This window comes from Apteryx rowi, unplaced genomic scaffold (genome assembly GCF_003343035.1).
Source record: "Apteryx rowi isolate R43461 unplaced genomic scaffold, aptRow1 scaffold_969, whole genome shotgun sequence".
NCBI classification, from domain to species: Eukaryota; Metazoa; Chordata; class Aves; order Apterygiformes; family Apterygidae; genus Apteryx; species Apteryx rowi.
Window position 1 is genome coordinate 51,899 of NW_020451281.1, and position 72,089 is coordinate 123,987.

General features: G+C 37.2%; 1 pseudogene; it reads left to right on the forward strand.

The window, feature by feature from the left end:
• Positions 1 to 13,001: 13,001 nt before the first annotated feature.
• LOC112960483 lies at positions 13,002 to 13,362 on the forward strand (annotated as a pseudogene).
• The last annotated feature ends 58,727 nt before the right edge of the window (positions 13,363 to 72,089 follow it).

Below are 72,089 nucleotides of genomic sequence, written 5' to 3' on the forward strand. Positions count from 1 at the left end.
CCTGGTTCTGCACCATGCTATCACATTTCAACAAAGCAGCTAGCAATAATGTCTTTAGTAAAATTCATTAGGACAGTGCATATTTCCTGGTGATAAAAAAAATTTTCACTGGAATCATAAGGATGTACAGCAAATGTGAAAGTGAAGGAAATGCTTTAAACAGTCAAAAGAAGGTTAACATATGTTTCTACTGGCAGTTGAATTGTCAGAAACCTCTTAACAAGCAAAGATTTGTAATAGGCTTTCTAGGCAGATAATGTGTTTGTAAATCCAAGGCCTGAAACAGTATCTCTAAACATTGATCAATAATAGTTATGTTGAGAGACAATGATGAAGTTGGTGCAAAAGTGAGTGGCCCAGGGCAAGGTTCTTTGGAAAAAATCTAGAGACCCAAACAATTTGACTCCTCAAGGCCCTCATTGCAAGGCCAGAGAACAACTCTAAAGCACGCAAGAGCAGTATCAAAGATAAAAATAGAATGTATTCAAGTAACAATATTTTAAAGCAGGAACTATTCCTCAGGTTTATTAATAGTTATAAAAATAATGATTTAGGCAAGATTTTAGCTCTATATTTCACCCTTATTACAATTTCCCCTATTTGCCTAGCTATCACATGCACAGTATGATAAACACAGCCCAGACAGCTGAGCCTTGACCACATGCCCTCAAATAGTTCTGTCTTCTTGTGGCTCCAACTAGCCAGAAGTTATTTTCAGCAAAGGTCAAATTCTGGAGTCCATTAGAAAGCAAGAAAGAAAAAAAAACCCCTGTACTTGTGACTGTCAGTTTTATATCCACTGAAACATTCAAGGGACAATTATTCTAAAAACATATGTGATGAGCAGCTTGAAGTGTCAAGATAAGCACATCCTTACAGAGGAATAAATTTGCTTTTAGCTCATTGTTCTTCTCTTCCCCTCCAGTCACATCCATGTCCAAACCTAGGCCCTAATTCAGAAATCAGATTATTCTCATGCAGATCCTTAAGGTCACAGACCTATTTACAAAGATTCAAAGACACCTGGGCTCAAAAGGCATATTTACATTGCAGATTTTGAGGTATGAGAAATCAGCTTAATTCTCTATGCCCTGACTTAATTTGCACTTCTGTCAGTTATGTGCAAATCCAGCGTGAAGCTTGACTCAATCACGATTACTCCACTCTGCCTTGTAAACAAGGACTTGGATTTTTAAGTTTAATTAAGCCTCAAACATTGCCTAGAAACAAAGTGCTGTATTTACTCCACATAACATGTTCAGAATGATAGTCAACAAACATCCCAGCTTCACTTGACAAACATACCTTGGGTTCAGCTGCAGTGACTTTGAGAAATACAGTAGTTGCAATTCCTTGCTTAATCCAGACACAAAAGAGGCCATGGCTAGACTGAAATACCAGCAGTCATCTGTGGAGATACTGCTTTGCCAGTGCAGAAGTGCCCATGTCAAATGGGCTAAAGCCCTTAACTGACTTTGTTTAGCCCGCCAACTGTTAACACTACCATAACAATTTGTGACCATTTACTTGCCTGGGTTAGACTGAAACTAGAAACCTAGCATTGTCTATGCCATTATCTATTTCTTTGCCCAATTGCTTCCCCACACACTACAGTTTACAGTCAAAACATTTAACTAAGACACTGCAATCTATGGTTAGCAATTCCCTTAGTCTCTGGATCAAAGTAAATGTTTTTGTCATTCCTCACTTCCACATGGAATAAAAGAATTCTACTGTAAATAAGCTACACAAACAGCACCCATGTGAAAGGCAATAGCACCTAGCAAGTAATAGCAATTGAATGAAAGATGATGTGAGAACTGATTAAAAATGAAGAGTTTTGGCATACCCRTATATGAATAGCCAAGCCAGCTACCACAGTCTAAGTTAACACAGCCTTACATATGGTTTTGTAAATATTGGAGATGTTTTTCTTGCACAGGATTTGAACTTTTCTTGATTTGTCCACTTGCCCAAAGCAGGACACTGATTTACATGGTTATGCTAGAAATCTTTGTATTGATTATTAGCACAAGTAGTTCTCACTGCCAGCTATCATCACAGCTTCATTATGCTCAGTATTGTCCAGACAAGTACATACCGATTTTCCTTATTAATCACTTCTACAGAAGTGGCAGAAAGGATAGGCATTTCGTTAATTGCATATTACTATAAATTTCCAAGAATAATTTATATCATCTGAATTGTTCTACCAGAATCAATGCATTTCCAATGACTTGGAAGCACATCTAGGATATATAAACATCACTGCTCATTACATGATTTAATGAAATGTTAATTCATGCAATCTTTTTTTTTTCACTTAAGACAGTAATTGCTGTGAGTTTTCAGGCAGGAACTTACAAGTGTTAAGTGTTACAGTGCATGCACTTCACACATTGGAACATGAAAGTTATTCACACCCGTTGTGAAATTATACAGCGATAGCATCAGAGGAATAGCTATACATAAAACAGATGTTTAAGCTACTCTAGTTACAAAAGAAAAAGGGAAGGTTGCACATACAAAGGTTATTGTCAGAAAATCAATGAATAAATGAAGTGCCTACACTTCATGCAGGATGTTGCATTCTAATACTGCTGAGATCTTTTCTATTCACCATTGAACTCAATTCATTACTAATAAGCATGATTACTTTCTTGAAAGTAACAATGTAATTTGAATAGATCCATAACAGCACCAAGTGTGAAACTGAAAGGGGAGGAAATTAAAAATTAAGTACAAAACCTTCATCAGTGCAAGAATGCAATATCATTCAGTGCCCACTGTGCCAGAATCAGAAGTATTATTTACAGAGCATTCAGGTTTTAAAATTTAGTAAGTGGGTTCATTCCAAATTAACTATGGTCATATGAACACATAGGAAAGACKCTCTTTTGCAAAGAGAAATATTCATTTTAAAAGCTGCCTTATTTCTATTTGTGCAGAACATATGATCAAGTGCATTTTTGACTGTAAACAAAAACCCACCACACACCAGAAACCCTAAGAGAAACAAATTGAGCATTTTCCAACCAGTCTAGTAAACTCCTTTCAATTAAGATATGGCAATTTATGCAAAAGCCTAAAGCTAGTATTTCAGTTCATACAAGAAAAGGGAGTAACATTTAGAAAATACTTACATCACCTATCACCTAGTGTAAATCTCTTCCGACAAGCATTGACAAGCATTTTGTCCATGCTGCACATGCYATTGATTTCTTGGCCTATTCATCTTGAAAGATCAGACTAATCATTGGGTTACGTAATTTGTGACCAGACAGGTAGACGAAGTTTGCAACACTGCAAACTCATGAGTGTTCTGCAAAATAACATTATAAAATACATATACTATATAAACATTTTGTAACAAGCAGTTCAACCAGCTGATTCAAACTTTTTCAAACTTGCATGATTGTGTTTGCTGGCTTAGAAAGGACTTATTCAAAGGATCCCAGATTTCCACTGGAAACAGTTGTCCAACTCTTATAAACATTTTGGTCAAGCATATACTAAGTCTACTCCATTAAGTGTGAAAAGACTTCAAAAACTGGAGTTGCACTCAGCTCTATTGCTTCCTGTTCTATCTTGATCCAAGGAGTATAAAGATCCAAAAAATTAATGAAAAGCATGTCCCTTGCCAATCTTCACATAATTGCTGTATTTCAGAATGAAAAAGTGTTGTCAGCTTTTGTTCAAGTTCCAATCAGAAGTCAGCTCTTGGCTCATTTCAGGTGTTCTACCCATTCCTTACTACTACTATGAGTAATTTAATACATACCTACAGAGACAAATAAATGTTCCTCGACTTCCCAAACATTTGGTTTTACAAACAAATGTTTGGCATATCTCACTATAAAGACATAGGCATTTTAAGTCACTTGGATGAGACTTCCAAGATCACAGGAAGACAGATCAACACCATGCTGACCAGCCGCCTGTCACTTAACCATTTTGCTAAGAAACCACCATGCAAGTCAGCTGCTACAAAGTGATAAACCACCCAGCTACCTCCAAATAAGTGGATTCATGTTTATCCTATTTACACAAAGGAGAGAAATCCATGTGGGGGGTCAGAATGTAGAAAGCTCTGCCACTAGCACATACATACTTCACAGGGCATATTTGTAGCACATCTGTACGCTCCAGGAATTCAGACAAGTTTATCTAGTTACATTTTTAAGCTTTTAAACTCAAAGTTTATTTTATTTTTTTAAATAGGCAGCTTCTGCTGGCACTTTTAAAAATCATCCATGACACGACAAAATCAGGAATTTCAGTTCAAACAGTGGATTAAACTGCACACTTGCTCAATTTTAGCAGAGCATCTTTTACCTCATGCAAAGCCATTACTGTAAAATGCTCTGTATGTAATACTATTACCTACTCCAAGAGACAGCAACAGGAAGCAGTGATTTTGCTTTAGCATTCAGTTTTTACAGTGCAAGTAGGCTTCTGRGAGTCTGCCCATAGATACAGTTGGGACATTTTGTGATGGATCTTCCAAAAGCACTCAAAAGCTTGATTCTGCTCCCAGAAATAAAAGTTAATTTCACCACTGATTCTGACAGACAGAAGAATAGAGTGCTCAAGTACATCAGAAAATCCCCAGCCTTTAAACATCTTTTAGCTTTTTTAATTCTTGTTTTTACAGCTGTGGCCAACATAACAGCTCTACACTCCAGTACTCATCCATTAGCCTCCCTCTTCAATTCCAGAGAGCTTTTTTCCATGCATGACCTGGAAGGGTAGTAGAAACAAGGTGACTTTACACCATTTGGAGATTCAAAGCACTTCTCAGCAAGTCCAACCTGCCAGCACTCAGCTAAAAATCACTGTGGAAAGAGCAACTAGCTAATTGTACATATTGAAGGCTACAGAAACTATTAAACAACTCCTTCCACTCAGAGGAACCCAACTTCACTGTGCCAAAATACTAAGCATTATTAAAACAGAGGTGCACCTCACCTTCCAGTTCACTCAGGTCTATCAAGAACAATCACCCAAGTGAAGGAATCCTACACAGGGGCCTCCGGGAGCACTTTCAAAGCAGAGGCTTCTTCCACACAGTAACTTGTGGATCATCCTTCTAGCTTCAAAAGGATGGAGCTGCCATTACATTTGTCATGTTTTACACAAATAGGGAAGATATGCATGTAAAGAGTCTTCTTTATACCTGGTTGGCGTTTTAAGCATTTATATTAAGTATTTTTTAATAGCGAAGAAAAAATCTGACAGTGGAAGTAGTGATTAGCAATCTTAAGTGTTGAAGCAGTCTAAGTGCTCAAGCTGTCTCCAGTAATAAAGACAACACAGCCTTCTAAATAGCATTAAATATTTAGGGACTTAAGCCAGTAGTGAAACATTAATTCTTAAGCCATTAATATACGAGACAAATGCAGTCTTGCATGTGAACATAAGCATGTAATACCTTATGTAAGCCATCTTGAAAATAGATTAAAGTGTACTAAGATGCATGGTTAAGTGCTTATTTAGGAAGAGACAGTGTATGAGTGCACTTTCTTTGAACTACTAATGCACAGGTAGCTAAACAAAATTCTCTGTATCTACTGATCATGCAACTTCACTGTTATCCAACCAGTTTTGTTTTTTTTAAACTTGAAAACAAGTCAGAGTCGACACTGAAAACTCAAGACAGCTTGATGAAAATTAAACTACTGTGTAGGTCATATGCAGGAAGTATCTGTTTTCCACTGCCAACTTTTTTTTTTTTTTTTAGAAAAATAAACTTTTGAGTTTGCAGAACCTGAAAAACATTCATCTCAAAAGAAACTCTTAGCAAGTCATACCATCTAAAAACCTGGACATTATAACTAAAACTTGCAACTCTCACAAAGATGCTCATTGCTATACTAGAGTATTAATGAGTAATTTTATCATCCCCCCCAAACGGTAGGAGATTAACAATGAACCACTGTAGGAATATGAGAATCGTACCAGTTCCTAGTTCACTTACATTTATCAAAAGATCAGAGTATAGTCTAAACCAAGGAGACAATTGTCACCTTCTGTTACTGCAGTATGGGGAGATAACCAATGGGCTAAGATGCAATAGAAGTTGTATTCTTCTAAAGCAGCTATGTCAGATACAGAATCACATCACAAACTTGTCCCAGAGCTTTCTATTGCCACCTCAGACTGTACAAGGACAGGTAAGTCCAAGGTAAAACAACTCAAGGGTCTCACATATGCATGCACATGCTCTCAGCAGCTCCAATTTAGTATACCCCCATCTAAGGCTAATGCAAGGAAGATACACCTGCACGATTGCCCTTTCACTCCAATTAATTTCCTCCATCACCATATCTTGCTCACCAGTTTTTAAAACATTGCTCTAACATAGAGAAATGTAGTTTGAACTTCTTACTCTGATCTGCTGGTATAACCATATCACTTAGGAATTCTGCTCATGGACTGGAATCCCACAGAGAACAGGTACCATAACACCCTGCCATTCACAACAGCAGGGAACTTAGACCACTCAGTGGAAGCACTGTGACTAAACAGTATATTAAAGGTCTTTGTCAGCATTAAGTTCTTAATTGACAAGAAATCCAAACTATCAAGATCCATTGTTTCTCAAAGCAACAGCTCAGTATATCACACACACTGTTTGGAAAGCATTTACACAGGCAAGAAGGAAACTTCATTTTCTGAAGCACTTTTTGACCAAATGTATTAAGCCATAAAAAGTTTACAGATACACTTGCCTCCCACCTCTCTTATTAAGCTTATAAAGGCAACAAGGAGGGAGCACATTTACATGATCTGCACTACTCTGAGTGAGCCTTTATTCTTCAGACACAAAGAAATACAAGCAACAGTGCTAGGCCATTCCACACTTAGAGGGTTTCCTAGGAGCATATTAAGTAAAGCAAAAAATGCAAAATAAAGTTTATTTTTTTCAATGGTGTATTTGACACCACCTTTGGGAAGTGAACAGAGACACACTGTCAAAGGCAGGAACCTGCACAAAATGTTACTGTTTGTTCCCCATGAAGGCAGAGGTATACTTAAGCAAATAAAGAAATTCCATTGCTCTCCTGAGATTTCCTCCCTTTAGCTGAATTAGTGCCAAGTTCACACAGCTCAAGTTTGGGTTGTGTCAGCATGCCAGATACAAGTTCCTGTAAGTAAGGTTGGTTACTCAGTCAAAAATTAAATGCTGAACAAAAACTTGGTCTTACCACAATTATTTTGAAAATTACATGAATTAAATGATCATTGATAAACCATCCTTGGCCCTTAGTTCACACAATTCAAAGCACTACTTTTGCTGAAAATATTTGGTAAATATTTTGTCTATTATGCAGACTAATTTCTTTAATTTTTTCCTTCAGTTATGTCTTTTGGAATAATTAGAGGATCTCAAATTTCTACGTTGCTCCCCTCAAACATATCACTTGCTTCAGAACCCATACTGTAGTTTCCAACATTGTCTTAAATTCTTTTGGAGGCTTCAATTCCTCTGAAGTCTCAGGTGACAAGTCATTCTTTCTACATGAAAACTATCAATTTAAGACAAACATTCACTAGAGTGTGGTGAAAGGAACTGTGCAAATACAAAGACAGGGTGATTGAGCTACAGTACTGAGGAAGGGGCTTTAGGTGCGAGAGCAAGAATAGAAGAGACCTTAATCCAAAAGGGATATGGGTTAATTAAAAGTGAGAGGGAAAAGGAGACAAACTGTCTCATTTGAAGCAGAAAGTATGAAAGTTTGCCAGGCACTGGAAGTTGCATAGTTTTGAGGTGGATACCTACATTTCACTATTAATACCTCATACTGTGTGGAAGAGCAAGCAGAATCAGATCCATGATTTGCATATACCAATATACCACATTGCTGCAAGGCACTGAACCAGATTTGCTTTTACTATTTCTGAAAAACTCTGTCAAAGAAATTTGCCTGGGTTTTATACGAAGTTCTTCTTTGTGTGTGGGTTTTTTTTTTCCAGATATACTAATGAAATTATATATAGACTTCAAGAATTCCTGTGAAATATCTTTTTACACACACAAAAAAAGCTGGAAAGCCTCCTAGTAAAACTTAAATGAATTGGAAAGCTCCCAAAATAACTTTTATGTAGAAGCACTGATCTAGTTTTTTTTCCTATGAAAATATAATGCAGAACTATTACTTTACATTTAAATGAAGAAGTACTTTTAAAAAAAATCAGACTTTCAACTTATTTTTGAAGTAAAGTTTAAGACTATGGCAAAGCCTGGGAAAAACTATGCCGAACCAAGGCACACAATACATACACAATAATTGTGGTAAGCCAAAGGACCGTAGTGTATGTGATCTGGTGAACTAGGTATCTATAGGCTGTCATTTAATGCTAGCTGACTATTTAGAAAAGTCACAGCATTGAGGAAAAAGCTGGTCATTGGAAAGCCTAGAAAATATTCATAAAGGTTTTAATCTCTTGCTTTTCAGAGATTATTTTAATCACAATAAAGAATAACAATAGAAGGCAGAGGACAAAACCTCAACTTTTGTTTAGGTTGTATTCAGTTAACACTCTAAGAAGAGAGAAAGGTTTGTTTGAAGTAGAATGATCAAAAACTGAAAATAACAAAACACACCCAACACCCTTAACAGGAGAAAACTTGCAACTATCATATTACCAAATGAAAGACAACTGCTGAGGAGCATGCTTAGTCCTAATAGGTGCATATTACCAAGAAAAATCAAGCTGAAATACTGCTGCATCAATAACAAGCTTATTTTACCTGCACAAAATGAAACAAGCAATGAACTAAGAATGAATTGGTGGAAAAGTCTATTTTTAAGCTCTTGGATTTAACACAATGTACTTCATAATACAAATGCTTAAGTTAATTCACTAAATTCAGAACCTCTGAACATGTAAACAATTTTAAGACAAAGCAATCTTCAGTTTTGCTTTAAAGCATTTAATAATTTCATTGTAGGAAACTGAGAACAAACACTAGATAAACAATTTAAATGCAAAGGCATTACTGTGCTTTTGAAACTCTTCAAAATAGGCCTTTTTTTGCATAAGACTTTAAGTGATTTAAGTTCTCATATTTTTATACAGATAGCATACAGAAGTGGGGTTTATCTGAACACTACTAATGAGAAACTCAAGTGTCAGTCATAAGGGCAGGAAGACAAATCCTTAAGAAAAATAGGACTTACCAGATGGACAAGTTTTGCGGTGCCTCAAGTGCAGAGGAAGTAAGAACCTTCAGTATACGTATATCTTGTTTATTTAGCCCTTGATGAAGGTTTGTCTCCTAATAAGTTTAACTCACATATAAGAGTCTGCAAGAGAGAGAAAGAATCTCAGCTGCTGGCTGTTACTGTTCTAAGCAAATTTGAGCTATTTTCAGCAGCAATGGGCTTGCCTACAATCAAAATGAAAACGCAATACTGAAGAACCAGCCTCTCAACCCAAACTAAAAAAAGCACCAGGAAATCCAAAGCAGAGAATTTGTTCATTGTCCAAATTCTTATTTAAAGAAAGAGTACAGAACAAGTACCATGGATGAAGGAAAATTTGTTAAAAGCAGGTCTGGGGACTTGAAGACTGCATTATCTGTAGCTCAGGAAAAGAATCACCATGCATATTTACTTGGAAAATTCACTTTGAGTTCAGTCTTCTCTGAAGATGCTTTGCCTTCTTCACACAAAGAAAGCTTCTGAGTTGGAAGTACTTCTATCTGCATTTAAGTGCATCCTGTCCGTGCTGCATGGACATCTGAGGACAAACCAGTTGACTAAGCCTGAAGCCAGATGTTTGTTTCCAGCTTGCATCTAAGTTTCCAGTTTCAGCATCAGTGCTATTTTGAAAGGTTAGTGACCTGAAGCTGCTGGCACTGTTGTTCCCCCACCAGGGGCTATTCAGTGACATGATCTCCCTGCTTTCTCTGCCACATCCCCAAACAGCCTACCCTCCCATAATGTAAAAAAAACAAAACAAACAACAAAAACACCACCACACCCTGGGAAATGTGAAGCATCAACACAAATTAATGATCATAGGAAAAGACCCAACAGTTTTTTGCTTGGTACATAAAAGCTAATTACTTGAAATTTTTTTCTCTTTTTAAAGAACACCATCTGTCTTTAGATATACAGTCTTGAAAATTATGTCTGTTCCCTCCATAATGATTATAATAAAATATTGCCTGTCAATTGAGAAGTTATGCAAGACTGAAAACCCTAGATTTTTGTGAAAGAGGTTTTGTGAATGAGCAATTTCACTATCACATTAAGCTGAGTTTGCTATATACCTTAAAAATTGCTTTTCAGGAATCTTAATAGATATTTCTAAGTTTTACAGAAGTTATAAAATGTTACCTGCTGTATTGATGGCTGGACATTTCTGAAGAYGTAAAAGGCTCTGACAGAGTCAGAATCTAAATTTGTGAAGTTCTTTAAGGTTGAGATCTAATACACTATGAACAAAGAAAAACACCCCTAAGATGCTTATCAGGATGGAATATCTTTCTGGCCAATAAGTGTTTTCTAAATAGAAGCTAGAAAAGGGAGTAGTGTCAGTTTTTTTGCTAGTCACCTTCAAGAAAATTTAATTCACTTATGCTGTGTATTTAGTTTTGATGTCTACGGACTCGAGAACAACAATGCTTTGTTAGTCATTGAAGTGTCTATTAATGATTTAGAATATGTTCAGCATAGTTTATGGCTTAAAGTTATAATTTTTAGYGTATTCTGTATTATATAATACTAAGTAGCAAATAAGTATATTAAAACATCAGGAATCTCTGAAGTGAAATCATACACACTTCAAAAGAGTGAAAGTATTATCTAGAGGTTTACATCACATCTTGATCATCTGTTGTAATCTACTTCCAACACTTGTGCCAATTTCATTTAACTGACAGCAAGCCACATAGCTGCAATGACCATGGCTTTTTTCACTGTATTAGAGCAGAAATCACTGTTAAACCAGGCCAACAAAATGATATGCCTACTAAGAGCATTATTTTGCTAGTAAAACTACACCTTGCTCTGTTCCGAGAGTAAACAGTTAAAAGTATATGGGGAAATAAATATGAAAGGCCTTTTTTAGGAAATAGAAAACAGGCAGCTATTGTTTGTCTTGCTCTCAATATACACTGCTAGTCTATTGTTTCAAGAAGTTTGTACAAGGTCACTGTTTTTCAGACTCATTTTCTGCTAGAATTGTGCTCAACTATTGTGTGAGGTGGTTTTTTTTGGTTCATTTTTCTTCTTTCAACTACAGCAGATATGAGACCTTAACCTTAGATATGCAAGCAAGGACCACAAACCAAAGTTCATGGTAATTTATGAGCTCAAATGACTAGGTTTGTTGGACTAACTGCTCAAAAGAATTTTTGTGCCCAGATCCAAAGTTACAATCTTTAAAATCTCCATTTAGCTACGTCCAACTTCCAAAGAGCCAATCTTTTAACAATAAAGTTACCAATAACAATAAAGTCTCTAAAATCCTCCTGTGGACCATGCAAGTGGTGTCTCACCTTGATAATGCCACTTTGGTGATAGCTGTCACTTACAAACTTTTTTTTTTAAATCAACCTTAGAAGCACAAGCAGCCATTACACATCACAGTGGAAGATGGTGTTACCCCACTACTCTTTTCACACTGATAATCTTTGAAACATCTGCCACAGGTATTGTTGATCTGGACTGACTTTCCAGAACGATTTACTTGCAGTCACTTCTCACACCTTGCTGAAACAGAGTACTAACCACCAAGCTACAGTCTAGTCATTTGGAAGCACCTCCCATCTTTCATGGAGTAATTACAGATTTCATGTGTCACACAGAGCAAGAGCCAGACCCTCTTTAGCTTAGTACTTAAGAGTACTCACCTGGAAGAAGAGAGCACCTTCCCATCCTTCAGTTACTATGAAATATTAACACTTGATCAACAAGCATTGCCACTCCCAGGCTATAAGACCATGTAGCATGGCTGCTCTAATCCTCAAGCCAGCTGTGCCATGAAAAGCAGAACTGACTCACAAGAAACTCAAGTCCCAGTTCTCTCCTTCCACTTCACAATGCTTTCTATTACATAGCAACACAAGGCCTAATACCATTCTGTTCTTAGTTAAATCACCAGATTACAGACAGTCTTACATCTCCATACACCATACTAAGGAATTTAGGCTTCTCAATTAGCACAGTGGTGTTCAGACAAATTGCTAAGCTGCTGATTTTATACAGACAAAATAAGGGTCCTACATGAAAAATGGTTTGTAATTTTACTAATTGGACAAGTTTAACATTTACTGCTACTCAGAGTATAGATAGAGGATAGGTGATAGCAGACCCACCACAACTGGAGCTTTCAGGCACTGAATCCCAGGGAGAAGGGAATGATACTTGTCAACTCAACTGAGCACAAAAATCTCTCACTAGAAGACAACCAAACAACAGGCAAAAGCAGAGTTAAGAATCATCTATCTTTGACTGCTCCTATAGTCAGTCATATTCATTCCGTTATTATAATCCACTTAACTGAAAGCACAACCTAAAACTACAACTTTGAAAAGTGCAAAGCTTTGAAAACTTCCAGCTGCAAGTAGATAACATTTCAGCCTTTTAGAAGATAAGCTAATACTCAGTTTTATATTTTTCTGATGTCTTTTTTTTTTTTTTTTTTTTTTTTTTTAAGAAAGCTGAGCTCAAAGGCAAAACATGGTTTTCAGCAAGGCACAGCATTTGGACTTCCTATTTTTGATTGAAACACAGGAAACTAAGGTCACAGAAATGACTTAAAGTCAGCCAAGCTCACCGAGACATGCTTGCCTCAGTGACTTAACTCAGGCTGCTGTTCACAGTCTCATAGTCATGACAGTTATCAACCCTTCCGACTGCAAAAAAGGTACTTATTTCAAGAGCTCAGGTATATGCCACTACTGGACTCGTGCCATTTGCAACTACACTGCCTCCACCTTGGCTCACCTTTGGGCTACTTACTGATGAGGAAAAAGTGCTGCCAAAATGCCTGGGCCTGTCAAGTTGGCTCCTGCTCCCAAGAAGGCCTCCAAGAAAGCTGTTACCACAGCCTGAAAGTACAAGAGTAGCAGGAAGGAGAGTCTGAGGCAGGTCCACCCCTGGCATCTTTACCACAGCAACAGGCATCATAAACACCTTTGTCAATGACACCATTGGATGCATCACTGGAAAAGTGTGTCACCTGGCACATCACAAGCAGTGCTCGACCATCACTTCCTGGGATGTGGAGACTGCTGCACACTGGCTGCTGCCCAGGGAGCTGGCCAAGCATGCCATGTCTGAGGACACCCAGGATGTCAACCAAGTACAGCACCTCCAAGACCTAAAGTACTTTTGCCCAAACTGACTATATCCATATCACATTATGGCAGAACTTCAAGTGAACATGAACTCTCCTGCCAGACCACTTTTGTGCCCCAGACTATACAGCTGTATGCCTTGGCATGAGCTGTTTCTACAGATTCTGCAAGGTTTCTTTTAATGGGACAGCAGTAACAGGCTGGTTATTCAGGAAGGGCAGGAAAACAGTCTAGCTACAAAGCAAGCTATGGCATCTGGTGAGAAGTAGCACACCATTCTGACTTTGAGAAATATCAGAAGCAGCAGATCGAATCCCCTATGATCCAGTGTGTCAGCTCATCCATTAGACTCAGGGTGAAAGCTACCACTTAATCACAGGGTTAGGAAGGGATCCCTAGGTCATCTCATCTGCTTGCTGAACAGCAAAGCCAACAGTAAGCATATAATTCCTGACAGATTTTAGGTCAGCCTGTTGCTGAAGGCATTCAGCAGAGATACCGAAGCTTCTTTAGACACTCCAGCACTTAGTTATGCTTAGCACTACAAGTTTTTCTAAGCTCGAACTGAAGTCTCCCTCACTATAATTTAAGCCCAGGAGGTAGCAGTTTGGGTAATTCAGGTGTTCAGAAGCAAGTTAAATTCCCAAACATACACAACACCATGAGATAGAACCAGAGCTGCCCAGTTCTCAGCTTTGAGTTAGGTACATAAGACTCCTCTATATTGCATAGCACAGACTGCACAGCAAGTTAGAGGGCCTGAAGGGTAGCCACAGTTATCACCAAGATTTAACCAATAAAAAACAATAAAGAAAGTGACATGACAAAAGACATAAAATTGGGATTCATTGCCCAAAATCTCTTAAAGAATTGAGCATCTAAATCATCCTATCCAAGAATACAGCTGAATCATTGCTTTCTTGAAAGGTGGTAGAAGAATCCTCCTTTAGGTAGCAGCTCAGGAGCCACTGCACAGGTGCCTCACCTTTGAGCTTTTAATAAGCTCAAACTGGCCTGTCAGCTTGTGGCCTCATGCTATTGGCAGGCACATACTTAATTTATAAAGTTAGGCCTGCACAATAAGAACCAAAGATAATAAATTAGCCACAGCATAAGCTACGATACCTGCAGATAAGTTCAAATGCTTTAAGACTGCAAGACCCTGAATGGAAAGTTAAAGGCATAAGTATGATAGGGTCAATGTACATCTTAGCTAGAAATATCAGGCTTCAAGGCTTTCTGAAAATGAGTATGACCCCCAGAACAGGCTTTAACATGTACCAAATTGGTCTTGATTCCTGGAAAGATGCAGATAGCAATTTCATGTTTTCCTTCCCACCTGCACTTAAGTAGATAAATGTAAGGACTCAACATATAGATTCACCTGTAATTAGTCACAATAGTATGATCACAGGACATACACAGCTTATTGCTATTACATAACAGCATACTTATACCAGCCTCGAAAGGCCAAAGCTGCATTACCTTATTCACTGCATACAYTGGGCTTAAAATTGTACAAGAAAGTATTTCATGTCCCAGAGAATTTTCAACTGATCTTTTGCTTAAGAAAATCTTGACACCCCAATTACAGTACTACTGAGATTATCCGGATTGTCTGGAAAGCAGGAACAGTTGTAACTGAATAGAGAGAAGCTATATAAGTATGTTACAGAAGGGGAATGACACAGCAGGCAGGAAGCTGCTAAATGATGTTTCTTTTTGGTGACAGGTGACCTGGACAAGCTCTTCCTGTAGCATGATTAACAGGAAGGAAAATTCCATACAATTCCCAAAGCAGAAAACTGTTCCTTCCCCGTCCAGTTCTTTTTACTCCTGAAAAGAATAATTTCTGCAGGCAGAGCAAGGACAGTTCCTCAGGCTAGCAGGACCGAGCAAGAGAAAGACTTAGCTTCCAGGAAATACTTGAAATTCTTGAACTTCAGCTTCCAAAGCTGAAGTTTTAGCAAAATGCTAAAAACTGCTAAAACTGCTAAATATGTCCTCCATTGGATACTCCATAACTGAATTAGCCTTAGCCCACTAAGAGAATGAGTTAGGAAGTCAGTGCTGAGCTTTTGTTTATTTTGCTTTCTTGTTACAGAAGCATATTAAATGTAGTCATTTATCATGTATTTCTTCAACTGTTGCTAAGTAAGAATGAGAGATCTTCTATGGGTTTTGTTTGCCATTTGTGTTCCCTACAATAACATTAATTTTAAAACAGACTTTACTCATTTGAAACATTTGTTTAAACTATATTCTTCCTTCCCCTCACTGGGGAGAGATAAGCTGATGTTTCATGTGTATAAGGCAACACAGGAAGTTAAATCTGTATTGCCAGGTAGTTGTTCTACATTGATTTATTTGCAAGCCAGAACTATTTTCAGCTAACAAAGCTGGATCCTTGTTTAAGTGGAAAGTACACTGATAACAGCACAGAAGTCCTTACAGGTAACATTAAAGGATTTTCCACATTAATTTCCTAATTATCATCCGTCACTATAGCTCACTGAGGATCATTGATGGACATCATTAATAAACCAAAATCACAGCCATGTTTTCCACCACTGGTTTTCCCCGTGCATAGATAATCTCTTCCACAAGGAAGATAGTCTACAGATGCAATTTAAAATAACATTTTCTTGATATCTCAATTTCTGGTAAACAGCATCACATATGTTGAAGGGCTATATGCACTTTTCCAAATAACAGCAAACTGACAGCTAGAATGATATGACTATATCTCTTTTGCATATTGGGGAAGGAAAGCAGCAACTCTGTATATACCACAACCCTAAATCCATGGCAGTTGAAGCAATAAGGAAGAAGGACTGAAGAGCAGACATGAAAACACAAGAACCACATTCAGGCAGATCTTAAGATATATTAGAAATGGAAGTCAAAGTGTAATAAGCAGTTATTTCATTTTATATGGCCAAAGTTTTACAGTCTCATCAGATAATTCTCTCTTTGAAAGATAAACATATGGAAAGGTGGATTTCCCTTCCTAGAAAGCTTACTTGCTCAAAACTTGAACATCCTCTGTTTTTCAAAGTCACCCACCTATTAATGATAAAGCCTCAAAAACATTTTTTCCCTCAAGGTTTTTCGATTTTTCATCAGTTTAGACCTGTCCAAAACAGAAATACTCAATTCTCATCCTTAGGCAAAGATCACTACAAGGAACAATGGACTAGTGAAGGCTTGCACTTAAAAACCTAAGGATGACATCAGTGATTTCTGCTGTTCTCCGCTTCTAAAATGTCTCAAAAACTTTACATATGTGGAAACACAGATATTTGAGAAGTTGAAAGGTAAATTCACTAAATTTAAACAGGCTCCTCTTTTCAGATTTCTACTGAAAGAATACAGATAAAGATATTTACAAGGTTGTAGATAAAAACACCAAAAAATGAGGGATGTTGAAATAAGACTAACAATTATTGCAAATGTAGTGCTCAAAATAATGGTTCACATTACCTTCTGTTAAGAACCATCCCCCCAACTTGCAAATTAAGCTAACGCACATATTTGATTCCTATAGCAACTAGACTGAATACATAGAAAATTAGGAAAACCTTTAATGTTAATTTTTAAGCCTTTGCATTCTTCTGATCAGCAGGGTGAAAAGAAATGGCACATACCCAACAGTCAAAGACTCATTTGAAACCAGAGTACAACAGTGAGGGGGAGGGGGACACAATACAATTTTACACAGTATCTGTATAGCTTTAGGTTATTCATAACAAAATCAGCTAGAGAGAATGGTGGAATGAGCCAGAAATACTCAAGTCAGATAAAATCTAAACTCTCATGAAGCTCTGTATTTCAGACCAGGTTTTATAGTAGTTTTGAATAGAAATAGCATTGAAATATAACTAAAACTCTAGGCTAACAATCATCATGTGAGCCATACCTAATGAAGTTAAGTAACACATGAAATTTTTATATTGAAACATTACAGCCTTTAGCCCCTTCACTTTATTTAGACAGTGACATTTCAAGCCTCAATGTATTTCTGATACAGACAGCACAAAGTTAAACATAACACCAAAAATACATTGACCACAATTTTCAAGTCTGGTTAAGCATCTGTCAGCTCCCAGCTTGAAAAAAAAAACAATCTGAAGCTAACTCTGGTGCTCATCAAGTTTTAGGAGGCAGAACTAAATGTGCATCTACCAGGATATCCAAAAAACATGGTAAAATATATGTGCGTGTGCGTGTATATACGCACACACACATAAAGGCATTTCCAGGAACAGACATACTGTAAGGTTAGCAAATCCATTCAGATGGTGTCATCCTTTTCAGCACAGAGAACTTGATGATGGACTTAAATACTTATCTGAATTAAGAAGTATTATTCAATATTTAAGTGACAAAGACTCAAGTACATCACTTCTGTTCACTTTCAAATTCTTTACATTACACTCCAAAAGGCATTTTATTAGGAATTTTGTGCTGCACTTAAAACTAGAAAACTAAAACCCAGATATTAAGCCTTTTTTGGTGTGATTTTAAAAGCATACAAATTTCCTGTAACTATTTTTAATAAATCCAGGAAGGACTACCACTGTCTTCAGAGAGAAAATCACAAGGGCTTCTGAAGATACCATATTCTGTGCTCATTTCACTTGTAAACTTTTTTTTTTTGCTAAACTTATATCTGTCCTCTTCAAACAGATGTTTAAGCTTTAAAGTCCTTATTTAGAAAGTGCCTTTGGAAAGTATACTATACATACACCAACGGTTTGAGATAAATCACTGAAGAACAGGTATCTCAAAATCATTACTTCCAAAAGTATTAATCAGACTAGAATTTTATAAGCCTAAACCTGAATTTCAGCACTTAAGGCAGGAGATACTCATTTAGTATGGCTTGTTTTCACAATTAGGTTTAGTTGTGCAAAACTAAGGGTACAAGTTTTACARTCATATTGCACTCACCAAAAAAGGAGGATGGGCCTCAGTCTAGTTCCAAACTTAGCCCTAAAAGTTCATTAACAAAACTATTCGCTTTTGGCATTCAAGAGCCAAAATTCCATTTAGCTATGTAAAAAGGTCCCCAGCAAGTACCATCTACTTGTCAATGTTAAAGAAAATGAGTCCAATAACAAAAGGAGTGGCTTCTTTCAAGACGACTTAAATCACAGGTAATTAGAGCATTATTATTTAGGTATGAAATGTGTAACTTTGTCCTGGCATTATCAGCAGTTAGCACAGAAAAGCATATTTTTGATGAACATAAAGAGAAGCTGTTCCTACACATACTGGAAAGTAAAGCCTAGGAAAGTCTGATTAAAATCTGTACAAAAGTGAAGACAGGAAGTTATATAGAGTGAGAGAATTATACACAATGAAGTCAACAGTATAGTTATTAAGTCATGTTTTGAACTAAAGTCATCTTCCAACTTCAGGCTCAGTTGTTAATTTGAAAACTGCGCTGGCAAATAGATACTTCCCATAAAGCATTCACTTTGCAGTTCTGATACAGAAATCAAAAGAGAAACAAAAAATGAATTGAAAACATTTTCTTTCAAGTTTAAGTTGCTCTCCTTAAYGGTCAGGATGGACAAGTGTCTTAAAAAAAAAGTCAGCTAAGCCATGCACCACAATTTTTCACTTGCCTCAGACTACCCAATATCTGACCCCTATCCATGCAATTGCATTATTCCACTGGTGGTGGAAGACAGCTGTCTAGAACCCGATTTCCATAAGGGAGGCTTACATAATGTCTGTTTGAAAACCTGGGTTAAATTTTTAATGCTTCAGATGAAGTGCTTGTGAACAGCTATTAAGACTTTAGCATTTGGGTCCCCCAATGCTAAAATGTAATATAAAAGGATACAATTGCAGGACATCAGTTTTTCAAATCTGCTCACCAGGATTAGAATTCTTAAGGGTACAAAGACCAAAATGCAAGAAAATCCATGGTATGCCTTAGCATAGCAAGTGTAGGTCACAGAAAACATTTGACTACAAAGCAAATAAGGACTTTCCATATTTTGTTACAAAGAACTCAAATACTGAACTGTATGAATTTCTCAAGGAGCTGCTCATTTTTCCCCTCACACCTGTTTCCCTTCACTCTAAATAGGATGATGATTTTTCCTGAGAGAGGATTATTTCTTCACAGTAGTTTTGAAGCCTGACCACCTTTTCTACCCCTTACCAGGAATGCTATTGTTCAGGCATTTGTCATGCAATAACTACAGTATTCAGGGTGCCTAGTTTTCTGTAGTGTTTTAATTCATGCAAAATGCACCCAATGAGACCACTCTAGCTTTTTGCTTGGAGGCAACCACACCAGTCCCAGCCCTGTAACAGTGTAATACAGATGGCTCCTTGTCTTTCCACAGCACCAATTATATTCCCCTCCTCTTTCCTTTCTAGAGCTTTCATACCCCACAACCTCTCTGGGCAGCCTGTTCCAGTGCTCTGTCACCCTCACAGTAAAGAAGCTTTTCCTCATGTTCAGATGGAACTGTCTGTGTTTCAGTCTGTGCCTGTCACTGGGGACCACTGAGAAGAGTCTGGCTCTGCCCTCTTTACACCCTCCCTCACATACTTACACACATTGATAAGATCCCCCCTCAGCCTTCTCTTCTCCAGGCTAAACAGACCCAGCTCTCTCAGCCTTTCCTCATGAGAGATGCTCCAGTTCCTTAATTATCTTAGGAGCCCTTTGCTGGACTCACTCCAGTAGCTCCATGTCTCTCTCTAATTGGGGAGCCTAGAACTGGACTCAGGTGGGCCAGGCATGGCCTCACCAGGGCTGAGTAGAGGGGGAGGGATCAACTCCCTCAACCTGCTGGCAATGCTCTTCCTAATGCACCCCAGGATACCATTGGCCTTCTTGGCCACAAGGGCACATTGCTGGCTCATAGTCAACTTGTCCACCAAGACTCCCAGGTCCTTCTCTGCAGAGCTGCTTTCCAGAAGGTCAGCACCCAGCCTGTACTGGTGTATGTAGTAAAACATCTGCCCAAGAACAGCATAACATCTATTATTGTAGCTCAGGTCATAACAGTTAGTCATACTACTGGATTTACGTCCATTTGCAGTTTTTAGCTAAACTGCAATTGATTTACACTTTAGAAAATTATAGTTAAGATAGTTACACCACTAAATATTAGGAAAAGCAAACCAATTTAAACATGGGATTAATAGCATCTCTGCAATTATTTAACATATAATATATAATTAATTAAATTAATTAACATAGCATCTCTGCAATTATTTCAGTTTTGTTCATAAGAAAACTACTGCCTTAAGCTGGAAGGTATTCTCCTAATGCTTCATTATAGTAAGAGTAACTCAAGTCTACATGTTAACTAAAATAGGTGCTAACTTGCAAACAATTTTTTCTTAGGGTTGACAGTCCTGACAAATTGTGTCCTGAATGTGGCCTTCACTCAGATACAAGGCCATAAAAAAGTCATCTGTGAATCAAATGCCRCTGCCAAAAGCACATGAATGTGTAAATCTACAGGTATGCAAAYGAGAAATTAAAAACCTTTCCCTTGTACTTGTTTAAAGGTAGAATGATAACATGCAAGGCTCAGATTACATGATCTCTATCTGCAAAGCGACCCTTAAAGAACAGGTCTGTTGAGGACTTCGATTTGCTTTATTATCTGAATGCATGTCAATTTTGGTTTGGTCTTTATTTCTGCTGTCAAACCTGTCAACATCTCACTTAGCTCTTGTACAGTAGCACACTCTTTGATTAGCCTCTTAGATTATTCTTACTCAAAGCAAGCCATTTCATTGCATCAATTATGTTGAAATTTCTTAGATTCCTAAAATCTACAGATTTTTTTAAAAGGAGAATAGACTCAAATTACCATGAATTTGATATCTGGGAGAATGTCAGTGCTGGAAGTTCCCTGTTCATTGGAAATTCACTAGAACTGAAGCTAAAAATAAAAATTTTATGCTGGCAACTGCTGGCTTCTGTCAGAAGTTGCTCATTAAAATGTGTAAAATAGTATGACTAGCTAGTAGCAACTGTCAGACATACATGCTTTATATATGACTTAGTGATACATACTAAACATTTTCCACTGGTATCCCTTTGGGATGCTAGCGCTTGCTTATCAGTATAGAGTCCTTAACTACACCTCCAATAGAAAAAAAGTTGATACATCAGACAATAGCTGCCTGAGAATTTAAGAGGGTAAAGGACAAAACACAGGCCAATAATGTGATCTTTACCTTCAGAAGGGAAGTATCCATTATGTACTTTATATAGGTCAATCACTATGGTTTTGGATTGCCTCAGAAGCTACAGTCTGTTTTTGAAATTCATTAGCAAAACTTCCACAGATGCCTCAGTTCTCAAAGCAGCAGCTGTAAAATCAAGTCAAAGCTGCCATACATTGACATATGCATTCTTAGAGGTCTTGTGCTATAGTCTGCTCTGCTTCTGCACTTCATTTCATATATTACATTAAAAATATGAATCTGACCACTCTGCATAAGTGTTTTTTCTATCTATTTTGATGGATAAACTGAAGTAATATATATTTTTTTGCCAATTTACAAGGTTTCAAAAAATTCCTATTTCTGTTCTTTTACTGGTATTCCTCACTAAATCTAGACATGAGTCACCTTAACTCATTAAGGACACCCATTAGATCTCTATCATTACATGCAGTTCAAATTCTTGCTCCAGGTACAAATATCTATACCATGTTGACACAAGAAAGCCTATATATTCCACACCTTCATTACATACTATTGACATGATGTGGAAGAAGATATTTATACCTTTCTGCAAGGTTGCATGCTGTACTTTCTGGGGCTTCATACACTTGTACATATCCATGCTTATTCCCTTGAGAAATACATGGCTTTATTAAACATGATCACACTGTTGAGGTACTCTATACTGAAGAAGTTTTTAATTCAGGCTAGGATTAAGAAGTCTTCAGACAAGATGGAAATATGCTGAAAAGAACATTCAATGGCTAGCCTGCTCTTGACACGCAGTCCCTATACCCTTCCTCACAGATTACACCATGCAATCCCAAGCCCCTTAGGAAGTACTACAGTTGTTAAACTGCAGCAAGACTGAAATAGCTATCTCATCCATTGACTCTGATCAACAGATTGGGTAAGGAACTGGACCCACTGTTTTCAAACTCTTTGAAAAACCACACGGACTCTTCCACCTTGACCTTCAGTCACAGCTACTGATTCCCTATTAGCAGAACTATTGAGCCTATAAACAAATACATCCTTCAGACCTAAGTTCATCTTATTTTAATTTTATAAGCCTGCAGGGGTTTGATTTTTAGCTATGGCAATTGTAGTTATTGATTGCCTTTCCCTTGTGTTTTCTCATGCATCTGTCTTTTCTTTTGGGTCCTGAAAAAGCAAAAGCATAAATGTATCGCTTTCAGATAAAGCTAATCAGCAACTGCTGCTAAACTAGGGATAAAGTTACCCATCTAACAGTTCAATGTACACTGTTTTAATACTTACACATAAAAATACAAGTCTTATTTAAAAGCAAAACTTGCATTATTCCATGCTTCAACATTATCTGCTGAAAATGCTAATTAAACTAGTTTATTGCATAGCTTCTGACTATAGCAAGACTGGGAGGAAAAAGACTTGCTTTTCCTGTCATCTCATTGTTTTTCCCTTATCTTTTGAGTTTTGGGATCTTCAGCATCAATTCTAAAAATAGTGCATTATATTACTTTGGTTAAAGTACTTAAGAACYATATCTGTGCTCTTCAACTCCCTGATGATGGTTAGTGAAGTTAAGGGTGGATAAAACAGAACACTATCTTAATTCAGTTCAGAAAGATGACAAAATAAATTTATTTATGAAGAGGAGCTAGAAATAAAAGAAAAGGCTCTGTCTTTGGAATTTGCTGCTTCACAACAGCACTAGCTGTGACATATCGCTTACAGAACAATAAATCTGAACAGGAAAATACTAGAATTCATGGCTCAAAAAGAAACAAAGCAGAAATAGATCTAAACGCTCATCATTCAGGATGCTTTCACTCCAAGGTTCATGTTGGCCTTCCAAGTATTTACTTCTCCCCATTATCACACCATAGTTTCATATATGAGGTTTTCCATTACATCAGTGCCTTTGAAAGTCTAGCTTTTGCTTTAGCCTGGGCTCAAGACAGAGTTAAGTAACTTTATAAATTCAGAAAAGTTTACATCTCTTCCCTTATACACATTTTGTTACAGTAGCGTACTTTTGTTAAGTAGTTTCATGAAAAGGAATCGCATACTATTTGAAGAAAAATGAGCACAGAACATATCTATGGGATAGTCATCTCACAAATAGGAAGCTACACATTATGCCCAACAGTATACAAGGAAAATATAAACTGGCAATGAGTAACAGGCTTAATGTAATATTGGAATACCGACATGGAAAAGGATCAATAGCTGTGTAGTAGGATACAGTGTCGAAGTACACATTTGTTAAATTCTAGTTTATAAGCGAGTAGGGATCATCAGCCAATATTTCAATGTTATGCAGACAGCCTTGCTGGAGCAGAAATATTGTTCCAAGGTCATATTTGATGCAGTTTGCCCACTCAGGTGCAACCTCATCATTGGTGTATTAGATTCAACACCTGATCTTTCTGACAAAGAAGTGGCACTGGGCTATTGCATAGTGTAACATTATACCATGTACCTTAATTTGATATGAGTGTGTTCTCTGGGCACATGCCATCCTTCTTACTCACAGGTTGGTCATATAAGTATACTGCACTTCAGAGGCTAGTTCTGAGGCTAGTCCATTGGCCAAGGGTAGGTAGCACATTCCCACATTAGCTCAAGGTTACTGTGCTCCACAGCCTGCATGGTTCTGTTTGCTGCTTATCACTGTTTGCTCAAAGCTAATGATTTTTTAAATAAACATACCAGCTGTTACACCACTTCATTCTTTCTTTGGTCATCCTGTTCTATCATTTCTATTACAATTTCCACCTTCTACTATGATACTGTATTTTACGGTTAATCTACTCGCTTTTACTTCATTGGTATCCTGTTTACGACCACAGTACATGGGCCCAAAGTCACCTTAGAAGATGATCTGTATCAAAAATGTTTGAAGTGACTGTAGTGTTAAAACATGACAGCTGATGTTACTTACATCACTGCAGACCAAGAGGGTTTGACTTTGCATAACCTACAGACTTTTAAGCCATGTAAAACTCTGGATTGAAATCTGAATATCATTTTCTGCTACAGAAATACCCAATTGGTCCTGTATCATCTCATCACCAAGGCCTTCTAGGTAACCTGTTTACAGATACTTTGGCTGATCATGAGCTAAAGGAAAGTGTCATACAATCCTCCCATGCCCATTTGATTTCTACATCAGTGACTGGATTCTACCCCTTTATACCTACCTTACATCATGTGGAATTAGTTAATATTGGATATGCTTAGTTGTTGTTTCTTAGCTCCAATTCATTTAAATTCCTCCTCAAAACCAAATTCTATTGCACCACCTCCATGACCATTACTGACAAGTCACCAATTTCATTTAGAAATAGACCTTAAAGTAAGAGAAAATCTAATTTGCTAATCTAAGATCTGCTAAATCTATTTCTTACTGTTATTTCATAAAGGCTCTCTTATGGGCTTACAAACAAGGTATGGAAAAAGCTAGCTCTGCTTGTTTATTAAGGATTTTCACCATAATTATATACACATACTCAATTACAAGCATTCAAGTGCTATACACCATAACTGTACATACCATTTTACAGAACATGGAATATAGAACAGTTTTCAACTTACTGTGTGACCCCCATATAAGGATATATAAAAAAAGTTCATGGGGGGGGGGTTCCTTCACTAATGAAGAAAAATCCTGGAATGATTCAAGGAAGATGCAGCTTTTCTAAAGAAAATGCACAGTAGCAATCCATTTCTGTATTGTTGTTTTCAAATGCAATGTTTCATTTAGTAGACAGTTGCTGAACATGCTTGTCCAAATACCTTTGCAGGACGTACATACAGAAATAACACACTGGAATTTGGCTTATAATTACAGAACACTGGTTACTAATTTAACTATGAAGATAGCAAACCTCAAATTCCTGATTTCATGCCCACTCAACTAGCCAAACAAATTGTTTATCTAAGTGTGATTTAAATCTACATGACTATTAAATAAGAGTTCATACCAAAATATCATTTAGTTTTCTATAGGTCCAAAGTGAATCAGAATGTTTGGTTCACTTGTCAGCATCATTTAATGCATTTCAGTATTAGACAATTCAGAAATTGTATTATTCAGTGAGAATACAATTGGTAATTTATGAATGAAATGCTACTTTTAATATAAGCACTACCTGTACCGAGAGACTCATTTTACTGACCTAGTTCAAACCAGTTATAATCTCGGAAGCAGACATTGTGCGATTAATACCTAATTCAGAGAAAATCATTTTTGAATTAAAATTCTACAGTATTAACAAAGTCCCATCAGAAGACTCATCTGTTTCAGTTATTCCTGTGCATTTGTCTTTATGTTATTTTCTCTACCACTTCTAGTAGAAAGCTTACCACAGATTGTTCAATAAAGTTTAACCTTCTTGTGCTATTGCTGTGCTTGTGCTCCATGTGGAGTGCTGGCTTCCTTCCTTTTATTGAATGCCAAACGGAGGGACACAATGGGTGTGTTGTGCTCTGTGTAGCACAGTATGTGCTATTATCTTTAAAAAGGAGGTGCGAGCTGGCTGTAATACCACTACCACAGTACAAGTACCACAAACTAATCAAACAGCATTGGGGCATGGAGTCCATTAAAAGCTTGTGCAAAAGCTAGTGCAAAAGCTTCTTATTATGACCTACATACTGCACAGCAGCAGTTGGACAATTTAAACCCAGTTACATTGAGACTGAACACAATGCATGAATTCCAGTACTAAAGAATTAAACGATTTAAGGCTTTTCAAATATGTTCACAAGTTCTGCTTTATATCCTATATTATCCTCACACTACAAAGCACTATGGAAAACAAAAAATGCTTTTCTTAGTGAAAATGCAAGCATAGGATTTTATCAACTATTGGAAACATCTTTCTGAATCAGCAACCATATGGTACAGCATGATAAAATAGTTAACAAAAAGGCAATCATATCAATTCAGCAACAGCTTTAAACAATTCACTGGCCAAAGTCTCCTTTTTAGTGGAAAGATACCAGAGAAGGTTATTTCTTGCATGAAGTTTTGCTCTGAGTATTTTGCAAAATTGAAATAAACCATACAAAGGCATACCTTTTACACGAGCCGAGATGCACAGCAGTTTCCCTTTGTGGAAAAGTCCAGAGGCAGAAGCTCCTAAGCCAATCTGCTAATAAGCAGCACGTAAACCTGAGAGGGGGCTTTTGCCCAGTCTGCAGTACACAGTCCAGCTGAACTGCACACCTGCTTCTTCTGTAATGCCTGTTTACTGGAGCCAGCAGCACACAACAGCAGCAAAAGGGAAGGGCACCACCCTTCTCCTGGATCACCAGCTTTCACTGAGTAGCTAGTGAGCTGTTGAGATAACACTGCAGAGAAACCTTGCCTTTACAAGACAAAACCCTACTCTGCTGCCTGACAGCAGATATGCAGCATTATCACTCTGCATTCCACCTTCTCTGATCAGCTACCAGGAACAGCAGTCACCAGCCTGTCAAAATGGCAGCTTGTAAGCATGCTCAGCTACAGTAATTACTAATATGCCCATTTCTTGCTTCCTCTGGCGAGATTTTTTTTGTTTATTCCATGGTAAAGCACAGCATAATATGCCACATTGTTTTTCATAAGCAAAATGGCTGGTCCTTTCAGCACTGCTGCAGACAGCTCATTGGGTTCCCCCGGCTTTTCGGAGCCATGGCAACAGCCAACAGAGCGCCCGCCCCAGCAAGCCCGGCTGGGCATGTGCGGCTCTCCTGCGCACACCCCTCATGGAGCACGGTATGCTGTGCAGTCCCAGCTCTCATTTTGTATTAATGTGAGTCAAGAGAAACTGTGTTAGATTATTTGTGTTTATTTGGCTTGCACTGCATATTTTTTGTACATAGCAGAAAGACTATATCCCATCACAAGCAACCCAAGGCCAATAGGATGCAAATTGCCATGGGAAGTGTCCAGTTAAAACACTCCTTTCTTTTTGAGGCACTAAATTTAAGCATAAAGATTACTTGACAGGGCAAAGCAATGAACAGTTGGGATAGAAAAATCTTAAGGGCTACTTTATTTAGAAAGCAGAAAACATCATTACATAGTAAAAACAGTCAGTCTTCCATCAGTAAAGTCAACAAGCCTCACTCACTTATAAAAGTTAACTACTAAAGTCATCGCAATTACTCTGAGTGTTTACAAATAGATCTCAATCTTAAGGATGAAAGTGTTGCTTTTTTTAAACAAGATTCAAATGATTTTACAAGGACATCACCATGTAAAACAATTTTATGCTACTTATAATACATTTTCTCATTTCAATTAGGAGTAGGAAAAAAAGGAGACATTCGAAAAATTTGTAAGTACATATAAAAATCTCCACTGTTCAAGAGCTACCATTATCTCATGTCTCAACCCATAAGGAGACAGAAACAGCTAGAAAGTACATGCAGCAGTCTATCCTAAAGTTCTTGGAAAACCACTGAGAAATATTACCTAGATATTTCTAAGCATGTTATATTTCATAGACAAAAATTCCAAATATCTGATTTGAGGAAGATTTATTTCAATCCCTTGCCAGTCATTGGGATTTACTTAGTATGGATAATTAATCATGGCATTTTTCTTGTTCAGTTTTATGCTTTTAGGGCTACATCAGATTTGTCCCCTCTGAGTTCAGCTTGCAGAAAAAAGCTGTGCTGCTGCACCTCYACCACTCCAAGTGGTATTTCTGCTTCAGGGGCAAGGGCAGTAGCCACTCAGTGGTGCCCCAAGCAAAGAAATAAGGCACTGCAGTAGATTTTAGATTTCTTTCCTCAACAGCTTTACTCAGGAGCCCTTGTGCAAGTGTTAGTTTCTCTGAAATTCAAATATTACAAGAGGAAAATGGCCTATGGGGGGCTTAGTGGTTGCCTCCTCAGGAGACAAGAAAAACTGTTAAGCATTTTGACATGTCAAAGCTGAAGTATCCAGGCACACTTATAACAGATGCTCCAATATTAAATTTATTCTTGTTTCTTCTTAACCCTCCTTGAAGAAAGGATGGATGCCCTCTGCTAATATTTATTTGCTTCCATTTCTGAAACCACAGTTGGTGCTAGAGGTCTGTGCTAACATCAGGCAAAAGTGCCTCCAGCTACCATGATTCAATCGCATACCTTCTGTGCCATGACTACTCTCCAACAGTAGTTTTTGATCAGAAAAGAAGGAAATCTGCTGATTTGGCAAGCTGATTCTAAAACTTCTGGCTGGAAAACATTAAACTACTGCAGTAATTATTTACACACAAAGTATTAAAACAAAACCTCTCTGCATTAGAAGAATACCATTTCACCATTAGTTCACTAACTTGTTCATTAATGAGCAACATGAAACAGACAGCAAGCACATCCAGTCCTTTTTCCATGCTTGTTAATACACTGATATAGTCACTGCCTCCATGGAAAGTATTCTCTGCAAGTGAAAATTGAAGCAAGTTTTCTATCAGTTTAACACACTGACCCATTCTAAGGTAACTATCCAAATAGTCTCTACAGGGGGACTAATACACTAGCTTTTGAAAGAGTAGGCAGAAGCTTTTAAACAACAGATTAGAGCTTCAAAAGGTTGGGAAGATGCTGGTCCATACATATCTATCTATATAGTGTGTATATATATAGTTATCTTAACACATGTTGGAAGGACAGTATTTTGGTAGAAGTGTTGAACTTTTAAAATACTGATTAAAGAATACACCTTCCTAATTCAATCTTTAGGACTCTAGATCTACATTCCTAATGCAGGCATACTTCCAGTTAAGAATGATGGATGTTTTGTCTGCAGTAGGCATACAAGACTTGTGATATACATACTCATGCAATCTTTCCTTCTCTCCAGTGACATAATTAGGTAAAAGTTAGAACAAGATTAATCCAAGAACAGATTATGGTTCCAGCTCAAACCAAAGCAGTGTGAGAGAACCTAACCCCTTTGAGATTGCTTTTTAAAGTTTTCAGCTCTTACTGAATATAAAGACTTTATAAGCTCCATAGAAGTCCTAGAAACAAAATTTCTGTTCCATGCTTTGCAGAGACAGGCATAAAATTTCCTCCTGGTAAAACCCACTGAAATCACAGCATCAAGTTGGGAACAGAATCCATGGTGCAGCTGTTAGAGACTGCATTAACTTCAGATAGGACCCCACAGCTGTGTTGATATGTCTAGGGAAAGCCCAGAATCATGCAACAGAAATAGTGGTTGCTAGTCTACTCCCATTATATAAAAATTCAAGTGCAAGGTGTATAGTCATATTGATCCTGCACTGAGTATTTAAGTGCTTAAAGATAACCACTTGCCTGCTATGTTAAAACAAGACTGAAAATAGAGCAGTTTGGTATCTTGGCTCAAATTCTATTCATATCTTAATTCAAACGAGCTTCCTGATCTCACTGTAGAACCTGGAGGATAGTTGCTCATACCAAAAACCATCACACCTAAAAGAAAACTAAAACTCACTGGGCCTTTGCGAGAACATTGTTAACAGTCCTCACTTCGGAGGCAGAAATGACAAACATTTCTCAATCTTATCTCAAGATAGATACTTTATCAATATATTTACCATTTAATTCAACTCTTCCTATTTTCCTTCACAAACTAGTTTGCAGCTGTCTCAAACCAGTTTGACAGCACACAAAACTGTATACCCCTTTTAAAGCAATGCTGTATTCTCAAGACTTTTTCAGTCAACTCATCAAGAATTATTTGAATAATATTTTTCATAAAACAATGAATTTGAAATTTAGTTTCAACAAGTTTATTGCATTCTGAAATTGTTTTAAAACATGAACTGTAACGAACTTTAAAGGCTATTGCCATTTGAGGACAGAAAGTGTCAAAAGACCAGATCCTAGGAAAGTAACAATTAAAAGCGTATTTCCTGCACTGCTGTAATTATTCTTAGATATAATTGACTATCCAAATAAGAAAATACCTACTCTTCAGCCATCCTGAATAATATTAACATAATTACAGATCTTTCTGACCTTTCCACTTCTGTAATCACTTCAAGTTCTATTAAGTGAAAAAGGCTCTATAAAGGAAAACTGGAGCGCTCTAATCACAAATAAAGCACCATCTATCAAAAAATTCTAAGCTCCCCAATTTATAAAGATTTAAATATGCTTTTTTCATATTGGTTGGTCAATCTGATTAGATCAAGCAAAGCAGTAGGTAAACAGAATGAATATTTGCAGATGAGTAAGCTGAGGCATAGAATGGTTAACAGCATTTTTTGAAGGTTGCAGGTGACTACAAGCCTAGAAGAAAACTATAGGTTATCTGACTCCCAAAACATCAATATCAATAACTGAAACAACTTGCAGAAAAGTGAACTAGAATTGGAACACTTCAAGAATTAATTTTATCCAGGATCAAACTTGTTTGTAGATCCTCCACCTACCCGCACATTTAGCTGAACTCCAGCTACTTGCTTTATATTTTTAGGTTCTCAGCAATAACTATTCTGAATAATTTTTTGTACTGTGAGTTCAGATATTTGCTAAACATGCTGACAGACAATTCTATGTAGCTAGTTTAAGTTTTAGGTGTGCAATGTAATTTAACAAAACCACAAAAGCATTTCAGAAACATTTTCAAGAGTATTTGGGAAAGTTTTATTACAGGAAAAATATCCCTTTTAGACAGTTGCTCTTTAGAGACAAGCTACTCACAGCAAGTATTACAGGCACAGTATGGAGCAGAAAACCATGACAGAAGAGAGAGGCAGCTCTGATTTTCTTCTTAAAAGCAAGTATCTCGGAAGTTTTAAAGAAAACCCTGAAGAAACCCTGCAAACCCTTTTGTAATTAAAGATGAAAGTGTCTTAACCTAATAAGACTAGACACTGAAGTATTATTATTACATGTTTTACTACAGAGTGTAAAGAAGCTATTGAAACTCTGGAGCAATTCCCACGCTATTTTCTATCCCATATGCAGTAATTACTTGTAGATATGATTTAGTACAAAAGCAATAGTTAAAGCATCATTGCCTATTCTAAAATATGAAATCTGACTAAAATTGTACTGTGCTAGTTTTTAGCCATTTGTAGGAAGAAATTGTTTCAGATTACTTACAATGCAGCTAAAATTAAAGAGAAAGAAGAGAAAAAAATATTTTCCTTCATTTGCTTGGTTAATTGGATTCATAAACATATTTGCTACCACATTTGTCTACTTGGCCATCACTTTAGTCACTTATCCCAAGAAAACATCAAGTTTTATAGTATCTCGAGCAGACATCATTTATGTGAACTGCAGAATGGATGAGCGCTCTGTTTTCACATCTTTAGGACAGTATTTCAGAGACAAAGGTGAACATGAGCTCATAAAGACATAACATACCAAGCACTCCCACAAATGAGTACTTAAAAGTTCAGTTTTAACAGAAAATAGCAAACATTCCGAACAACTTCTATGCAGGTGAATAAAGTTTCTTATAAAATAAAGGTTATCCTCCCATTGCTTGAAATATCAGCAAGACAGCAATTGTAACCCAAAGTGAAATGAGAAATGAGAAACAACCACTGAAATACAGTATGTTTTTATAGTATGTCAAGAATATTGCTAAGACAATTAATAGTTTATTTAGTGAATTTGTACTTGAAAGGTTTCCAGTCCCAATTGTGTCATATACTGACAGTTTTATGGAAGAGCAATGTTAATCCATAGACCTAAATTGAAATTCAGATTAAATCAATTTTAAACTCTTAAGAGCATTCCAGGCCACCTACTTCCCAGCATCACCCAAAAATCAAGTCATGCCTCCATTCTGAACAATGGATCCCTACATGCCTAAGTTTAAGTTCCTGTGAATACTCAGAAGTGTCACAGCCTGAGCAGTAACACTGTCAAAATGCACAGTGGCCTAATTTCATGCCAAAGGGGCCTGATTCATGTGGTGTGCTTTAGACTATGGATAACATAGCTAAGGCATTTTGCAGCTGCAAATGGCATCTTGTTAAGTAATACTATGATGACACCAACCATCCGCAGACACCAAACCAATCTCTGCACCATCAACCAGGAGCATAAAGAATTTTAATATTAAAGTTCTGGTACTTTCAATATTATTGATGCAGATGATTTTTTTATTATTATTATTTTTTACAGGTTGACTAGGCTCACAGAGACAGAGAAAAAAATAACTGCCAGTATAAGATTCAAATAATGATTCTGAACTGGCCTTAGGAAATGGCTCCAAAGCATTAGTAGCCAGCGGACACTAAATAGACAAATTACTGTCTAATGTTAAAACTCAGCAGTATAGTCATGAGACGATATGAAAAATGAGTAGGTTTTACCACCTCTGACACTCACCTGAAGGACAATCCCTTGCCTATCATATCTAGAACACCACCACATGGTTACAGTAGCCAAACTGCTTGGAAAAAAATGTGTTTTCACTAATGCATTTTATTTCAGTATTTGTAAGTGTAAAAAATAAACCTTAGAGAAATAAGTTGGCCCCAGATCCTCAGGAATTCGTGTATTACTTCAAGTTGAAGAAACTCTCAGAACAGGTCTACAGCATAGAGCCCATGAATTATACTTGTTTTTGGGAAGTAATGTGTGAGTGAAGGTCAGCAACGAAATCACTATGAGGAAGAAAGTAGGCAGGCTCTAGGGATATGCATTCCTGAGTGCAGAAAGCTGGTTCATTTTTTGCACTTCCTTATATCCATTGTGGATAAAATGAACTAGAACTTACATCAGTTCTCCAAGTCTTGAAAGGAAGGAGAAGAAAAGGAAAGAAGCACTAAAATCCCCAAGTTGTTTTGACTATTGACTTTGACTATTTAGTCAAAGCTTAAAAGATGCATTCAATTTGACATGGGGGTAAGGCCATGAAAATATTTCCTGTCTCTGCATTTGTAGACTCTTTGGCTGACATACCTTTTCTGATAAAGTAAAGGGCGTGTACCAGCAGGGTTATAGGTTCTGGAGACATACTACAAATTACCATGTCCAAGGCTGCTCTTCAGTTACTCCACTCCTTCACATAATGTCTAGCATACTGTTTTTGACAGACCATCAAATTTTGACCGTACTGAGTGATACACAGCTTCTCTCCTTCACCAACTCCATGAACATGTGAAGTTTTGCATAGGAAAAGAATATTCATGATATAGTATACAACTTTTAAAGAACAAAACCAATGATGCTCAAGTAGTTCAATGGCTATACAAGATGATCCCTTGCAGAGATATCTACTCAGTCTGAGTTGTAAAACAATCAGGATCAGCAGAGTTAATATCAAGGCAGCATGAAAGTCAAACCATAGACTTTGGTCAGTATAATTAGAGGAGTGCAAGAGCGTAAAATCATTCCAGTTAAAAGTATCACTTTGGAGACATGCAACTATCCCCCGAAGTCTGTAAAACAGTTTGCTTCAAGAACTGGACTGAGAGCACTGTCTCAGGCTGGATCTTAAATGATATCTACGATACCCCCAAAGCAAGCATCAGAAGTTTAAAATGACTAAAAATTTGTCTTACAAAACCCAGTATTTGGAAAAGAACCCCTGCTAATTACAGCAATCAGACTGATGATGGTGAGCAAGACTGCTTTTCTCATTCTTGATTCGAGATGTGTAAACATCTCAAAGTCCTGCTGACAGAATTTCTACGTAAAGTGAGTTTGTGTGCACCCAACAATGATCAGAAGCAGCAAGGCAGAAACCAAATCCCCAAACTTTAAGTAGTCACAGCAAGCAATCGGGAATTTTGCAACACATTCCCAATTCATTGGAAAACTGTACTTGGAAATGTACATTATGAAATCTTATTTTATATTCCACAGTTGTGCACAACAGCAGATATAAGAGTGGTCACTACACAATGTTACTCCAAGGATAACTGTTTCCTCATCTTTTCTACAAGAGTAGGGTAATTACAATTCAAACTGAAAATTGTTTACTTCTCAGTAACAAGTTCCCACCTAGCATACTGCAATTCACAGAAGAAAAACAGAGGAAGAAAGACAACATTTCCGGAGAAAAGTTCTTTCCCTTGATTAGGCATCAGCATTCAACTCCTTTAGGCCAACGGTATGCAAGTACTTTTCAATTATCATGCTAGATATTTAGGAAGATGAGTTAAGTTTCCCAAGCTGTCAGTCTCCAAGTCTTTTCTTTCCTCCTTCATTTGTAATATGCAAATCAAAAACTTTCACCTTTTCCTCTATTTTTATACTTCATCACCTTTTCCTTGCATATGACCTGAAGCCATATCCCTGAGAGCTTTTGGCCATCTTTCCAACCAACCACTGCTACCAGTCACTGGCAACACTTCCTCTTCCTTAATCCATTTCTGCAAACTTGCAAGCCCTCTTCAGGGCAGCTGCCAGAAAGGCTCAGGCACATTATCCCCATTTAGCAATCCATTACTGTCTTTCCTCTGCCTGTTCCTTTCAAAAGCTGCTTGACACTATTTCTTTATATACCCCTTTTGCACTCGGGTAATTGGGACTTGCATTCTTCTTCTATTTGAAAAAGGACCCCTTAGCTTTTAATCAAGTAATGAGCAACAACGGTGAGAAATGGAAAGGGGTTTGGTGGGGAGAAAAGTTTGGTGGTAGGAAGGCAGAGCAGGAACATGGATTTAAGTGTTGCCAAGATATTTCTTGGCAAAAACACTTCACAGAAGGCTTTTTACAACACATCTAGAGCTCCTCATTGATCCTACTTCAGGCTTGCTTGTAACACAGGCCTTAAACAACAAAGATTGATTCAAACTCTTCTCCCCTTTCTGGGCAACTTGAAATACATAGGAATAGCTGAGTAATTGCTAAAAATCAGTATTTTTTTAAAGATCCATTTGTATCTATAGTCCTTTTTCCCTGTGACCTAAAATTTTTTCCAACACCTGTATGTTCTTGCATTTTTCTCCTCCATGCACTACTGCCCAACAGATTAGCAATCTGTTTCTTACACTCTCTGACCAATCTAATTTTTGTTGAACTGGTTTAAGAAAAAGAAATCACCTAACAGAAAAGCATCTCCAACTGATCTTTTTTCAGCCTCCTCTCCATATTTTTTGCATTGCATAATGCTAAGAGCCAGATGATAACCAGCTGACTAAAAACAGAACATTTGCCTAGACACACAGCCATACTTATGGCGCTCAACTTAAACTTTGGTTTTGCCTGATTAGATTGGCTGAAGTGACAGAAAACTTGCTGGGCCAGTCCTATCTGCCTATGACACTCCTGAGAACTAACTAGAGGGCATTTAAGTTTGCCCTTGCTTACAAATTAGGATTCATACACCTTGCATACAGGATTTTGCTCCCAGCCTTGGCAAACTTAATGCACAGCACTCCTGGAAAAAAAATTCAAAACCTAAGTTCAAAAGCATGTGAAAAATACCATCACCTACAATGCTTTGGATAATCACTTGTTAAAAGTAGCAGGATTTGGAAAACAGAACAGTAAGAGCATCCATAGCAAATAGGTATGATAAAGCAGGTATGCCATCATATTTTCTGAAGTTATTTGAAGGTGGAAAGTTTTAAAATAAGCTTGTTCTAAGGGGGCTTACATTTTATCAATTCTGAGAACTTGGCAGCACCTCTCTATGCCAGATGAGCTCACAAATCAATCTCAAAACACCTCTGTCGAAGTATAAATACCACAGCAGAGTATGTCTAAGTCACACTAACATGTCTGGCTGGCATTGTTACAACAGCAAAGTTGATAAGGTACCAATCAGCTTATCCACAGCATTGTTTTCATGAAGAGGTCATTTCTCCTTTTGTGCTAGTAAGTGAACAATGCCAAAGCATTCCTGACCTGCTTAAACAAGTATTAGCAGCATCTACCTTGCTTTAGAGATTACCAGTTTGCACTCTTTTGGTAGCTTATTTTCTTTGGAGTATACCATAACACATCAGGAACTTTAGCAAATTACCTGCCATATATGTCCTTTATCATAGAAAGTGAGTCAACTTCTTATGACAAAACTTCTACTTTCCAACTTCCTTCCAGTTGTAGCTACGGTTGGGCTTACACTTAACTGAACAATCCTTCCCCTCCCCACCCCCCATTTTCCATGAAGCACCCCCACTTACACTTAAATTATAGAATATGAGAAGTAGACTTAACACTAAGAGGGAAACCTGAAACATTCAAACAGGAACTTGATTGCAACATTAACCTCCACCTGCAAACAGTAAAAAAGCAACAGCTTTAGAATATTTTGCTTTTAGATTAATATAACTATTTATTCCTCTCTGACATAAAGTAGATCTGATTGTTCCAAGCAGAATCAAACTCAGACCAGCAGAAACACAAGAAAGGCAATGTCAGTCTCCAGTATGAAGATGTTCAAATATTATAAAATCTGAGCATTTARCTTTAAGGAGGTAGCAGTGACGAGTTTGCTCTGTACCACTTTCTGAAATGAGCTGTAGATGAAACAGTGTGGGAGGAAAAGAGCTACTGTATTCACACACAGGAGAAGGAGGAAAAAAACAAGTCTTAAATGTATTCAAGATTTAGAAGCTCATTTCACTGATGTTGTTTCCATAGTAACTAAAATACTTCAAAGCAGGGAAAAACAGGGTGAGGATCATAAAGGATAGCACCAAATGTAGATTAAAAGCAGATAGTATRTGCCCACTGAAGCACTGAGGTTTGGGCTCATGAACTTGCATAGTAATTCATAATTAGAAGCTTTATTTGTTAAGGAATTTAGATCCTACTAACAAGAGTCAAACAGAAAAAGATAATCACAAGAAACATGCTTGATACATGGCACCCTGCCTCCCAACACTTTAGTGGGCTACTGCATGGCATATTGACTAATCCAAGATGAACACTGTGCTGCCAGTTGATGCAATTCTAGAGCACTGTCACAGAGCCCAACATATCTCCCTCCTCAGTCAGGATAAATGACCTAAGCAACCCAAGAAAAGACAACAGGAATCAGCAAGCAAGGAGCATCATGCATTGCACTAAGCTGAATAAGATGACCCAGCTGGTTTGCAATGCTTACCTTTTTATCACTTAACTATGCAGCTGAAAGATTCAGTATAATTGGCCTTTCCAAAAAAGGCAGAAAGACAGAAGATTTTATATTTACTAAACTTAAGACAAAGGGAAACAATATCCATTCTACAAAGTATATTTGGCATTGGAAAATGCTTAGTACTGACAGGACAGAAACACTAATTCTACTGGAACAAGGCCTTAACCAGCCTCTTTCAGACCAAATTCAAATTGACAGGCATATAACCACAATTGTTTTAATATCCAGTTGGACCCCTCCCCCTAAAAAACAAATCCGTGTTTATAATTCACCCATTTATCACTGCTTCTGAGAAATGAAGCAACAAAGTTGTAATTCAACCACCACCACCTAAACTCAGTGGGTGGCTTTCAGATCAAAAGTAGAAAAAAAGTTATGAACTGTAGATTTCTACACTGCATCATGCTACATCTGATGCACAGTAAGCCTTCAGATTTTCAACAGTATAAAAATGACTCTGAGGAAAAATTCAATTTTCAAGTTACTTATCCACTTAGCATGGCTGTGCATATCCAGTCTCATCCTGACTTGTGGCCTGAGACATGGCCAAAGGAATTCAGAATCAAAAGCCAGATTTTTACCCTCTGCAACTGACTTAATTCAGGACTTGAATGGCAAATATTTTTTTGAATATCATGAAAAAGACTTCATGGAAATGGCTTGAAGCTCAGTTTTACAAGGGTGTTAGCAACACTCCTGGGATCTTCAAAGCTGCCCAGTTAGTGTCTAGGAACTAAAGTTCAGCATATTATTTTGAAATACTTGGTTTGGTGTAATAGTATATTTAAATGTTGTGCCAACAGTCTCGGGAAAGCCAAGATCTACCCAAAACCATTTCAGTTGATTCTTACCCCATCTGGAATTTTGTTCAAGTACCTTTTCCTTTTGAAAGTTAGTAACATAACATTCATGCAAGAGATAAATACCTACAAAACCCACCAAGTTTCCCAATTTATAATTCAGCACTTGGATTACACAAAAAAAATCCTTTGAACTGTGTTGCTTTTTACTTATGTCACCAGAACAAAATCAGGAAAAGTGTGCCTTTTTTCCCCAAGCATTTTTTCCACAGTGGAGAAAAGGATCTAGGTGAGGAGTATAATTGACACTAATTATTTGTAGGAAAGATCAGGGTTACTTTTTTACCAACTGCATGAGGCAGCTGATAGACTATCTGTCACATCTCTGGAGCCCAGTCATGAAACAGTCAGTGATTAGAGAACAAACAGGCCTTGGCTAGCAATCAAATTTGGCAATGAAGAACACTACAGCAAAGCAGATGCCTTTTTAAAATAGGTAAATTGTAAGACACTAGATAGCATAACACTAGATACTTGCAATGCTGAAAAAATTACAACGAAGACTACTGTTTAAGTATTTAACAGCTGACTTGGTAGTATGATCTTTTCTGCTTTTGAAGTTGACATCTAAATCACAAAAGTCAGACCCAGTTTAAAATTCCCTCTGAAACTATTCAGTTTTTAGAAGACATGCATTTTAAGTTTGATATAATAAATCTCAGTTTTGGACAAAACCTGCCTATAGATAATAAAGAGACTGCTGTGTCAAAATATCTGGAAAACAAAGAGCAAATTATATGTAGTTTTAAAAGCAGCAGTACCTGAAGAATTTGGCAATTTACTTGCCAAAATCCCAATAAACATTAAGTCTGTCATACTGAGCTATAATTACTGCTGAATAAACAAATTGAGATCTGCCACATCTAGTTTCATAACTGATTTTTTACCAGGTTACTCAGTGCTTCAAGAAAAATGGTTATTTAGTATGTTGCTTGTGAAGTTTGCTGTGCATTAAACAAAATGGGAATTCCCTCCCTGAGACCCACTCACTGGCTTTCCATAAAGCAGCAGCTACAGGGATAGGTAAATCTATTCCAAATGGCATTGGCTCCAATTTTAATCTCATAACATGAGTATGGAAGAAGTCTACATATGTCTGTATCCTTCTCCTTAGCAAGCTGTTTCTAACTAAATCCTTATATAAGAAATAATAAATGAAGTGGGATCTTCCTCTAATTTTGTACACATACATTATTTTAGTAATACCTTTTTCCTGCAGTTTTCTAGTCAGTTGTCAAGGTACCGCAGAGAAAAATTATGTGTAGAATGAACTCCGGTTTAGAGAATAAACATTTTTTTTTTTTTTTTAAGATATGTATGGCAGTTCTGCACCAATTTGAATGCTGTCGAGTGCTATCAGCTCCAGCTTTTACCTACCTATACATTTAGTAGTGAATACTGAGCAACTGCAATGGACAATCCTAACAGCACTGTTACCCTTGACTGGGGGGAGGGGGTTGGCATATGCAGGGAACCATCCAGCATTTCTATTCCTTGAAATACTTTAAGTAATTCTATAGGCRAGTCATGCCAGAGCAACATCTTTGGCGAGATTTTCTAGCTTGCTTTCATGTTTTACTGCCACACTTAAAAAGGCACTTTGCTGGAGCAAACCAAATGCTTGGACCCTCAGAGAAAATGAAGACAGTTCTGATTAGGAAGTCTTCAGGCTAGCAAAAAGGGGAAAAATAATTATGTAGACTAGGTTTATTAGTAAGTCTCCAGCCTAGCAAAACAGAGGAAGAAATAATTACACAGACTAGTAGTTCTGGTGCATAATGGTTGACAGCTTTCTTTCCTTTCTTGCCCAAGTACAATGCATAATTGCACTGTTCAAGCTTTACAAAGCACACTGAACTTTGGCTCCTGTTTTAGTAGAAGTCAGTATGCACCAGTTTGCAAAATGATACTCCTGAAAGGAAACACTACATCTTAGTTCTCCTCAGTAGAGGCTCAGATACATGCAACTTAACCCACAAGCATTTTTAAATGGAAATCTCAACTGCATAAGCAAAGTGATAAAAAGCATTGTTTCTCATTTGTAACTGCCCACCTGTGACATCATAGCACTGCAACACTTTCATTGCGTACTGAATGCTACAGCATTTTCATGTTTATTCAGTGGAATAACTATTTTTAATTCCAGTGTACTGAGTGTACAAGGTTAATAAATGTTTCTGGCTCTATAACTATAGGACAGTGGCACAGCATGCACTACCATTTTGGGACAAGCCAACAATTTTACCCGTAAAAATAGGAAACTGGCAATCTGTTGTTTAGATATAGTCAGTGGAAGACAAATAAAGAGAAAGTTATTACATCTCATCCCCTTCACAGGGGATCACAGAAAGGGACCAGCAAGATGAAAGAAAGTCTTCATCCTTCTTGAACAGCTTGCCTTCTATTTGGAAAAGAGCATCTTAGTGCCAAAAATGAACAGAAGAGCTTGACTAAGTTTCATAGCAAGAGTACAATCAGGGAGATGCCAACAATCAGGAAGAAGGTACAAGGTTTCTATGGCATTTTTCAAATTGCAAAATCAGCTAAGTTTGCAATTCACCAGAGTTAGGCTAAACTAAATAGAACTCCTGATTTACTGTACCTTTTTGAGATCACTAAGGGCTGCACTAGATGTGAAAACATTCACCATATGAATGTATCTGGAGTATACTTAGTTTCTTCAGGACATCATTTTCAGACTAGATATCAGTGTCTGTGGCTCAGTATTAACCTGCATTCAGCCCATTCTTGCAGCCAGCTAGCAGTGATCAATACACAGCTCCAGAAATCTAGAAATAAAGATTGAGTAAATTAAACTGGATACCCAACACTGAAAAAACTGAAAGATGCTTTTATCTGAGGTGCTTTGCATCTTCAGTACAACAGAAACGCAATTCAAAGACATCACCACCACTTTCGAGGTAGAGAAGCATGTATAGACAAGCAATCTGCCAGAAATCATTACATGGCTCAGTGGGAGCCACTTCAAGATATCAGGACTTTCTGGGTCTTTCACCATTGGTCTGCCCATTTCCCCAGATAATCCCCAAGAAATGACATTACACCAGTGCCAACCTGGTCCCCCTCTCAGTCCACACAGCAGGGTACTGGACACCCACTACTATCTCATTTAGCCAGAAGGCTAGACAGTGGCCCCAGTTGCTTGTCTCTAAAACACTCCCTTCCAGTGACAGTTCTTTGCATTTTAACTGGACACTTGCAAAGTCTGATGCATATCCAATAAATCCAGGTTTATATTCAACATGACTAACAGAAATATGCAGACTAGAGAAGTCTTACTACTACATTATTTGGATGACAATCCCAAGTATTTTTCTTCCTCCTGTGAATTACTTATTGACTTACCAAGAAGTCCAATGACATCTTCCTCTCAGTGATGTACTTTTTTAAATAGAGAAACTCAATATTCACTATCACTTTGAAGAGTTCTCATTTTTTTTATTTATTGGCTGAGGTCAAAGCTGAAAACATGTTAAAGGGTGTGGAGTTTTGAAGACATGTGAAGAGACAGAGCTATTTTTAGTATACTAATCCAAACAGAAACAGAATGCAGTTTCCTACAGTTTAGATTTGTAGAGTTAACTCTAGGCTGCTCTCCCAGTTCTGACTCCAAAGTGCAAGTCCTCAGCTACAGGAGTCTTTCCAATTCAAAACTCAAGGATAGAGAAGAAAAGCATAGGGTATATTACCTCTCCCCATCTCCAACCCATACAAGTCCTTTTTCCCATGTACAGACAACAGGACCCACTTATGTTYTCCCATCCCTTTTTCAGCTCTCCAGAAGCAGGAGAAGGATGTGAAGCCACTCCTCACATCAGACTTCACTAGTGTGGGGCAAACCCGAACATTCACTCTTGTGAATGGAAGCAGCAGAAGCAACAGAGCACAGGACAGTACTMCCTTGCACTGCCACCTTTTCACTGCACAGGCACAAGCAATTACCAAGTTAAGAGGGGGTCAACCATACTACAGCTTATTAAAACTTGAAACAGCTGTATAGTTCCAAATCATTTACTGCTATGTCAGGAAAGCCCTAAAAATTGGGGACCACATCTAGAGGCTTCCTTGAAGAAAGCCTTTAAGCAATCGGGCTGGACACGTTCCACCCAGATTTATTCATCTTACCACTTATTAAAAGCTGCTGTATCATAGTGGTCCAAGTCAGATTAGATCATACGATTTATGTGTATTTGAGTTTAGAGATCTTACATTTACAGAACAGTACAACTGACATTTAAGGCCTGTATGCTTACCTTATTTCTCTGTCAGCAGAGTTCAGAAAGAATTTATTTGCAAAAGGATCTAGCTACAAGCATAACAAACAAGCAATGATAGTTCAGAAAAATATAGAAGTTTTCTGCTTTTAAAAGACATTTTAAAAGCCTTGTAGGTGCAGAGTGGTCAAGGCTTTGTCAGAATAAAAACTGAAGTGGCAAAAAATCTCTTCCCTCCAAAAGCCTACACTACTGTAAAACATTTCATAATCAGAACAAGAGAAACTGGAATAGATGTGACAACTCAAAGGAAATGAAGGTTAATTTTTTCACCCATGGAAAGAACTGTAGGCCCTCAACAAGAAGTTTTAGTCACCTGTTTGTGCATTGTTTCTGCCAGATAATTTGCTTTTAAGAACTGATGTTTCCTTTATATCAAGAAAATGGCAGTGACTCAGTCAAGAAAAAACTTCAGCTTCATCCACTGACACTCAAGATATTGCAATGCAAAACATACTTCAATTATTTTCAGTGCTTCTGCACTAGAAGTTCAATTATAACTAGTTACTAATAGTTTAACAAGTGCTTGAGCTATACCATTAGGTTTTTAATCCAACTGTAATCAGTCCTCAAAGTAAATGTAAGTGAACCAAAGTTTAAATATGTGTATTTAAATAAAAGCAACTAAAAATGAAAAGAATAGGAAAAGCATGATTCACAGCCGAGAGAAGATTCTTAAGTGATAGTATGATGATATCTTCCCTTTGAGAACGACATTTTCCAAGAGTTTGTGGGAAGAGGTAGAGGTTCACTGTATGAAGCTGAGAGTTTCCCTCTTTCAAATTTATAACTTATGCATAAGCTATGTAAATTTGAAGGAAAAGTCATTCCAAAGTTGTGCACTACCATCAGGTGCTTAGTTTATGGAAGTCCTCCTACTGAAATAAAGATTTAAAGCACCACAGATATAAAGGATACCTTGTTAAATAATCAACAGGCTCATTTTGGTTTTGCTTTCCAAAACTTTTTATTAAAGCACTTGCATTCTGGTCATTTGTTCTCCCGATTAATAATAAAACTAAGTGCCAACATACTTCAGGAGAGAATTCACTAATGACAGGGCTAAATTTTAAACAGTGAACTCTTACTACTTCATTTATCTTCTGAAGTAGTGGCTACAGTCAGCAAACAAGCATACATGTGATATGCTTGTTTGTGATATGAAACAAGATTTAAGGGACATAAAGAGCCCATAATCTCCAAAATTTAGGTTTTTGAATTTTGCTTTGCATATTACATGCCTTCATTATGAGAGCTGGAAACAGAAGTAGGTGAAGTGATAAAGGCAGAAGTTACACTGAGTCACACCTGATACATATGTTAAAAGAAAGGCAAAGACCTTGTCCAATATCAAAGTTTTCATAAGCCATCAAGATTTGTTTTCCAAGAGTGGTCTCCATTCCACTAAAAGATGTGCAACCTCTCATAGTTCATGCTAGTTTTAATTAGTAAAGGCATGAACAGTAATCCTTGACTCACTGATAAACTAACTTGCAAACAAGCAGTAGTTACTCTATGCCTGATTCTGAATGGTTATACCTTTCAAGAGGATGCTAGGCGACTATGTTTGTTTCCAGGCTCCGAGTAACTTGTCTTGTATTCCACACTGATGTGAGATTCTTTAAGACGCTGAGAACTTCCACCAACTTTGTGCTGTATTTCTAAGTGAACCTAGGTTTAAGAGAAGCGGCCATCTTTCAGGCAGACACAAGAATTTTGCCAAAAGATCCTCTAGACAATTGCACTATAGTTTTTAGGACTCTTTCTCTAATATTAAATTTCCAAATATTCTCTCAGATTAAAATGATTTGCTGTCTATGAGTTAGCCATGTACTATCATTTACTATTATAGGACAGGTGAATTATAGGAGAAGGATCTTGGAAAATCAGAGAACCAGATTAAGTTAAAGGTGGTCTGTTGGAAAGAGCCAAAGCTTTTTTGCCTCTTTCAGAGACACTCGGGGGAAGGCCAAGAAAATACGTATTTCCTAATATGACCTCTTTGCCCTTATTTCCAGCATTGGAGCAGCTTAGGACCAGACCCTCCACAAAATCTATAGAAAGTGAGTAGAGCCACTCCACCATGTTTCTTCAGTAATGCAATTGTATCCTAGATTCCACCAGTGGGACCCCAGTGACCAAGTCTGCCTATGAGTGTCTGCTTTGGGAACCTAAAGATTTACATGGCAGTTACATATATGCTTTCAGAACACTGCTGAGAGTTGAAAATTGCCAGAAACATGGCAGCTGCAGCTACCACCTAACTGCTGATCTAACACTTCCAGTGGGAGGTGGAGAATAAATATTCAGAGCCAGTTTCTTGGCTTGAGGACTCCAACAGGCATAAGGACTGGTCTCAGAAGTGAGTATACTGCACTGTTTTCTGAAGCAAAAACTCATTAGTAATACAAATGCCTCTGATCCTCAAACAGAGGAGTTCCCATTTCACTAGGTTCTTGTCACAATTAATAGGACTTAGACCTCTTGGCAATCTCACTTGAGCCAGACATTTTCTTTCACCTTGCTCCAGAATGGAAGCTCATTGGATTAGCCCACACAGGCAGGGACTTCAGGCAGATCCATCTTGCTCCTTTTTGGAAAGCTGGCCTGCCACTGATTAATACAACAGAACAACTCTTTCAAAACCACTGTATTAAACCACTTACCCAAGGATCCACACAAATGCTTTTTCTTGAGGAATGCTTAAAACGGAAAAATTTTTGTTCCTAGCTCTGTAATTAGTGAGGGAATCTAGTTGGACAAATAGGTTTTTCCTGATTAATATTCTATCCATTTTTCATCATAAAAGCATATAGCAAAGACCTACCACAAAGGAGGAAGCAGGTTTGAAAACAGGGATCAGAAAAGATCAGTGATGTCCTGAGATTTAGTGCAATTAGCATAAGAAAATTAGGATAACAAGGAGCAGAAGGGAATACTTGTGACTGATGTAACAGCAGACAGTATGGAAGGAGTTACAGAAAATGAAGCAGCTTGAGAGCTGCCTCCCACTGTGTCATGAAGCCRATGGGGGGAAGGAGGCAGTAAAGATAGGAAGCTGAAATTCAGAAGAGAAGGAAATGCTTCTATCCAACTGACTAGAAAGTAATTTTGGGATAATTTTGGAACATGGACATACAAATACAGTAAGTATATCACAGTAGAGAAAGGAACAAAAACAACTATTCTCAAAATCCTTGTTTTCATCAAGCCTGGAACACTAAAACCAGGTTTTGGAACCACTGATTGTGAATCTAAGCTTCAATTGGCCACACAAATTAGAGAGCTCTGAATTTAAACTTGTTTGAAACCAATTTTACATTCCCATAAACTTACACCACATGAAATCCAAAGACAGGAAAAGCCTGAACTATAGCCAGAGACAGCTGAGTCACAACTGCTGTTCCTGCCAGACCCTTTTTTTAACAGCCAAGCAAGCTCAGCTGACATTATCAGCACCAAATGATTTGATTTTGATGACTTGCTCAGCTCACCATTTGTATATCACCAGTTAGTGGGACATGCCTACTGTGCCTATGCTTTACTTGAAACTAAAGTAATATTCTAGAACTCTCTGGTATCTAGGACAGAAGCATGCACTATGAGGACAATTCAGATCTCATTTAGCTAAAATAAATGAATTGCAAAGGACACTAAAGATGGAATTTTAGAGTTGCTGTTTTCTAAAACATTGCTTTATACACACTATTTACTTTAAAGCCCTTCAGTACTCTCTATTGCTGATCTATTGCTTTGAAATTCTCCTTTTCGTTTCCTCTTCCTGATTAACTATTTCCCAGTGCTATTCCTTTCAATCTCCATTCATTGTTTCTTTTAGTCTTTTCTTACAAGTATTATTCTCTTATTTCAAAAATATGACCACTGCAAGCAGGTTATTTTCATTCTGGTTAGCATTTATATTAGATGCTTATAAAATTTTGCTTTGCTGGAAATGAAGGAGGATTTTTGAAGTTAAGGACAACTAGAAAAATAGCAGGGTGCATTCCAAACTACAGAAGGTGGATCAATATTATGAAAGGGGGGAAAAAGATGACTCATGGTGATATTAAATCTCAAGGTGATATTAAATTGTCAGAGTTGACACAACTAAAGCATATCTGTACTTGCTCACTAGGATGCTTGCAATTGCAGAGTCAGGCTTTAGTGATAGCCAGAGGGTCAAATATATTTATAATGTGCTTTGGAATATTATGATACTCAGCAGATTTGTGGTGTATTCAGTTTCAGATGCTCCTTAAGTACTGCTGCAAACATTCATATACTAGTCTGTACCCAACTATGCCAGAAGAGGAGATCCTTAATTTGCTCCACTTCACCACTCCCCATCCTAAAAAGGTTTGCCTTGGTTTTAAAGCTAGAAGTTGCAGTTACAGGCTGCAGGGTGTTAACTATGCAATAACTATAACTATATACATCAACAGCTTGGGATTAAATTGAGCTACAAGGTGGACTAAAATGCTACTACCTTAGCCCTCTGATAGGTCTGCTTAAGCCTCAAGGCCTTATTATCAGACCAAACAGCTTTTAGCCTTCTGCTTTAATTCTCTACCTGCAATACTGGGGGCAAGATTTCATTCTCATCCTTCAAGGTGACAAGGATAAAACCATTAAAGACTAACATTCAGACCACAGTGATTGAAGTCATGTAAGCAGACAAGTCAGTAACACCTTAAACTAGCACACATTCAGTAGCAACTTATTCTCATATTTGGGAAGATTTCAGTGCTACTATGCATTTTGTCATATTGACTTCTAGGCAGAGATTTTTCAACTGTAGAACAAGAGCCATCTTATCCTATAGATTCACTTACCAGTATTCTCTCCTCAAAGTTTCATGAATTCAAGAGCTGAAACCTCTGAAAACAGCTTAAAAATATCATCTTAATCTACAAGATTTTGAAGGTTTTGTTTGGCTGATAAGTCTTTCTGTGCTCCAGCCACTGAATTACAACCTCATAGAACCAAGACAGATCATATTATTGCACCTTTCATTTCCTCATACCCTACCATAACCCTTAACAAGATCAAATTTTCTACCAAGAGAGAATACAGTCTGAGTGATAACATACACCCTCCCAGTAAGCAACTCAATCTGTTAAGATGGGCTTTGAACAAATGGAAATCTTTGGTATTTAGAAGACTAAATGACAGTAGCATAACATTTAAAGTGACAAATACGAGGAATTTTCAAGGAAGCCAAAGTCTAGCAAATAAGATTCCAAGGTTTTGAAGCAATTAGCTAACATATTTTCTTATCACGTACTGTAGCTAACTCCGCACTGATGTTCTTTTAAAACGCTAGTTGTTAAAAAAGTGTCCATTCATTACTAGTCAGAAGCACATGCATCTATTTTATCAGCTTAGCAGCTCAAACTCTAATGAATAGAATCAGTACTCTTCTGGACAATATTTTCCTACTTTTTCCTCTTGAAATTCTCCTGCAGTCAAAATTTAACTTTAAAACTTTACTTCCAGTTCTGGGAGCAAAACTGCTATATTAAAAAACGAGGCACCTCACGTTCATATAGTACCCTAAAAACACCTAGTCAAATGTATAGTTTTGTCTTTGATATTTGAAATACTAAAAAATAGAAATCAGAAGTGTAGCTTTTTGATTGGTTATCAACAATGTCACCCCTACAGCAATTTACATAATCACAATAGGTACATTCCAAGCAAATGAGTAGACTCCCAGTTCTTTTTTTAGATGAAAAGTTACTATTTCACACTTTGTCAATGGTTTAGCATTCATTGAAGGTCTACAGACAAAGTGATATGCACATTTGAGACTCACCAGCTTAACTTACATATTGTCTATTGAAAGACTTCAGCTTGATAATAGCATATTTTGGAAGAGAACGGACAACTCAGCCTGTTCTGGTGCTAAGGTTTCCACCTACAGAAGGTGCCAGAATTAGCACTAACATTTGGTTAAGTGGTAGGTAGGAGCCCTAACTGGGTAACCAGCTAGATCATTGCATAAAAAAAGCTGTATGAAGAGAAGGCATCTCTGGAAGATTTAATCCTGAGTGATTTAAATCTCCTTCTCCTGTAGCTCAGATTAAAGTGAATATTGTCCGGTGCTTGACTTGCTAAACAAAAAGGAGCTTAAATTTCTGGAGAAGCCTTACACTGATTAGCTTCAGTATCTTCAAGTTTTACACTCAGTTTAGAATTCTGTTAATTGATATTCACCATTAACCTCAAAATTCTTCAGCACCACCTCAGCAAGACAAATCAGTGTTCCTTTTTACCTGCAAGTCATGCAGTTACCATAGAAAGGTGCATCATATTTGCCTTTCAATTTCACACTGTTTCAGTTATCACTACATTGAAGCACTGACTACAGTTGAATAGTTGAAGATGCAGTTAAAATACCTTCTGCCAGTTATTGGAAGTGACTGAACAGTGAGTCCCCACTCTCCTTAAGGGGGTGTTCCTACAGAGAATTGATAGTCAAAGGAGGATTAATTCAAGGGTGGAAAATCTCTTAAAAAGATGCATAGCTATGACATCTTCCCATAGTACCTTGTTTAACAGTTTTACCAAAAATTCAGTGCTATAAATTCATACTATTTCTTAAGACTCTAAAATTGTATTCCTATACTTACGCTCTTAGGGCCTAAAAGCTTACAGTACATACAGAACTATAGTCTGATCTCTTACCAATACGTGACAGTCTTGTCTTTAGACAGAATAAGAACCAATATAGAATCAACCTGAACTGACAACAGCATGCTAGCTTCTCCCCATCTATGTCAACTCAAACCTAATGCTAGTCACAGCCAAAAGGCAGTACTGCTGAGATCTCTAAAGCCATTTTCCTGCTTTAAGAGACTTATCCAGATCTCAGTAGACCAATGCAAGAGTTCTTTACAACTGAATTTGTTCAGTCCTTCCCCCGAGAGCAGAGAGCAGTTAGTGCTTTTCTTGCCTGCACTGTATATTGCCTGTGGAGAGAAGTCAATGCTGCTGGCATTCTGGCCATGTTCCATATTGGCTCTGCCCCATTTAAGTGTTATGCAAAATAGAATGCAGAATTTTTCTAAAAGATGAGCACAGCCTTATGACCCTCTCCAATGGCATTTTTAAAAAACACTACCATCCTAATCTATTTATTTCCTTCTATAAGATAAGATGGAGAGGCAACTTCTTGCACTTACTGTTAATTTTAGCCACCATATCATATTATCAGTTGCCATTCAAGTTAATCAAGGGATTCCATTATTATCAGGCTAGGAGAATGAGATCATTTGCACTAGTCAAGCTATAAAAAGCTTTAGCATATCTGAAAGCTGACGCAATCCTAAAACATATTTAGAAATAAGCTCATCTTTTTCCAAACAGAACCTAATTCTCTTAAATATCTTTAAATATACACTTCCACTAACCTTCTATAATAAGATTTTAGATTATCAACACAATGGAAAGCATTTGTCAGTATCCAGGCTTCGCAACAGTAATGATGTTCTACAGGTGGGAGCTGTGAAAAGTGTCTGTAGAAGTAATATTGCAAGGTTCCCTTATTATGTTGGCTCTCTTCCAACACTAACCCTTAAACCCTTTGTTTTCTAAACTGCTAGGGCTAATGCAGAATCAGAATTAGAGTTCCGGTCAAACTGAGGCTTTCATGATCACAAAAAGCATCCTACAGGCTAAATATTGTTCCGAATTCTTATCCATGCAAAATCATTGTCCTTAGCTGGAGCAATCATTCACCCTTTTTCTCAGTGGAAAAAGAAATGTCATGAAAGGTACAATTTAAACTAGAGGAATTGGCATAGGTGTTACTACAGTTAAATGTGCTAATGATTGACTTAAGATGAAGAAAAACTCACTTCCTCACAGCACTTGTTGTAGCTCAATAGCAACTGCAAATGGGGAAAAATTTGGCCACTCCCAAAAGAGAGCTCCATCTCCTACAGACTTGAGGTAACATGATTCCCAGTATTATAACTACTGATACAACCACACTGGTACAATCTATCATAAAGGTGTATAATTAAGATTTTTCAGCAATAAGTTTTACTAATTGCAGTCAAAAAACTTTAAGAGCCTTTCCTCAGCTGGAAATTGCTCTGACCATGGATTAACCCCACTCCATGTAATTGGGTTACTGAAGTCATAGTTCATACCAGCTAGCAGTAACCAGGAGTCATTACAAATTATGGCCAAGACTCCTTTGTATATGGGTTGGCATAGTAATACTGACACAGCAGGTTATAACACTTCCTCAATCATGATGCATCACTGCAGCTCCCCTCCAAGCACACTATTATGGGAACTTTATTATGAAGCATTTTTAGTCAACCATGGCTGCTATTTTAAGTTAATCCCATCTTTGAAGGATATGTTCAAATCAGCTTCAGTCCACAGCAAGCTTCCTGTGTTGAGATGTGTACAGGGGCATGAAGCAAACATGAAAGCTTGTATAATCACCATTCACATGAAGATTATATACCATCTAAACTATATTTTTAAAAGAATCAGGACACGCATATCAACACCAAAATATAGCTATTAAGTGCATTAAAATCCATATTCATTTATACTCAAGTGTTGACTTGTACAAATACAGCATCTCTTTTGCTTCAGGTAGCATCATCCTATTTGGATGTTCTAGGTAATACAAATATATCCTTTATACCCAGTGAAATTAACAGGAGTTGAGATAATTCAGCATGTATAAGGAAATATTCAGCAACTTTGTAGGACTGAAATGTAACTGTGTAGGAGCATGCCACAGTCATGAGACCTTTTGACACACCAGTTTTTCACCTAATGTTTCTGTATTATTTTGACTACATAACCTGAAGCACTGCACTTTCATGTGGTATTTTTAAATGATCTTGGTGAGATCAAATTTTGACTGATGTTAGATGGCCTAAGAATTCTTTAACTGCGTTAATCTACATCCCCTAAGCACAAAGGCAGCTTTTCCAGGGAGTATATCACTATGCTGGGCAAAGCAACATTCCTGACTAGAGCAGTTCATGAGCATCATACTCAGAAATGCAGCATTTTTGCAGAAGCAATTCCAAGAACGAAGGCAAGTTCATGCCAGGTTTCACAGCAGGTAGTCACCGGCATGGCAGCAACTCCATTTCTCTAATCCTGATCCTGTAAACACCATCCACCTCTGAAAGCCAGAGGTGTTTATGTACATTCACCTTCTCACTGATTCTGTGAGAAATTGAACCATGTTAGTCTGAATAAGAAGAGATGAAGTAGCTTGCACTTTTCAGAAGATGCTGTACTGTTGCTCCCACTTCTGTTATAATAGTCTGTCTACCTAGTCATTGAATAACATACAGCATTTGCTTGCTCAAAAACAGCATGGTTAGATTTCAGAGAGAATGTAAGCACAAAAATACACCAAATCACCAGCATACCTCTTTTACTACCTGCCAGGTCCATCTCTTAAGGGTTTCCTGTGGTGATGCAAGGTTTGCTTTTTGTGTTGGGTTTTTGTGCATAATCTCAAAAAGCACAACACAAATTTAAGTCTCTTAACTTTCTATCTTAAAGTCAGTATAAAAGAATGATGTAGATGTATTCTCCTGCCAGCTCTACCTTAATGTAATATACTAAAAATATTCTTGCTAAAATAATTTGTGATCAGTTTATTAAATGCATCTTTTCTAGTTTAGCAGGAACTTTCTTCATAGTATCCTATATTCTATTTATACTTTTGTTCTACTGTTGGTTCTTCACATGCTGGAGCCATTTAGCCACAAGGTTCTTCACAGGCTGAAGCCACAATTTAAAGGAGAACGTACTTCACTCAGACAAATCAATTACCTACAGCATCTATGCATTTCAGTGTAYCCATTAGTGTATAAGTGTTTAACAGTAAAAAAAATTAATTTTCACCATTTAGTTTGCTCATTTGAGGTTAACTGCTTTTTCAGATGCAAAGTTATGGGCTACCGGTATTCAGCCAAAGCCTACTTTACATTGTGCTCATAGGTAGCTGACATAAGCATTGTAATCTAACTGCAAAAAGCTCTTCAGTTGAGGACCTATCATGAAAACAGATTCAGAGCATGCAAAAGTATCTTTCTAGACTCTCAGTAGAAAACATGCTAATGGTTTTAGCTATCACAGTGGATGAAGGAATGTATTTGCAGAGCCCAGACTTTGCACTTGGTAAAAACTGAAGATAGTTACCAGACCTAAGCAGATCTTTCATCAGAAAGATGAAGTCTACATCACTGGGATAAAAGGTCAGTTGAGTCTACAAGATGGGTAGCATAGCACTGCAAGTATTTAAGACATTAAATCTGACTTTTGTAAATGATCACTGAAAACATTAATAACCATGCTTTTGAAAAAATAACAAAGCTAACCTGGCTAACCAAGTATATACTAGCAGAGAATGTGTCTAGTCAAAGTACAGAAGTCTGAAAGACATCTTGCTCAGTCCTCCTTGCCTTGCCTTCTCAGCTGTTACCATGACAAGAGACAGTGGACACAAATCGAAATACAGGGAATTCCATTTAAACATAAGAACTTCAGTGTGGCTAACAGGAACAGGCTGCCCAGAGAGGTTAAGTCTCCATCCTTGGAGATATACAAAATCTGACTAGACACAGACCTGAGCAACCTGTTGTAGCCAGCTTTGAGCAGGGGGGCTGGAACAGGCAATCTCCAGAGGTCCCTTCCAACATACTGAGTGTGCTTGGGAATAAGGCTCTCAAAGAACATTTGTCCTTTACCCCTCCCCTGGGTTGTCACATTATAGGTAACTCAGTTCATCAAGAGATTTGGTCTGGTTACCTTAATCAGCCCAACTTAGGTAAAATAAGGGCAGAGGGAAAGAAGAATGCTTGAATTGCATAAACCAGAGACAGGAGCTCTTTCAAAAGAGCTTGAATAGTTTGTTTCCAGTGTTGAGACACTACATAACTTTAGAACATGATCAAAAGGCAGATTTTTTTTGAAGCTCAGGTTGGCTTGGTTTTTCATTTTGTCCCCCAACTCCTAGATCCAGGCAGGTACTTGGAAATTTAAAGGCTGAGAGTCTTAATGCTCTAGGATCTAGAGCCATGAATTTGCTGTTTATACAGCCTATGTGATGTGTAGGCCAGATAAGGCACCTTAAAAACAGGTTCACAAAATCAGGGTGCTCAGGTAGCAGAGAGTTCCCCGATCCTTACAAAAAATCCTGACCCTCTTTCACTACCTATCACCACTGGCCTTTAAGAGAGAAAATATGCTTAGACTACATACTGCAGGCCAGCATGAATTTTTTTGCTTCAAGATGAGAAAAAGAGCTCTGTGAACTCTAAGCGAATTGGATTCAATCTCAATAAGTTTTACTTGCTTAAATCTGCTTATCTCACTGATGCTACGAAACATTCTTCAACTTGTACTGCATGTGTCATCTCAAGAGCAAAATTTGGGATTCACCAACAATTCATGACAACTGCTACACTGAGCTGAAATACATGACACCAGGTTAACTAGATGCTTTCACTCAACAGCTTAATTTATCTAAAATTAGACATATAAATTCAGTTCCCATGGTAAGTACTCTGCAGAGTGACAGCCAACCTGGAAATAGATGTTCTCTAAGGAATCCCTAGCAGTAGCACAAGGATGACTCTAACCTAGGCAGCTTAGCCATTTTCCTAGACTTTTATAGTATGAGGTATGTATCAGAGGGAACCCTATGGATTTGCTTAAGACCAGTCAGTGCTAGCAGCTGTTTTCAGCAATATTTTCCCCCACATAAAATTAGAAAGCATAAATTGCATTCAACTGCAAAATGTACTTGGAATCTTGAGCTACCTAGTACCTTTTAATTAAAACAAAATATAACAAAAAAGGAAGTATAACCTTGGAATCAGTTATACTAACATTATTTCTAGATGCATTCTTCAAAACAGTTTCAAAGTAATTTTGGATCCTTAAGCTTTTGTATTTCTTAGGGCTCATTTCTAAGCTTCTGCACAAACTACAGAAGTGAACAAAAAAATCTAAATATTGTCAGTTTCTGAAGAAAATCAGAGTTAGCACCCAACTAGGAAACTTGGAAAGGAGAGGCCCTTAAAAAACAAGAGACTCTTCACACAATGTAATGAATAAAAAAGCATCATACAAAGGAAGTGTCCCCAGATGTTGAGCATTTGCAAGATGAGACATATCACACACAAAAATATCAAAGCTTCAGAAGCCTTTATAGTCATTTATATAATACATAAATCACTGCTGTATTGTGTTTGGGAAAACATCTGTATAAGTCTTTGGTATTTGAAATTTCCTTCAAAGCAGCAGTATTTCCTAATTTAGTTTCTCATTAACAAGCAACTTGCTTATCTTAACTGCAGAATGTTACCCTTTCAAAAATGTAATTTTAATGAATAAATATATTTTGGTTTCTGAATTAATTGGTTCAAAAATAAGATCATGTGAAAAGCAAGTAGTTGCTGTATTAAAAGGAATTAAACATGCTAATCCTTTTGAAAGGATTTTTCCCTTCCTCTTCCTGGCATTATTCCTGGCAATTCATGTAGACTGCAGGCAATTGAGCCCTATGTCAAATGCTGAAGGACAGATGAATAATTCAAATGGCAACATTGAGTGACTAGATGCATCTCTTCCATTTATTTTGAAGTATATAAAGATGAAAATAGCATCCCAGGCTGAAGAAACATAGCAATACACTGTTGAATTCACAGATCACATGGAGTAGCATACAAACACTTGTGCTTCAAATTGTTTTTTCAAATACATGGCTATATAATGTCATGCAATTTGTTCTGAAAATTTAGAGGATGGAAAGAAAAAAGCCAGTACCCCAGAAAGTTAAGATAATTCTTTCCCCAGCCCAATGATTAATATTTGCAAATTTGAGATTCTACCTCCTCATTGCTGCTACTGACTTCAGAAATTAACCATAGGTGAGAGTTAATGATTGTGAATCTTTAAAATTTAATATACAAGTCCCAAGTTCCAGGGCAGCTTTTTTTTTTTTTAAAAAAAAATACACATTTCCTACCAGTTCAGGAATGTAGCTTCGATTCCTACTTAGCATTGAGTTTTATGAATTCCATTCCTATGCAGCTCATTTACCCTATGCATTGTACAGTTAAGAATTACAGGTTTCACTGGGTATCAGGGCACCTGAAACAGGTGTCATTGCTAAATGTTGAAATGTGTAAGTCTCTCCAAATCTCAAAGAGTTACTCTGAAGCACAATACATAATACTGAATATTTAATATGGATGCCTAAAAAGCTGAAGAAAAAACACTAACAACTTAAAAGGAGGTAAAATTCCCTTTCCTCTCATTTTTGCTCAAGTTATACTTTGCCCACAGTTCCAATTTCAGAGGACATTAGGAGGAATAGACAGTTTTCAGCTTTTAAATAATGATGCATGTACTTGATCACTTCTAGAATTATCTAATTAGGAATGAGCACAATAAGCATACACAATCAATTCAACACATTTCCACCTGCCTCTGCTCTGTACATAGAACAGACTGAATTACCCCTGTATTCAATTGCCCATAATCATGATGCTTATTATATTTCCAGTGTTGGTCATTACTATAAACTGTAAATTTGGCACAAAGAGCTGAGAAGTATGTATTTCTGGGTATCTGATTATAGCCTCTTTTACCCTTAAAAGCTTATTACCTTAACTCATTGTTCCTAAAKGACTTAGCATTTATGAATTAGGGCAGAGCTTTCCCAGAAGGGAAATGCATTGTACTAATAAACTATTTACTCTTTAGCCTATAATTAAATTCCTTCAGCTGATCACTGCAAAAAATCCCATTTCTGGTATTTTCTGAAAAAATTGCCATTTTATTTATTTAGGAGCAGGAACGTAACTGACATTTGATAGACTTTCACATCTGGCAAAAATCAATGTAAAAATATAAAACTTAAATATGGTTTAAGTTTTGTCACAACCAATATATTCTGATCTCGTGCATTAGGAGATGGCAGGCTGAGAGAAGGAAGCAAAGTGGGAAACAAAAATTGCAAGGTATGAAGCACCTTTATGTCCCTGTTTCATGTGCCAGTATTCCCTCTCCCTGTCCCCCAGAAAAACCATTACAGAAGCCTCAGAATCTACACAGGAGTCAGTCAGGAACTCCTGCTTGTATGTAGACAGTATACTGTCTTTTGGGAACTTATTGTTTTAAGCACAGCCTGGGAGAAAGCAACACCATGGATGTAGATTAATTATATAATTACCCAGTGGTAAGAACAGGAAATCTAGCCTTACTTCAAAAGTGAATGGGAACTCAAGTCCCTAAGACGACCTCAACTTTGGTGAAAAACTTAATTGTTGGGTAAAGAAACTATAATCAGTAAATAAGAAATAGCAWTTTAATTCAAACTATAGACTGGCCACATCAACAACAGGCATCTCCAGAATCTTGCCTACAGAATTATGTCACAAAGAAATGAGCCCTAGCACTTCCTAGGTAAGTGAAAAACCCATACCAAAACATTTGCTTATTCTGAGTGATAGTGTAAATGCTGATCAGTTCACTGTAAAAGCATGGTGACAGAATTAGTAAGTCAGCTCAAATGGCTAGGAGTATTTGGTATTTAAGATAGATTTAATAAAAAAACATACTATACTTGGCAAGAAAAGGAAGGAGTTAAGGAAGATGTCTTTGGTAATGTTAGTCTGATTCATGTTACTGTCAGAAAAATACTGAAGCTGGTTTTATAGTCCTAAAAGATTGAAGTATAAATTTGACACAAAACATTGCTTAGTGCCCAAAACAATACAATGGTCCATCGATGGACATGAGCCACTCCAAGAAAATTAGCACAATTTATAATCATATGCAACAGGTCAATCATTTGGATTTAAAAATGTGTATTGAAAATGCTCCAAAGGGAAATGAAAAAGCAGTAAGGTAGTATTCAATGCACACATGTCAAATGCCAGACAAGTCAATTTTTTCCTCTTTTGAAACACGGAATTCACATTCTCTTGTCCATAATTAGCCTTTTACTTTAATTAAATGGCTGCAGGGATTTCAGCTTCAGATTCTGCTCTTTTGGTGTATTTGTGGGAAATAATACCACCTTTGAAAGCAGGAAATTTAAGAATGTTCTCACATTAGAAACTGACTGTAGCATTGAATTTCATACAACTATCACAAGCTTTCAGGTATATAAACCCAAAGAACTGCTGAAAGAGAGCAAAGTAGAATATTTTATACTGGATTCTACGATAATGCACAACAAAATTTTTTGAAGGTACTTGGATACCCTAGTAAAACCTCAATGTAGTCACTGAGATGTGGAAGAGTGCCAAACAGCTATTGCAATACTCAAACAACACTTACTAGTCAAAGTTCTTGAAATATTTTCTGACTCAAAGATTTGTGTTCAGGATTCCCGTTTTGGACCAGCAACGTATTGCATTTTCAAGGTAGATTTGAATATGGGATGAAAGCACTGATGAAAGCAGCAGCCTCTAAACATAAGAATGTTTTGTCTAAGAATGAAGTATTAAGTATTCTTTTAACATGCAAAATGATGAGCACATACAAACCCTGCAAATGGTCTCTCTAGGACTGAAGGATGTTTAATGCATAAAGGTGAAAATATTTTCTATTAGAAACTATCAGTTCAAAATGCTAATAAATGTATGTACTTCTGAAAACCCTAGAGAACTGAGTTTCTCAAAAAGCCCTACCTAGACCTGGGCGAAATATGATCTAGTTAGACACTAAAAAGTAAATTGTTTAAATTAAAATCATTTAATTGTAATCAAGACTGATCAAAACAGATGACAATAAGGTTTATAATGATTTAGCTTAGCATAGTCAAAATACTGATTTAAAGAGGTTTTGAAATCAAATGCAACTTGATTTAGCAGGCTAACACTCCCCCACAAAAATGCTCTCATACATACTCAGAGGAATGGGTATCGAATATGGTATTTCCTTAGTCCAAACATTTTGGGGGATAAGGTTGAAGTATTTCAAAAGACTGTTTTGGTTGTTAGAAGCCAGTGAAGAAAGTTTTCTGAGTTGACCAAAAGGAATCAAACAGTGGAGTCAGCTTACACAAATCTATATCCAAATACATTTGAAAGCATCTAAATACCTTTAAAATTGTACTTGGATGAAATTAGGTCCTACTCAAACAAGGCAGTTTTTTGCCCTGAGTACATTGGCTTGTTTTCTGTGAAAAAGTAAAATCAAATGATTTATTTCTATTCAGAACATTATAGTGATTCCTTTTGGAATCAGTGTAATTGGATCTGAAGTTGGTTTCGGCCAATGTACATTAAAGTCAGTTGTTTTTAGAAATTACTGACCACCGCATACAAACGCTTCAACCTAAAACTTGCCTTCAACCTAAAAGCTTGCTTTACAATTGCTTTAAAAAACAATTTAAGTTTGTAAATACATGCTTTTATGAACTTGTCCAAACTACAAGAGGTCCTCAAAGACTTAACATTCAGCTTATTCAGATTACAAGTACAGAGAATATGCTTGATACTGTACAAAACAGATTATCTGTGCCTTCCAAGAGACAAATAGTAATTTAGACTAAGTACTAACAGAATACATTACATGAGCAGAAGATCCAGGAAAGCACAGCTTTAAAAAGTTTCCATTGGAATGTTTCAAAAGAAATCAAAAATTCATAGTAGCATATTTTAAATCTTGGTGCATAAGGAAATAAATTTCATGATTGCCTTAAACTGTTGGGAAGCAACACAAAGTAACTGCTTGAGATCTGTGCAGAACAAAATAGTTGAGATATAGAAACATGAGCTCAAAAGAGTAGGAAACTGAAGAGTTCATTATGTTTACTTCCATCTCCTTTGTAAGAGTTTTACTATTGAATATTCCCTCCAGTAAACCCACAGCTTCTGGTAAAGCTGCAAAAAGTTATTAACCTGAAGTGTACTTCCTTATTACAATTCAGAAAGCTCCACTGATTCCCATAAAGTTTTTAGGATCATCTTTGATAGTTTTAAGTTGTTAAGTACCAACACAGCATAACATGCAAAGTCAGAGCAGAAATTTTTCTGCAGTGCCAATGGGCATCTTAGAGAGAGATGTTTTCTGATTAAATTAGAGCTGATATTCCTAAAGATTTTAACAAAGTTGTCTGCTCAGAGAAAAAACTTGCAGTATCTGTAAAGTCATATGCTCTATTTTTGTTTGTGCTGAACAGTATCACACAATTCAGGCCCAGATTAAGTTACCATAGCATCTTACTACTGCATCAGCTGTACTCATTTTCTTTAAATTTGTAGCACTAATATTTCCAGCAAAAGAAACTACAGGAGACTATCAAACTTGAAGCTCATCACCTAGCCCGAATGAAAGAATTCCATTTTTGTGATGCACTATGTTCTTTCTTCGTTCTCTTCCCCTCTTTCCCTAACCCCAAAACCCCTGTACTGTTTTCTTATTGCTTTTCTCACCACCAGATCTARCTCCGGCCTTTGAGTTTCTGAAACAGTTGTAATAGTGCAGATCTGACACAACATGTTATATTGAAAGAAACTTGGCCTTGTTAGCTATACCAGCGCTGGGGGTCCAGGAGGCATATGACAAGTTAAACATGGGTTGATGCAAAACAATGTGCTCAAAATTTAGTTGCAACCGGAATTGTTATCCTCAACTGTTGCCTAAGCCCAGAGCAACCTAAATTAACAGTCTTAGATTTTGCCAAGTAAAAGCAACTACGCAGCTAAAGCACTTTTCAAAATGATCAGAAACCTTGGTAGCTGAACGAAATAGTATTTATTTCACACTAGAGCTCAGTCAGGAATCAGAAACAAGTGTTTCTGCTTATTACCTGTGAGCCTACAGACAACACACTCTGAAAATACCTAACAGCTAGCTGAGCCCCAAAGTGCAGCACAAAATAGCACCACTTTTTGAGGTGCCAGCCTTTGATACAACAGCTTAGTGATTAGAAACAGGCTATGGAAGACTCAGGTTTATTATGTTCCTTCACTGAAGAAATAATGAATATTTATTACTACTTACACAGCCTTTGAAGGAACTGAAACCTGGGACTAGCCCTGACAGTTAAGGGCGCTCACTACTGGGCTGCAGACTCACTCATGTTACTTCACAGGCCCCTGGAAACATGAAAGACCATCTCTTAAGAAATACAGAAAAGTGTCCTTATCTTGAAGCAGTCAAAACTCAACAGTTGGGGCATTCTCCTGAAGGACAGGAAACAGAACTAAAACCCATGGCAAGAGGAAGATTAAATACAGTCCTCATTTCTTGATAAAGTATTTATCATGCTGCTACAGAAGAGGGAGAGGTATTGTTACTTAACTGCATTTTTAAATTAAATTGTCCACTACTAGAGAAGCCTCAGTGCGAGATTTAATTAGGTCCCTCCTTAGAAATGCAAGGAGGCAAGATGGGTCCTGTCCTCAGCATTCCCCACTGCAGAGCTCTAGATAACTTCTCACTTCACACAGTGAGTATAAGGCAGCTCCCACCTTTCCAGTAAGCTGTTTTGTGCATCCTAGTCTTATGACTTAACTTTCTCATGTCAGCATGGTGAAAAGGTACCTCACATTGTGTCCTAGCCACCTCTTCTTAGGACTCACCTAGAAACTGTGTACTGTGACTATCAAACTCTTGCCTCAACTCTTTCACCTGTCTCTGCTCAAATCAGAATATTTACTTAGGTACACTGGAGATTTGCATGATTAAGGGCTAGCATGAGCTTCTCATGAACAGTAGCAACTATTCTATGCAATTGTTGCATGAAACAAGTCTGAAGTTTTTGTAGCAAAACACTGAAGGAAGCTATAACTGCCTTTTTGGCCAGCAACAGAAAGCACCTGTTCTAGCACACACTACAGAATTGACTTTTGCACACACTGAGAAATTGAATTTCATTTGAAGATTTTACTTTAAAGATTGTTTTATACTCATCTTGCTAATTTCCCTTATTCATATTACAAGCTAAGGAAAGTGTTGCCTTCCCAAAGACCTACATAAAACAAGGACACAAGAAATACTAATGTTTGTATTGGTTCAGTTGAGCAAACAACTAGAAAGTAGTTCTCCTTGCATAATCATATTGATCTGTACAAGGCAGACAGGACTGGCATTAATAAAAACCTAGTTTATCCCAGAGATTAAGAACTACCTTTAACAACCTAAATTCCGGAAAATCTTTATGAAAAATTTTACATTGCTACAAAGAATCACTTGCCAAGAATCACTGCTTCAAGAGAAAACATCTGAATGATTTCTATCCTCTGTCTATAGTTATGCATTTAATATTCTTAGACTAACAGACACTAAACTAAAATTTGCAACAAATTTTAGAAAGAACAGAGCTATAACAGTGATGACACTTCTGCAGTGACAATACTGACAGGTCAAAGAAATCTTCAGGTGCACATCAGTTACAGTGCATGGCAAAAATATTTTTAAGTACAGCAAATAAAGCTCTCAGGACCAAAAYTGACAGTATCCAGCATCAAGGAACAACAACCTTGATCAAAACTTAGGACTCTACTCAATGACAACCTCAAAAATTCCAGTAGGCAAAATTTAGTTGACCATGTCAACTACAGATAGTCCAAATACTATCTGGTCATGTGACTTCAAGGTAACAGAAGCATGGTTTCAAACTGCCAAATGCTATTAAAAGGAACATGAAGACTTCCAAGTATCTGAAGAAGTCTCATTAAACCAATTAGCTGTATACAGTTTAAATCTTTGAATTTTTAACATTTTAAATTTAAAGCACCTTTAATAAAGTTATATTACTCAGAAGCCWGAAAATATTATTTTATCTGCTTTTCCCATATTGCAGAGACATTAACAATTGTTGTGTTATAATTGGGAGAGATTATATAAAGATACATTATACCCAATAGAAAGTACATATAGATCAGGAGAGCAAGATTGGCTAAATACATGCATGACTATACCTGTTTATATTTATCTAATAACCATCACAACTAAACTGGTAACTGCTTAAGCATTGTTTCCTTAAACAGATATGGATTTTGCTCATAGGTAAACAGAAACACATTACAAATTTCAGTCTTAAAGCATCATTATGTTTAACACATCAGGTCAGGATTCTAGTAACCTGCAATGGCAGGATTAAGATTAAGACACCCTGCAGCTTTGCTATTTCACATGCAATTCTAGGTCAGAAGAAAGCAAAGACGCTTGCTGCTGAAACATTTAAAAAGACAAATTTAATCTTCCATTCTCTTCCATTTTGTGTGGTATACATCAGGAATTATTGCTACAGAAATCATTTCGGTACTTTTAAATAAAACTATGTAATTTGATCTTTAGTCTATGTTTTCACATATCAGTAGCTTCTACATAAGCAATCTGCCCAGAACAGCTAAGGACATTTGAACATGACTTAACACTTCCCTCATGACAGAGTCTATTTCATTTTCAAGTCATTTCAGTTACCATAAGTTACTTGCTTCCTGCTTTTGGCACTTTTGCATGCTGAACTGAAGAGACCACTATCAGACCAAAATAATTTTCTCAGCTTAGCRTGTGTATATAGGATCTGAAGAAGGCACAGCTTTTATCTTATTCCCCACGATTGCAATCTAGTTAACAAAAATCCTCTTACAGACAGCTTTGTTTTTAACCAGATCTAATTTTGTCTTCACTCATTTGCTTTATAAGATGTAGGCACCTGGTCACAACGCTCAACGGTCTTTGCAATACAATATACAGAAGTAATCCCATTTAATGTTATCTGAACTTAACAGGAGATGGAGCTTTTAACCACAGCATTACCCAGGGAGTACATGTTCAGTTCCTTATTCATCAAAAGCCCAGGTCTAGTCACTGCCTTCCAAATGGACTGTCTTGCGTTTTTATGGCTTGCATAGTTCTTTCCTATGAGTGTTTGTGCTTATAATTTGACCATATTAAAACACACTGAATTCATCTTCATTTTGTAAAGAGATCTGGATTAACTGGTAGAAGTGATCTCATCTTGAAGACTATCAGGATGACATTCAAAGTCACTGAATTTCTAGATCTAGTGAACAAAAGGTTCTCTGTCTTTGCTTCCATAGCTGAAGTCATATGACCTGTAAAATATATGTGCAGTAATCAGGACATGTTCAATATTTGGGTTCCAGACAAGCTAGTGTAAGTGTACAAAAACAGCGTAGCCAACAACAGTATACAAGTATCTTGCAACACTGATGGTATAACCAAGCTCAAGCATTTTATATAAGCATAAGCAACATGGCTAGCAAAAGGGCAGACTTGTGCAGTTTTATTTTGGAGGCATCCAAGTTGCAAGAGAACAAGATAAGCACAAAGACCTGTAAAGAGGCAGGACATCCTGCCAAATATCAAAATGTTTGATGGAAACAGTATTGAAGTAGGTGGGATCCTTCTTTTTGGGAGGGTGGCAAGAAACATAACACTAAGAATGATAAAGATGAAGAAATACACTTCAGTTMTGACTTCAAAAAACTTGAGCCTGATCACCTTGACCTCTCAAGAGTGTCAAGGTTCATAGCCACTAGTACTAACTACACAGCTCATCAGTTCCTTGTTATTGTACACTCACAGCTAATGTAAGATAAGCTCATTTAGGTTTAACAGTTTGGTATAGGTAGTGATTAAATTTGATTAACAATGGGCAAGAACTAACCTTTATCATGACATATGTTGTTAGCAATTGAATTTAGTAATTTTCCAAAGTGMGAAGCTGGTCTGATTTTATCAGTTTCTAAACACTCAAAGCAATCTCCAATTCCCTGTTATATATACACACACAGTTAACAGTTTCACATTTTCTAAATAAAAACAGTCTCTCTTCAGTCTCATTTTATCCATTCAAAGGACAGTTTGAAGAGAGGGATGTTAGTTCTTACATTCTAGAGGACCTGATCTACACCTAGTTTTACAGTTTTCCTAGAACAAGTCATCCAAATAGCCTTTGCTCCTGTCGAGTTTTAAATGACACTGCACATTTCTGTCATCATTAGTACAGTAATCTCAATCAACAAACACAGCACACATGCAGACTTATCTCTCAAGGCTGGGGCCTTTGCTTGTGTATCACACAATACTTAAAAGCCTACTTTTAAACAGAGGACTAAACAAGGGAATCTGTCTAAAATCAATCTAATACATCATTACTGGATTAAATCCCTGCCAAATAGAAGTTCAATGCTATTGCTATGAAACCTACATCTTGGTGCTCATGGAGAAACTATAAAAGCTGATGTTTTATAATCAAATAGAACAAAAAGATCAACACGATCCAGTTTTGCCATTTAAAACTATTTTATCCTTCATCACAACTGGATTATAAATTTGAGCCTTTGCTATGGTTTTTGGTTGCCTTTGCTAGTATGTTTCCTGTACTTTCCATAGCATATCCAAGTTTATTTTGCAACAGTCTGCTCTGGACCACAGTGTTTTCCAAGGTTTTCCAAMTGCTAACAAAAACCAGCCCACTGTCAAGACCGTTCAGTGTCAAGAAGCAACAGTAAATCTCAGTTCAGCATGTGACCTCCGGTCACAGGTACTAACAGCCACATGTAAGACCGTTCTGAGATAAAACAGACTTCTTCCACATCACTTCTTACTGTGCTTTCTAGAATCCATCCATTCTAGTTGAAGAGCTATATGAACTGTTTTTGTTTTTTGTTTTTTGTTTTTTTTTAAATGTGACTGCTGTTGGGAGATCTTAAGAATGATTAGATAGGAATATTTCAGACCATGTGTTCACACTCTTAGAAAAGGTACAGATCAAAATCCACCTCAGTTTTTCAGAAACTACAGTCAGTACTTCCAATATTTTGAATCATTCAACTGTTTTATTTGAACTCTCTCCACTTTAACTACATCAACCCAAACTAACATCCAGAGCATAGTCATGCTATAACTGGAGACAAAGATAGCAATTGCATACCCACACGAAAAGCTGTATTGTTTTTTCTTGGACCGTAAATCATGTATTTAGTCTTAAAGCAAATAAAGGACAGAACTTACAGATAAAATGTTACTTGAACAGAAGTTTAGAAAGCCGTCACCACCATAAAAATCACTACTTCAAGTTTCATGCTGACCATTGTGACACTGTCTTTAAAACACTGTTGACATGAACTGTAGAATTTATGAAATTCAAGTCAGCACCAGAAAAAAAAAACAATGAACATCAAAATGTTTTACTTGAACAAACCATGGCAGTATAGCTTTGATAATACTTAAGTTTCTGGGAAAGAAAGAAATTAAAATGATAGCCAAAAAACTGGTGGGTAAAATTTAGCCTTCTAACAAGAGTTAATTAAGAACAGCCAAAGGGAAAATTAAAGCAGTGTAGAGACCACAGATGAAAAGGAAGTTCTCCCATTTACTTAAAATAAGAAAGGGAGAGGCAAAGGGGAGAACAGAGACTGTTGAAGCTGGAGAAAAAGAGTTACTCAGTACCAGAGACATCTGACTCATCACTGATGCTAAAGAACATTTTGCAACATTGGGAAGTTAGTAAAAACAAAAGATTAGTTCCTCAAAAAGAAAATTAGAAAGAACTATGAAGTCCAGAAGCTTTTAATACAATTTGAAAGCAATTGAAATTCAGTGCAGTCAAGTATAAGGCACAATAAAAAAATGAAATAGCTACACTTAGTGTAGTAATTGCTGAAGAATTTGTATATGAATACTTTAATCAGTTGTTCTATATTCCAGGACATTATCAGTTGCACTGATGCATTTAACATGCTAATCTTTTTTATAGACAGTTAATGACATTTCAGAGTACTCCCCAAACACATACTCTTTATTATGACACAATCTTCAAAAAGACTACAACTATATCTCCAACTTGGGGTGTGAGAATGGACCAAACACTTAAAGCTTCTACAGCACTGTCCTACCTTCTGGGATAGTGCCAGCTTTTTTGGTGCACTCACCTGTCCCTACCTTCAGACAAAATGTTCACAGGATGAGCAAGAGTCACTCATTGCATCTTCTGACTCCACATCTCCTACAAATACTTGAACTTGGCAAAACTGCCTCAAAAGCGAGAATAGCAGCAACCTTAAATAAAACTCCCACCCCTAGAACCATCATGTGGTGGGCATGCAATACAGTAGAACCTGGGTAAAACAAAGGATTCAGCCAGCATCTACTAATCATACTCCTGAATAAATATTTACATTTTAAAAAAAAATTTAAGTAGCTACTTGAATAAAATTCTTCATGTAACATGCAGGAGAAGCTGTATTTTGACAGAAGAGCTTTTTTCCCCCCCCAATAGTTTCATTTGCATGAATAACTACTTCCCTTTAACAAATGTCCTGTACACAAAGCAAAATGCTCATCAGTTTGGCATTACTTTTTGTAAAAAAGACTGTCTGGCAGAAATACTTAAGTGATGTAAGTGGTGTCTAGATATATAAAATTAACCTTTACCTCATACACAATGGCTGGAAAAAATCATTTATTAAAAAAGGCAATACTCAACAGGCAAAATGGAAAGGACTAATATTTAGAGTGCTAACCAAAATTACTACTAGAAATTTTTTCAAAGTTTTCTGACTTGACCAAGCATAGGCAGGTTTTCCACAGTCTGCAGAAGGAGTATTTTTTGATAGAAGTGCTTCATGCCTTCCAGCTCTCAAATACCACCTCCAACTTACATGGAAACTAGATAAAACTTAAGAACAAAGCAATGCAGATTTCAAGTCTGGTTCTTAGAGAAGGCTGAATATGTGCCTGAAATACTCCACAGCCTTTCACCTCATACAAACACCAAGCAAAGTTTCAGGACAATTAACTGAAGTATAGCAAGAGGCTTTGGTATTCAAAATCAAGGTTTAAGTATTGTGAATTTGTCTTAAGGAGCACTGCCCACTCAGCACAGGTCTCACCTGTAGTTTTACAGCATTTAAGCTTTGTACTCTTATAGCATCATGTACAGAACTACACATAGGATATGCTGTTGAGCATTTTGTATACTTCAGCATAGGCCCTTGTCTGCTAATTTACCTTTTACTTGAATTTTATCATCTATTTTAAGATATGGCCCCTTTACAGCATTACAAATTGCCCACTTAGTAATAATCAATTGAAAACGCTATTCTCAGACTATTCGCATGCCCCTTTCTTACAGCAGTACTAAATGCTAGCAAATTTTTGGACCAGTAGTTTTCTGTATCCCTCAATGCAGTAGTAAAAAAAACTTAAAAAAAATCACTGAAATAATTAGCTTGGAAAGGATCTCTGGAGGTCATCTGGTCACATCCTCAGCTCAGCGCAGGAGAGTTTCAAATTGCAAAATACCAGTAGTAAGAATTATATTTGACAAGTTTCTTAACCACAACTTCACAGCTGGATCTACAAAGAGTCTCAAGGGACACTAGCAAGCAAGTAGACAGTAACACAAGACTACATTAAGAAATTCCCACTGTCTGTGGGAAAGCTGTATCCATATTAGCTTCACTCGTGTGAACCTTAACTGTCAGCAGGGTTAGACTTCGGTTAGCTTACAAAAAGAGAAAGGGAAAATATACACCTATAGACCATACTAACATTCAAGTTTGACACAGATTAGACATCAGCAAAAATTCTGCTAATCTAGGATAGTCAGGCAACATGTAAATTTTTAGGAGCCATATAGAATAAACCAGCTAATCAATAATGAAAATTGTAGAAAGGGGAAAAGAAAAAAGAGATGAAATGTTTGTCTACCAAAAGAGCTCAATTTTTTCCACTCTAAATAATACAAATTATAATAAATATATTGGAATAGGCAGCATAAAAAAATCCAGAAATCTTATCACAGAACTAAATAACTAAATACTAAATATATAATAACAAACTCTGTAGTGTACTACAGTAAAGCTTTCATTGCTGGTATCCCTGACTGATTTTAAATGCAAAAACTGTTTTAAGATATTTTATATTAAGTTCCCATTTAAATTCCTGATTTCTTATTGCTTTCTACCTCCTACTATGCCATTTGCCAGTTTTCTCATGTTGTCTCCTACCCATACTAATGAACAGAAGTATATCAATTTAAACATAAGCTTAACACTGTTTACTACCTTTTCTTAAAGAATAAGAAAATTAAKACAATAACAACCTGTGTCATTATAAGCAAAAGTGTTCTCACTGCCAAGATCTAACRGAAGGAGTTAAGTTGTTGCTGGCTACATGTCATTTTCTACAGCAAAAATGGATAAAAGCCTCTACAGCAAGGAATCCTTCTATAGAACTGACTCAGATTTATCAGACATTCTAGAGTAAAGTGACATCTCAAAGTACACAGTGAGAGTAACTGACTAGTTTGATTACTGGATTGAAGCCAGCCTAAAATGACAGAGGTTTGAATTTTGACTGTTGGACACTATCTAGCATAGCCCTTGGAGAGGTTAACATTTCAAGTTAAATGCATCTACCAAAACCAAAGAATTCCAGGTATCCTTGGATAGGTATTTAAAATTTTTCTCCTCTTTCTACAGAAAAGATGGATTTCCCCCCCACCCTGACACCTGTAAAATCCCAAACATGAATTTCTAATAACATGAACAAAAGTACAAAAATCTTTTTCTCCTTGGATTTTCTGCAATCTAAATATATTCACACAGGAATACTTCACTCCATGTACACACAACCCAGTAGTACTGGACATTTCAGAAACTCAACCAGGTAGACTATACCTTTTTAAAAAAAATATAGGGATTGGTTTCCTTGAAGGCTCTCTATCTTCAAAATTTATTCAAGATAGTTTAACTTCCTAACTTCCAAACATAGTAAGGACAAGGTGTTTGGGAGTAGTCAGCACATATGTAYGAAGGGAAAAATCATGTCTGATCAACCTGATAGCCTTCAATGAAATGACTGGATTGGTGGATGAGGAGCAAGCAGTGAATGTTGTTTATCTCAAGGTTAGAAAGGCTTTCACCATCTCCCATATCCTCCTCACTGACAAACTGATGAAGTACAGGCTAGATAAGTGGCCAGTAAGTTGGAATGAAAACTTGCTGAACTGCCAGTGTTGTGATCAGCAGCACAAAGTCCAGCTGGAGGCCAGTTACCAGTGCTGTCCCCCAGGGGCTGATACTGGGACCAATGCTGTTTTTAAAACATCTTCATCAATAATCTGGATCATGGGTTAGAGTGCACACTCAGCAAGTTTGCAGATGATAAACTGGGAGGAGTGGCTGATATGCCAGATGGTTGTGCTCCCATTCAGAGGCACCTCAGCTGACTGGAGAGATGGGCCTCATGCAGTGACCTCATGAAATTCAAAGGGAAGTACAGAGTCCTGCACCTGAGGAGGAATAACCCCAGGTACCAGGGCAGACTGGGGGCCAGCAGCTGGAAAGCACCTTTGCAGGGAAGGACCTGGGGGTCTTGGTGGACAAGCTGATCATGAGCCAATGCGCCCTTGTAGCAAAGAAGGTCAAGAGCAGCCTGGGCTGCATTAGGAAGAGCATTGCCAGCAGGTCAAGGGAGGTGATCTGTCCTCTTTACTCAGTCCTGGTGAGATCACATCTAGAATACTGTGCCCAGTTCTGGGCTCCCCAGTACAAGGGAGACATGGACATAACTGGAGCAAGTCCAGCAAATGGCCATAAAGACAATTAAGAGATGGGAGGATCTGCTCTAATGAGAAGAAGCTGAGAGAGCTGGGACTGTTCAGCCTGGAGCAACCAAGGTTCAGTGGAATCTATCAATGTGTATAAATACCCTGATAAGGGGGAGTGAAGACAACAGAGCCAGGCTTTTCTCAGTGGTGCCCAGTGACAGGACAAGAGGCAATGGGCACAAACTGGAATACAGGAAATTTCATTTAAACATCAGAAGCAGCTTTTACTGTGAGGGTGATCAAACACTGGTACAGGTTGCCCAGAGAGATTTTGGAGTCTTCATCTTTGAAGATTTTCAACACCTATGTAGACATAGTCCTTGGAAACTTGTTCTAGTTGACTCTGCTTTGAGCAGGGAGGTTGGACTAGATCACTGAAGGTCCCTAACTTCAACTCTTCTGTTACTCTAATGCTATCCTGTATTTGTTACCTTTTGAACAGAAAAATATCAGCTCTGGGAATAAAAATTCCATCCATTGAGGATTCCAGAGTGCTTTTCACATTAAAATTGCCAGTCTCATCCTGCAACAGACCGTCTATAGAATAGCAACTTAGGCTATTATTGCATTCAGTAGGAGAGTGAGAGGGAAGGAGGAAGGACAGTTCACAGGCCTGTAGAGCTGCTAGGTACAGATAATATTGCCTAGGAGAGTATGCAACATTTTTTCCATTTCTGCTTTAAAGTATCTTTGAGAGCCATGGTAACTAATGCAATGCACTATTTGCATATGATTGTAGGAAATAAACCAATGAACTCATGAGAGATTAGGTCCAGTCTTACAGTAAAGTGATTACAGTCTAAGGAATTAGATTCTTTTCAAGACTGTTTTCACAGTTTTGTAATTCATATCTGTGAAGTCTGTTTGAACTTAAAATTATGAATTTTGCACTTCTCTCCATAAAATTAAAAAATTTACACATGAAAATATTGCGTAAATACATTGTTAAAGGCTTCATCTATCACTTAGGAACTAGACTGTGAAGTACCCCTACTGGCATGCCACAAAACTGTGCTTTATACAAATGTCTGCCTTCAAATCCCAAATTATGTGAGGACAGGACAGGCAAATGTGTCAGCAAATAGTCAACTGTTCAGTCACTCTTTCATATGAAAAGTCTTGACTATCCTGCAATTTCTATCAGCCTAAGGGAGCCTTCCTTCCTCCCAGACTCCAAAGGGCTTTTCTCACCAAGTGCCTGCAGCAACACCTGAACAGTCCTAGACTGGAAAGCAGTAACTGCTTCCTTGACATGTTTTAATTTAGGAGTTATTTTCATAATCCAAATCATTGCTCTTAAGTGAGCAAAACTGCTTTTTGCATCCAATAAGCAAAACAATTCCTGAAGTATGCTGAAAATAAAAACACTTACCATATGTTTCACAACAGGCTAACTCCTCAGAAGAAAATCCAGCCAATTAGCAATGGTAGTCATAGCACATATCCAGGCTCCCAGCAAGTTTTCCTTCTGCAAAGCCTATTCCTTCTACCCACACTGCTAGCTGTGATCTAGCCTATAAAGAAGCATGCATTTTTAAATTAGTCATCATCTTGCTTAAACTGTTTCTATGAAGCTGCAGTATAATAGGAATATTTTCTTCCCTCAAATTTGCATACAAGCTGTAACATGTACAGCTGGGTCAATATATCCAAGAACATATTTCGACCCACTGTTTATATGCTGAGTTTACTGAAGATTTGTATGTATATCAAACCATTCAATAACTGAAGCTAGCTAATTGCTCTTTCAGCCGCATACTTTGTGTAAAAGCAA